This window comes from Ursus americanus, chromosome 6, assembly GCF_024610735.1.
Source record: "Ursus americanus isolate L20-20 chromosome 6, mUrsAme1.1.p, whole genome shotgun sequence".
Taxonomy (NCBI): Eukaryota; Metazoa; Chordata; class Mammalia; order Carnivora; family Ursidae; genus Ursus; species Ursus americanus.
The window spans coordinates 11717993-11782874 of NC_142132.1; the positions used below are offsets into that span (position 1 = coordinate 11717993).

The 64882-nt window shown below is 52.6% G+C and overlaps 1 protein-coding gene across 3 annotated transcripts; it reads left to right on the top strand.

The window, feature by feature from the left end:
• The first annotated feature begins 1051 nt into the window (after positions 1-1051).
• Positions 1052-38899, top strand: RGS10 (regulator of G protein signaling 10). Of its 3 annotated transcripts, none has more exons than XM_045803257.2 (5): positions 1052-1212; positions 13460-13578; positions 14763-14849; positions 25893-26036; positions 38550-38899. In XM_045803257.2, exons 1-5 carry the CDS (start codon positions 1164-1166, stop codon positions 38694-38696), a joined length of 546 nt encoding a protein of 181 aa, XP_045659213.2. In that variant the 5' UTR covers positions 1052-1163; the 3' UTR covers positions 38697-38899. The 3 variants fall into 3 exon arrangements, with proteins under 3 accessions (XP_045659213.2, XP_087718788.1, XP_045659214.2); XM_087862662.1 differs by having other exon boundaries at positions 13460-13563; XM_045803258.2 differs by lacking the exon at positions 1052-1212 and adding an exon at positions 6807-6945.
• Positions 38900-64882: the final 25983 nt, after the last annotated feature.

Genomic DNA, 64882 nt, shown 5'->3' on the forward strand with positions numbered 1-64882 from the left:
CCAGATACACAAGGAGAAAAATAAGACTCGCCAGAAAGACAATTCTTCGCAAACCGAACGCTCAAGAAAATGAGGCTAATGACACCCCCTTGGGGACTGTTTTGCACAGAAACGAGACAATAGATGGAGGGGGGCGCGCCGCACTGAGCAGGTGACTGGTGGCGGGAGAGGAGAAATCGGAGCCGGAGCGCAATGTGGACCTAAGTGACTCTGAGCGCTGAGCGAGAGGCCCTGCCGGAAACTGCACCACGTGTCCCCAAAGTTAGAGAAGTATCCCCAAGCAGTCGCTGTGCGGGGCAGAGGCATCTCTCGGCGCTGGAACGCGAACGGCTCTTGCAGAATTCCACGGAGGCCCGCCCCTGGAGCCTCCAAGCTACGGGGAGAAGGCGCCCAAGTCCCCCCCTCCCCCCCCCCCACCGCCGCCCGCGCGCGGCCGGGACCCTGGCGACGCCCCACCGGCTTTCGCGGCCGTGGGAGGGCTGGGCAGCCAGAGTGGCCGGGCGGGCAGGCGCGGGCCCGCGGGGATCCTGGATCTCGGGGGCGAGGAGGCGAAGGCCGTGGGCCGCACCCGGTTTTGCAGAACCTCGAGGTCTCAGCTTCCGGGTCCGTGTAGCAGGAGGGGATCCCCGCCTGCCGCCTCGCGAAGGGGCACGGAGCCACGGAGCGCGATGCGCCCGCGGCGCCGTGCCCGTTTCTCGAGGCTGCAGGAAGAGGGCGGGAGACCGGGATGGTCACAGTCTCGAAGCGGGTGGGGCGGGGCCCGGGGCGGCTGCTTGGGCAGCTCCGAAGGCGGGAGGGCGGGCGGCCGGGTGCGCGCGGGTGCCCGGGCAGGGTTCCTAAGCCACGGGTGGCGCGTGCTCCCTCCAGGCCAGCGCACCCCATCCCCGGAGCGGGGCCGGGCCTCGGCGTTTGGTCACCCGGGGCCACCCTGTCCCGCCTGGGGCCCCGACGCTGGACTATTGGGCCCCCGCCGGGGAGGGTAGGGCGCACCGAGCGCGCCACGCGGCGCGGGGCGGTGGGGAGGGCGGCCGGGCGGGGGCGGGCGCGCCGGGGCGGTGCTGAGCGGGCTCCTCCTCCTCCTCGGCCTCCTCCTCCTCTCCGTCCTCCGGCTCAGCTGCCTCGCCGCCCGGCTGCTCCTCCTTCCTCCCCGGGCGACCGCGGCGATGTTTAACCGCGCCGTGAGCCGGCTCAGCAGGAAGCGGCCGCCGTCAGGTAAGCGGCTCCCGGGCCCGCGGGCTGGGGATCCGTGCTCCCGGAGGAGCCGCCTCGGCGGATGCTGCCCACCCAGGGTCCCGGGCATCCTTCCCTCCCTCCCGTGCTCGGGCGCGGCTTGGCAATGCCACCCGACGAGGGTCCCCGCGGACGGCGCCACTTCTCCTTGCTCCGTGCAACGTCCCTGCGGTCGCAGTCGCAGCGGGAGCGCAGAGCCCCGAGCGGGCTGCGGGGAGGAAGTTTGGACAAAAGGGGGAACAACGGCAGTTTTCTTTTTAGTGACGATCTGGGAGAAGAAAGGAGATCCCATACACCCTCAAACTTTGGAGGGAGTGTGGGCTCTAGATCCGAAAGCCGAAAGTCGCGCGGGTTCCTTCCCTTCTGGAGTTCTCTGCCTCTCTCCGCCGCGGGCGTTGGTGCAAATGATGCCCGCGCAGCGCCGCGAGGAGGCAGGGAGGGACCCCCGGCATCGGAGTGGCAGCGGGGCCCGGGCTGCTCGGCGGCACCCTCAGTTCTGCACCGCGGAGCCGAACGTGGGGCCGCGGAGGACGGTGAACCCCAGGGTGGAGAAGGCACATCTGTAGTTCGCGCCGGGGGAGCGCTGGCGTTCCCGTGGGCTCGGCTTGGCTGTCACGATGGACCAGCCGGAGCCACAATTTGGAGCAATTTGATAGGACAGAGAATCCAAGGTGAAGATGAGACCACGCCTTTCATGCCAACCGCCTAACCCCTTTCCTTCGCAGTTATGGCTTTGCTCCTCTGAGCTCTGAATGTGGGCCCAGGTCTCTGTTCACCCAGTTATGTGTTCTCCCTCCACCCTTACGGGCGACCCTGTGAGTATGTACTGTTAAGGCTACTTTCCAGAAGAGGGAACTGAAGCCAGGAGCTGTTAGGTAACCCCGCCCCTCCCCAGCCAAGTCACACTTAGGGGGTGATGGAGAATCTTTGAAACCCAGGTTGGCGGGACTGTGGAGTTCAGAGGCTTTTCTGCTGCCTCCCACTCCACGAGTCACTTCTTCCTCGTGCTAAGAGTCTGGACATGTTGGTCCGTGTCCTGTTTTCACTGAATATCATATTTTATGAGGGACATTGCAGTTAAGAGGATGGACTGGAACCAGACCACGGGGACCAAATCCCACCTCCACTGCTGTGAACACTTTGTGTCTGTGCCAATGAGGATCCGCAAAATGGGAATAAAACAGCTGTCCCTCTTTGAGCCCTTGAATGGAGCTGGTTTCCCCATCCATCAGCTTATGCAAATCATGGCATTTAACATTCAGGACACCCCTGATAAAGTAGGACTTCCTAGGGTTATTGTAGAGAGCTTATATTTGTGTCAGTAGGTTTGTACATCTTGCTGTGTTGTCTGTGGGTCAAAGGATTCCTTTGTGGGTGTCCCTTTCAGCCATTCCCTGTTGGTGGCTATTCACAGGCCTGTGGAGCAGTAGTCCGAGCCTGGACTCGAGTTCAACTCCTGGTTCCCAACCTGACTCTATCATTCAGTGACCTTGGGCAGGTTACTTGACCTCTGAGCCAATTGCTAAATTATCGGGGAATTTGAGAACGGGTTGCTAAATCACAGATAGCTTGATATTGGCTGTTGGTGGGTATTTTTACCATGGAAATGGGCAAATGCTAAAGACTTTTTTTTTTTCGAAGAGAGCTGGTTTATTGGCACACCTCTGTGTCTGTTTTCCCATCTGTAAAGTGGGTTTCATAGTCCCGGGATTAAACACACCAGAACATACGAAGCCGCTGTGCAATGCTAGACACATAGAAGTGAGTAATAAAGGTTAGTTTCCCCCTTTCATGTTATAAACAGAGCTGCTCTGAACATCTCTGCCTGGTTATTCATTGCTTTGCAACATTTTGGGGCGTCCCTGATTTGGGGGGTGTTATATGGGTGAGGGTTGTACCCCAGAAAGACTGGGGCAACTTAGGGACACCAGTGGAGTGTATCTCTTTTGGGGCAGCCACTTTTCAGTCTTACGACATGGGATTAGGTGACAGATAGATCGGTAGCTAAGCGTCATGGATTGGTATCGGGTGCCTGGCCTCCAAGAGCCCAACCGCCTTGGGATTTTTAGCTTTAAAGTGGGCCCCACTGATAGGAAAGGGCAAATGAGGCCCCGCCATTTGGGCATCACCATCCAGCAGTGAGAAAAGAAGGAGTCAAGTGAGAAAGAGAATGTGGGCCCTGAGGCTGAGGTCCTGGGAAGCCCGCCAAGCAATCCATGGGACCCTGGACGACATTTTTATTTGGTAACTTTGAATTATTTTTCCTAAACTGGCTCACCAAATTGTATAAGCTTCCAGCCCCACGAGAGCTGGATCCAGCCTTGCAGACCCCTGATGTGGACCTGGCTGCAGTCCTGCCTCCCAGAACCTTCTACTGTATAGACTTTTCCTGCTTTTCAGCAAAACCTCATTGGAGACCATGTCTTTTTTTTTTTTTTTTAAGATTTTATTTATTTATTCGACAGAGATGGAGACAGCCAGCGAGAGAGGGAACACAAGCAGGGGGAGTGGGAGAGGAAGAAGCAGGCTCATAGCAGAGGAGCCTGATGTGGGGCTCGATCCCACAACGCCGGGATCACGCCCTGAGCCGAAGGCAGACGCTTAACCACTGTGCCACCCAGGTGCCCCTGGAGACCATGTCTTTAAGCTCAGAGTTTGGAGTTCCTAACCCCTAATTCCAAGGTTCAAAGTGCTATTCCCTTGTTTTCCTTTCGGAGAGTTCTCAAAAGCGTGTTCATGAACGCACCCGGGTTGCAAAGTGGTGGATAAAACGCAGCTTCCAGGCCACACCCTGGACCCACTGATTCAGTCTTGGGGACCCGAGGTGGCAGCGAGAGTAAGCTGCATTTTCAACAAGTGCCTAGTTGGTTCTTACGCCACTGAAGTCTGTCTGTCCACCCCTCGCCCCCACCACGACTCACGCTGTTGATGGTTACTGGGGCGCTGCCCTGGAAAGCAAAGCCAAAGCCAGTCTTCCCTCTGCAGGCAGATTGAGGGGCGACCCATGGAGGGAATCCCCACCCTCCCAGGCAGGCCTTGGCTCTCCCCCGGGGGCCTGTTGTACATTATCCCATTAAACCCTTGGGACCGGTTTCGGATTTATTGCTGGGCTTAAGTTTTTATTTAAAGATGACAGTCAACATAGCAACTTAATGTCTTTGTTTTAACAACCCAGCAGCGGGGCAGTCTTGGCCTCTGGGGAAACTTTCCCTGCGGAACTTCACGGGCGGCCTGTGGGTTCAGGGAGAGCAGCTCAGGGACAGAGAGGCCGGGCTGGGCCAAGGGGTGTTGTTCTAAACCAGCGTGGCCAGCCCACGAGCTGGCTGAGTCCATGGTGTCAGCTCTGAATGCCGCCAGCTCTGAATGCCACCAAGGGCAGCCCGTAGACTGGTGGGGGTCAGGCGCTGCTGGGGGGGGGTCAGGCGCTGCTGGTGGGGGTCAGATGCTGCTGGTGGGGGTCAGGCGCTGCTGGGGGGGGGTCAGGCGCTGCTGGGGGGGGTCAGGTGCTGCTGGGGGGGGTCAGGTGCTAGTGGAGCTGTATTTGCCTTCATTGACTTTGTATGTGACTGAGGTCTCGTTTCTGCACTGTTAGAAATTTGGGGAACCCCGGCAGGTGCCTGGGGGCCATTTCCTGGGGCTTCCTGGGTAGACTGAGGCACATCCCCTGCTGCACTTGAGGAATCCCCTCTGCCCGGGGCGCTGGGCTCGGAAAGTTGCTGTTTAAATTGTACTAAATTTACTCTCACTGGTTGTCTTCTGCTTCCCCCAGATAGCTCTCGTCTGTAGCAGCCCCGAGAGGGGCGGTGGGGGCAGAGGGGGCCGGGGCAGGCGACAGCAGCAGCTCCCTGATAAGAGCCTTCAGGAGGCGTCCCCTGTGGGAGAACAGCCCCTTGCAGACTTCCGGGGACTCATTTCCCTTCTAAGCAAGTTCCCATCCCTCCAGGGCCTTGCCGAGTGCCTGTGGGTCAGCTGTGCTGCCCCCTCTGTGCGGTGCTCAGGGACCCCCTCCTCTGGCCTGCCTTCTCTCCCAGGCCCATCTCCCCTCTCCCCCACTCTGCCCATGGAGGGGGGGCTGCGCATTCCCACTTCTGCCCCTTTGCTTCCAAGGACGGCCTCTGTCCTGAGTCTTCTCCCAAAGCTGGGTCTCCCCCTGTCCCAGCAGGGCCGCTCTCCCCAGCCTCCTGCCTCCCTCCCTCTCTGCCCCGGAATTGCAGCCTGTCCATTTTGTCTCTCCCTGGACAGCTGCAGAGGCCACCAAGGGGCAGGCACTTGTCCGGAGCCACCCATTTCAGAAGGGACAGACCAGAGAACTCAAATCTCTGACCCAAGCCCAGAGCGACCTGCATGAGTTCACACAGTATCCATTTAGTCATCTTGTTATAATATATTTAGAGTTTAAAAAAATATATGCATATATATAAATATGACTATGGAGCTGACAACTTTTTCCTTTCCTCCCGCCCCCTTCTTCCTTTTCCCCCCTTTCTTCCTTTCTCCAGTCAGGACATTAAAAACAAGGCCATCATCGACCATCTTTATCATTCCATGACTGAAAGGGCATTTGAACACCCCAGAGAGCAAAGACAGGATCTCATGTAAGGAAATGTCCCGATCCCCCGGAATCTTCTAGAGGTTGTTCCGTCCAGGGAGAGACACTGGGTGGCTGAGGGACAGAGCTGACAGGAAGCCCTGCTCCCCTGTGCTCCCACAGTGTCTCTTGAATTTTGTACCATGTAAATAATGATCTCTTGCCTAAAAACAAGCCAAGGCCGTCTTGCCCGTATCAAGACAGCTTACGTGGTGACTATTTCCTTATCCTTATTCTCATTTCTTCATGAACCAGTGAAAATAACTTCATGCCAGCCTGTGGCATTGTGGGCAGACAGCCATCTGGGAACTCCTGGTGTCATCTTCTCAATTAATTTTAAGTTCCGTGAGAAAAAGGGCCCCGCCTTTCACTTCTTGCATTTGTCACTGCCCTTCCCTTTCCAGGCTCTGCAGTCCTAGAGCTTGGGGCTGAGTCCCACCTCGTCCACATCTTTGCCTGCTCCTCACCGTGCCTCAGTTTCCTCCTCTGTAAAATGGGCCACCCACGAGCCCGACCTCAGCTCTAGCAAGCACTCGGGCAGGCAGCTATTTTTACAGCTGTCCTGCTCACTGTCTCGCCCCCGATCTATCAGAAAACATCCATCAGTGAACATGAGTGCCCGACACTGCTGACCCCGGGAGACGAGCTCCTCCTTTAGAGATGCACAGCCTCTCTGACGCTGGAGGGAGAATGTCACTTAATCGCCTGGCCTAGGGGCCCTGGGGACAGTGAGGGCACATTTGTGCATGAGTGTCAGGCCCCGGGGGCAGCACAGGGCTTCTGGGAAGTGAAGGAAACAAGGACAGGGTCTTCATTTTCACCCCCAGGGTAGGGCTCCTGGGTAATTTTATTTTTTCTGGGCCTTTGCCTAGAAAGTGGAGATTCTAGGGAGGCTACAAATAACAGTCTGGCGTTCTGATTTCCTTCCCTCTGGTAGAAACTGGAAGCCAGTGGCCATCTGTTGTTTAGTCCACTCAAAAGAGGATGTGGAGTCTTGTTTTTCCCCCGGACCCAGGGGTGCTCAGGAGCCCCGCGGCCCCCAGCCTGTCTCCCATGAGACGTCTCTGAGAAGGCAGCGGGTTTCCGGGCTGCGCGAGACTCCTCAGGTGGACCTCAGAGCATGGAACGTAAGGAATGGCCCCCGCCCCCTTTGGCGGGTGTCCTCAGCCTGCGCACTGCCTGGGGGACAGCGTCGCAGGGCGGGGGCTGGGGGGAGAGCGGAGGGCAGACACAGGTGCACAGGCGACGTTTGGAGGCACTGCCTGAGCCCTTGGCTTTCTCTGAGGTCTCTGGCTTCTTGTTAAAAAAAAAAAAAAATGCCATGGTGCCTTTTCTGAGTCCAGCCAACCCTCCGCAGCCTGCTCGCCTTCTCTGGTCTTTGATGCTTGTTGCTATTATGATTATTTTAAAACTTTGTCATTTTTATTATTATATTCTGCTAACTGCAGTTCACGCAAACCTCCCCACCGAGGGAATTGCATGCTTGAAGGTAGTTATTCTCAGAAGTTAGATACTGGAGCCGATAAACACTTAAGTAATATTTAGATAGAGTGTTTCCATGACCCACTTTCTCCGGAGCCTTACATAGATCACCAGTTGTAACAAACTGATTCTCTGCTTCTGAGTTTAGATGAGTTTTTTTTTAAATGTAATATGTTTGATGTGGTATAGTTGATATGAGGTTTTAAAGATTTTATTTATTTATTTGGGAGAGAAAGAGTGAGAGGAGGGGCAGAGGGGGAGGGAGAGAGAGAGGGAAAGAATCTCAAGGAGATTCTGTGCCGAGTGTGGAGCCCAACATGGGCCTCGATCTCACAACCCTGAGATCATGACCCGAGCTGAAACCAAGAGCCAGACGCTTAACTGACTGAGCCAGCCAGGTGCCCCTGATGTGAGGTTTTAAATAAGGTTCCTGGGGTGTGCACTTTTCCTTGAATATTTACTGGAGTAATGGGGTGTGTGTGTGTGTTGCACTAAACTGCTTTAGATTTTGGAAATGAACATTTCTGCCTCTTCCTGGGCTTGAATATTTGGTTTGTTTTCTTTAATAATGCCGTAAGTTTTGGGGGTACTTAGGATAGACTCTTCGATGATGTACGCGGACTCTGCTTTGAGGAAGTCGGATACTGAGATTTTACCAGGACCTCATTTGACTTGGGAAGATTGTCTGTGCAGGATCATTACCCAGACCTTCCTGCCGACTAATAGCAGGCATCCGTGCTGTAAGCACTCAGTGCCGATGAGTGTTACAGATGCCTTTTGAGTATGGATTTCCAAGGAATTAATGCCTGGAGAAAGTCTCTGGCAGCTATGACATCATGGCATTTATAAATAATGCGTTACGAAATATGCTGCAAGCAACGAGCCTCGGCCATCTGTATCTTTGAAATAATGGCTTTTGCTAAAGTCAGAAACCACATAGAACAGCATACATGTAAATGGAAAGCGTATGTACATTGCGTTTGTGTGCTAGATGATTCTGGCCCGGTCTCGTGTGGGTTTTTGTCTGCACTGAATTCCCTCTTGGTTTTCTCAGGCTTTTCCCACGGTGCAGTTGTTGTCTTTCTCTCCAAGGCCGTTGTGTTCCGGCCTTTGTGAGCGTGAAGATCAGCAGTTATCAAAGATAAAAATGGCAGTAGAAGCATGATAAAGAGCACGGGCTCTGGAGCTGCGCTTGGAGAGAGGTCCCCCCTTTCCTAGCTGGGTGACCCTTGCAAGTTACCGTCCCTCATCTGTGCTTCCGCATCTGAGGTGGGGGATGATAGTAAGCACGGGGTCATTGTGAGGTGTGAATGATTTAACCCCAGACCAAGCTCAAAGCAGTCCTCAGCACGTTGTAAGCAATGGATAAGTGTTCACTGTTGTTATTAGCTAATGAGAGATTCAACTGAACTTAGATTTATTGAAAGATAAGTGTTGTGCCTACAAATATCTGATCTAAAATGCCTTAAAGGGGGCGCCTGGATGGCTCAGTTGTTAAGCATCTGCCTTCGGCTCAGGGCGTGATCCCAGAGTCCTGGGATCGAGCCCCGCGTCGGGCTCCCTGCTCTGCTGGAAGCCTGCTTCTTCCTCTCCCACTCCCCCTGCTTGTGTTCCCTCTCTCGCTGGCTGTCTCTCTCTCTGTCAAATAAATAAATAAAATCTTAAAATAAAATAAAATAAAATGCCTTAAAGAACTCAGAAGGTTAAAAACAATTTTTTTCATCGCAAAAATATTTTATAGGTAAACTAAACAAGAGGAGATCAACAGAGCTGGACGAAATGACAACAAATGTTATCACTGATGGTCCCTTCTAGCTTGAGTGATCTTAGAGCTGCTAGAAAAGCACATTGGACTTTTGTTCCCCCCCTGTGCATTCCAAGCTTACCTTCTCATGTAATCTATCTAAAATGGCAACTTTTATCGATGAAGAAGCAAAGAGTATTACACTTTTATGGCTCCAGGTGCCAGGAATTGGGAAGCTGGGAACTCTTGGTTTTGCTTTATTTTTAAATTCAGAAGTAATCCCGCTTACTAGAGAGAAAGGTTATTCCTTTTTCTTGTAATTGCTGGACAGATTGTAACATTTAAGGTGAACTTGTCTTAGGAAGCCTTTAGTTACATGCATTGGGAAGTCGTGAAAGTCTCCTGAGTAGGGGACCCTGAGTAACGGAAATGCCCCGAGTTGAAGGGCAATCTCTAGGGCCGAGCCAGATGGGGCGGGTCTCTGCTCAGTCTCACTGGAGGTCAGGAGCATGACTTGGAAAAGAGATATACCATGAAATGAATGGAGTTTGCAAATGTGCTTCTATTTAGAGCTATCTGTCTATATTGATACCAGTCAAGAAGGATCAAGGAAAAAAGGCATAGCCAAAAGCTTTTATCAAAATTGAAAGGCAATCTGGAAGTCTTGGAAAAGTTCAAACCAGTACTTCTGGGAAAAGCAAACACACGCATCAGACAGAGTGTGGGTAGAAGATTCCTATGGTAAGGATGGGGGCGGCAGAAGGCGGGCAAAAAGGCAAGAAGGAGTTGGTCTTTATCCAGGGCACCAATGTCAGAGCCCTGTGGCCGTGGCTATGGAGAGTAGCTGCATCTTGGTGGACTTCCTGAGCCAGCCCTGGAGATTCTGTGCCCTTCTAAAACAGTGTGGGGGTAAATGTATTTCATTACTTTTGATGGCAGGGAGACGGTAGCCCAGCCAAGAACTGAGAGGAAGGGCCGTTTATTTGCCAAGTCCTTTGTTCTGGAGCAACCCTGGGCTTCTGTGGAGGTGGCCCTGGGAGGGACAGTCACCTTCACAATGAAGTCCCAATACTGGTTCCATCAAGCACTTCTTTAACTGGGTCATCTTGGGTAGGTCATTTTACCCTCTGAACCCTTATTTCATCCTCAGAACCTTTACTTCCCAGTCTATAAAATAAGGGGACTAGACCAGACTAGTGGGTATAGAGTGACAAGAGTATTTGATCAAGTGAATGCTGGCACAGAAATCTAATATGCAGAATGATTTGAGCATGACTTAAGGGTTGGGGGAGGTGGCAATTATCTCATGGTGGGGCCAGATATCTCCCGTTTAACCAAAAGAGCGCTCTTTTGGTTAAATGGGAATCCACCAAGTGTATTTATTTGCAAGACAGCATGGCAGCAAAAACCCAAATGTGGTTTGGTTTATTATTGAAAAGAATGTCAGGAGCTTTGGAACCCCTTCAGACCAAGGCTGAAAACTTCTGGGCCAAGTAGGTGTTGTGTGACCGCAGGAGAAATTTGTGGCTGCCTGAGACAGTTCTCGGGAGCAGCCCACTTGTGTCTCCGCATGGATTGACTTCAGAGAAGATCTGCTGAGGGAGGGCAGCGAATTGTCAAGCTGTATTCACGAACAGGAGAGTAAATTGGTGAAATGCTTGGCAGAATGAACCCTCTCGCAGAACTTCTTTTTTTTTTTTTTAAAGATTTTATTTATTTGACAGAGATAGAGACAGCCAGCGAGAAAGGGAACACAAGCAGGAGTGGGAGAGGAAGAAGCAGGCTCACAGCAGAAGAGCCTGATGTGGGGCTCGATCCCATAACGCCGGGATCACGCCCTGAGCCGAAGGCAGACGCTTAACCACTCTGCCACCCAGGCGCCCCTCGCAGAGCTTCTTATAATGGTGATCTCTTGATTTGAGTTGTACTTTGTCGGGAAGAAACTCAGCGTTCAGAGGCTTGCCGTTCTAGCTTTTGCAAAGAGAGCAGGGAACTAATGTAATGTCCACGGACTGAAGATTCACTTTAGAGAAGCATCCGGTCCATTTGTGTTGTGTTTGAGCGAGTTTGCTTCTCGATGAAAGGAATAGATTTGTCCCAAATAATTCTCTTATGTGCTCTATCACCGGTGCATATTGAAACACAGTCCCCACCCACCCCCTTGGAGGGCTTCTGGCTTCTGCATTTTAACCCCAGTCAGCCAGCGAATGTCTAAAATCCAGGTAGTTCTCCCAGATGCTGGGAGACAGGGTCTCAGCTGCTTGAGAAATCAACACGTGCGTTGACCCCCCAATAGGACACGAAAGATCATGGAAGCTGAGTTACTGTTAAGGCTAATGTATTCGGATATGACTTTCTTCCAAAAACATTTAATTAAATTTATTTATTTATTTGAGAAAGAGAGTGTGAGAGAGAGAGCAAGAGCAGGGTGAGGGACAAAGGAAGAAGCAGGCTCTCCGCTGAGCAGGGAGCCCGATGCAGGGCTCGATCCCATGATCGGGATCATGACCTGAGCCAAAGGCAGACGCTTCACCGACTGAGCCACCCAGGCGTCCTCCAAAACATTTTAAAGATTTTTATTTATTTATTTATTTATTCATTTATTTATTTATTTATTTATCAGAGAGAGAGAGAGAGACGGTAGGGGAGAGAGTGAGAGCACAAGCAGGGGGAGCGGCAGGCAGAGGGAGAAGCAGGCTCCCCCCTGAGCAGGGAGCCTGACGACACGGGGCTCCATCCCTGGACCCTGGGATCATGACCTGAGCCAAAGGCAGACACTTAACTGACTGAGCCACCCAGGCGTCCCCCCCCCCAACCAAAAAAAAACCATTTTAAACTGTATGGCATCCTAGCTGTTCGCAGCAATTAATATTCATGGGACTTTTTTCATTTATCCTTTTCAAATGGTTTGCTTTGCTGATTTTTTAGTTAAAAGCTTATTTTCTCCTTTATTCAAACTTTTCTTTATAGAAATAGGCTTCTACTTTGAATGAAAAAAGGCAATGGAGAAGAAGTATTAGCTATAAAAAGAGTTCCCTTGATAGATTATTTCAGGGAAGAGGAGAGAGGAACTAACATTTGTTGCGAGTCTGCTGTGAGCTTCTTGGTGCCTGACATGCTTCCCCTTTTTGTCTTTTGGAGAACCAGCGAGAGAAGAGGATTATCTTTATCTCGCACACAGAATTTTGCCCCTTACCATACAGTTTGAGTTGGCCAAACTGGGTTTGGAACCTGGGCCCACCCAAAGTAACAGTTCCATGGTTTTTCCTTGGCTCCAGGAAGGGGCCAGATTCTGTAGAATGAAGCATGTTTGGGTTGTCACTTCCTCTCAGGCAGGTAGTCAAAGTGTGTTAGTTGGAGGTCCCCGTGCCCTTTCCTGTAGTCAAGAGACTTTTCAGGTGTCTTGAGGAAGAGAGGCGGGTGTGTGAGTACAAAGAGTCATTCATGCAGTCTACACCCAGAGTAACTGAGGCTGAACCATACTGGAGGCAAAGGAAAAATCAGTAATACTGATCCTGTATTTACTATTTGGGTATTTTGTTTGTTATGGAATTCTTTTTTAAAAGATTTTATTTATGTATTTGACAGAGCGAGAGACTGAGCACAAACAGGGGGAGAGGCAGAGGGAAGGGGAGAAGCAGAGGCTCCCTACTGAGCAGGGAACCTGACTCGGGGCTCGATCCCAGGACCCTGGGATCCTGATCTGAGCCAAAGACAGACACTTAACCAACTGAGCCACCCCGGGACCCCACATTATGGAATTCTTTGCATATTTTGATTTTTCAAAATCTTGCATGAAAATACCATTTCTCTTGATGCTTGAGTTTTTTAGCAGCCCCCTGAAATCTTGCACCTGCGGCCAGTGTCTTCCTTTTCCCACCCTTGGCCCAACCCTGGTGCATACTTTGGTTGATGTGCCAGGCAATGAGTTACGTGGTGCAGATACAACATAAAGATACGCAGAAGCTGTCAGACTAGGGTCAGTCGTGCACGTCATCACAAGACAGCACGATAATTACAAGACTGCGCACAAAGCGTAATGGGGGAGGCAGCTGCCATTGTGTCGGGGTCCCTGGGAGGATGGCTTGAGTGAGGCTTGAGGGCTGCCTGAGGGTTAGCCAGGGGACACGTGGGTGGGGGAAGGATGGATGGAGAGTGGTGGGAAAGGACAGGGCCCTCTAATCGTTGCTCTGCGCCTCAATTTCCCTCACCTGTAAGATGGAGGAAATGGCAGTGTCTCCTTCCTAAGGTTATTGTCATCAGGATTAGAATGAGGTCCCCGTGTTAAGTGCCTGGAATAGATTCCGGCACATTGTGTATTAGCCACAGCGCTGATGACGATGACCATTATTTGCAGATATTTTTACATGAAGGTATCTTTGGACCACATACCCAGTCTGAACCTTGCTTTGCAGACATCCACGTCAGCGATGGGAGTTCCAGCAGCAGCCAACAGAACCCCAAGAGCACAGCCAAATGGGCGGCCTCTCTGGAGAATCTGCTTGAAGACCCAGAAGGCGTAAAAAGATTTAGGGTTTGCCTTTTTCATTGTTGACCGGGATCGATGCAACCCATGAAGAAGTTTAGACACCTGTGGGGGAAACACAGGCTGGTTTTTCGCTCTGTGTGTCCCGACCTGAGAATAAGGACTTCTCACTTGCCATGGCCACGGTGGAGATGCTCTCCCGGATAGCCTTGCACCGGAGCTGAGGGGCACGCACAGACTGTTTCTGGTTTTGATATAGTTGGATGGGAGGGGGAGGGGTGATGGGCAAAGAGGCGCTTTGCTCATTGGCAGAATCCACAAAGAATTTCCAGCGCTGTGACACCTGGGAGGGGGTGGCCTGGGTCTCTCTGATGAGAAGGTTGGTTCCCTGGTGTGTCGGGGTTTCTTGGGATTCATTATTAACTCAGTGAGAAAGGTGGACAACAGCTGCAGAAGTGAAGCTGAACTCCAAGAGGAGGGCTGATGGATGGGGCGTGTCGGCGCTGTCTAGAAAGACATGTTTTGGCTAGCAGAAACCCCAGGTGTCAGTTAGAAGAACCACATGTGAATTTCGAGAATGCCCCGCATCTGCCTGAGTCCCACCGCCTCTGTCTTTAAGTCTTGGCTCAGGTCAGAGTAAGCCCTGATGCTGTTGGTCCCTGTTGCAGGCTGGGCGACTAACATTCCTGGACACCAGGCCATGGGGAACACCGTCTAGATCTCGGGGAGGACCCCATTCTGCGCACAGCGGGAGGGCGGGCTGTGCTAACCCAACAGCTGCCGAAAGAAAACACACCTCCGACTTAAAATAGTTTTCATCGTGGCATTTTTAGACATGCTTAATATGTTTCTTTTCTTTTGTTTAAAAAAAAATGGGCCTGATTTTAGAGGAATGTACTTTGTTTAAACACTGTCTGGAAGGAACTAATACATCTCCCACTTAAATTTACTCTTTGGTAATTTATGGTCATCTTAGACTTGTGAGTAGATTCTTGCTTCATTTTTACTCTTCCTGACGGTGCCCAAGTCATTAAGTTCAAATGCATATGAAATTCTAGCTTTAACATTAAACGTACGCTTTGTTTTTCAGGATGGAGTTTTCGAAGGGTGACCGAGCCACAGTCATTAGTTGCGTTTTGCCAAACCAGCCCTTGAAGGAAAATGCATTATTTGTTTGTTTCTTCCTTTAAAGTGGAATACTGCTTGATATTTTTTCCTCTTTTTATCCATAGGAATTTTTAAAAAAAGAATTCAGTGAAGAAAATGTTTTATTTTGGCTAGCCTGTGAAGATTTTAAGAAAACACAGGATAAGAAGCAGGTATGTCTTCCAGTCTGTAATCATGTGTTCTTGATCTTTTTTTTTCTCTCATTATAAAGTTACAGCTGCCTTTCCGATAGACTTTGAAATTGCCTCAAGAAATCCGAACTGTATTGGATTTGGGGAAACACTGAAGCTTCAGGTTAGGTATCTTGTGTGGTTCAAATATTAATAATTTTTAAAAGTGTGTTAATTTTTATTTTTTTAAATATTTTATTTATTTTTGAGAGAGGGAGAGAGTGGGAGAGAGAGAGTGCACACATACGAGCTGGGGGGGGGCAGGGGGAGAAGCAGACTCCCCGCTGAGCAGGGAGCCTGATGTGGGACTCGATCCCAGGACCCTGGGATCATGACCTGAGCCAAAGGCCCGTGCTTCACCGACTGAGCCACCCAGGTGCCCCTAAGTGTGTTAAGTTTTAAATGGAGCTGTTCAAATGGACAAATAGTTAAAGTAAAAATAACGATTTCTGTTATTTCACGTTTATTATTGCGCACGATTTCTTTCTTCATGAGTAAGTTATGAGGATGCTTCCCCAGAGTTTGACATGTTGGCGTTTTGTACAGACGTAGTAAAACGATAAACAGCTGTGGGGCGATAAAAGCGCAACTCGAATCAGATAGATTGTCAATTATTCAACGTATCTTTACAAAACATCCTGCAGTTGGCAGGCGTCCCGCGTAGAACGTTCCTGACTGTTCTCCTGGGTAGATGCGTGCTCTTTGCAGGGTACCCTTTCATTCTGATGTCAGCAGATTTTCTGTCCTTGAAGGTTGGGTGCGAGGGGAGGTGGAAGAGATGATGGGGAAGAAGGCGTGTGGATCGGGTGTGTTTATGAGGTCTGTGCCTGTGTATTTTGAAGAGGCTACCAGCTACGTGTCTGCAGGGACCAGCGAGTGAATATGAATCTGTGAAGCTTTGGTGTGAGGCTATAGGGAGCGGTGGGGACTGGGCCACTGTGGGCCGCTGGCCCCGCCTCCAGGAGCTGTGGCTGATTCTTCAGCTGACTTTGGCAGTGAACACTTTGGGGCGTGTGGCTGTCTGGGCTTTCCGTGCTTTGAGTTCTGCCCTTCTAGGTCTTTGCTCGCCCATCCTTGCCCCCAGAACCCTAAGGGGTGGGTGTTTCTTCCTAAGACACCTTAGGAAGACAGCCCAGCACTGCCTGGTTTTCCAGAGAAGTTGGACGTTTGGATTCTTAGGAAATCATCCGATTTTATAAATGTTGGAACTAATTTGTAAAAAATGTAAAACCTTGTCTGCCAAACAAAACACATCCACGGGCAGATGCAGCTTGTGGGCTGCCAGGGTTTGAGCCTGTGTCTCCAAAAGCTAGACTCCACGAAGCTGGCGCCATTACGTGTTTGTAGACAGCATCTTGGAAAATGTTCATCATTGGTCTGTTCAAAGCCTTTTCCTGACTCAGACACACTTCTCCCAAGATGGAGCAGCGGGGCCTTCCTTCTACCGCCTTCCTCTCTGTGGCGGCAAGGGTGGATGCTAAGATAGGTTCCCTTTAGCTCGAATTTCCTAGGTTGGCCTAGAAAGCCTTCCCAGGCAGGACCCTTGGCATTTGCTTCCTTCAGGCTTCTTCTCTTCCCTGGATGACCGTCTGAGCCTCCTAGGTGGTGAATGGTCTCCGGGGAAAAGTGAGCATGTGGGTCTACGTGCCCTGGAAAGCTGGGATGCCACCCTGGGGACAGGAGGGTTCATTGTTTTCTTTCGGCGCAGCACCCAGGACAGGGCCCAGGGGCCACTGTCTATAAATGCTGGACTGTGCAATTTGATTGGTCCAGCCTCAGGCTAAAACCCTAGGCAAGAGCCAAGCAGGCAAACAGATGTCCATTCTTCTGCCATATTCTTTATGTGTTGGTGGTGAGAGGGGCCGTCCCTCCCCACACCACTCTGCCACCACAGTTTACTAATCGGGAAGCTGAGGCTCCCTGACGGCTGAGCTGGGACTTAAACCAGCATTCCAAGGTCACCTGGACCCTCTCCCTGCACACCATGCTTGGGCGTCCTTAGATTCGGGTGAGTCCGAACTTTGGGAGGGCCTGCTCAGGGCCAGGCCTTGTAAAGTGCGTGGGAGACACACGGGGACGAGACAGACAAGCTTGTTTAGGGAACAGGCATCGAGAAGGAAAGCAGCTTGTTAAACAAGCCTTTGCAAGTGTGCTGAGCAGAGAAATGGGAAGTGTGGGTTCTGTGGGAGCCCAGGCGGGGGTCGGTGGGGAAGCTGACACCTGAAGTGGAGTTTGGGGGTGGGGGTAGCCTCTGGGGAGGACGGCCTGGAGAGAGGAGCCGAAGGAAGGCCAGGTGGTGGGAGAGCGGTGCTTGAGGGGCAGGCCGGCTCCGCTGGGCTTGAGGCTGGGAGGGAGGGAGGGGTGGTCACACCTGGAGAGCCTGGGAGTGCAGGTGAACACTGGAACACCACGGGGTTGGGCTGCATCCTATAGACAGAGTTTCCAGAATCTGGCAGGCCCTTGCTGCACACCCATAACACCCAGCATAGGACCCCTTCAAGGTTGGTGTCCTGAAGCCTAGAACATGTGGGGAGCCCTCACCCGCCAGCCGCCCGAGAAGGCAGACAGTGCTGGGAAGGAAGCAAGCCGCCGTGAGGCCCGCCCGCGGTGCCCGGCTCGGTCTGGGTTATCACACTGAGCCTCATGACTGCCCGCATCCTTCCAGATGTGTGGGCTGTGGTTTGGGAGGATACTCGGCGGCTTGCCTACGCTGCCCGGCTTGGTGCAGACAGGGCCAGAGTGCAGACCCAGGTCTCCGACCGCAAGGCCTGTGTATTCTCCAGTGGGTCTGGCTACAGGGGAAGTAAAACCAGGATTAAGTTCTAAAGCACTAATTTTAAAAAGTGAAGGAGGACAGAGGCAGGGGGAGAAGTGAGCCCAACCGAGTTTCACAATAACACTTGTCGTGTCTGGTCCAGCGGGGAGTCTGCAGTGAACGACGGCAGTGGTGGGATCGGTGCAACTCTTACTTTGCCTCCGTTATTTTATTTATTTTTTAAAGATTTATTTATTTTAGAGAGCAAGGAAGCACGAGTGGGAGGGGCAGAGGGAGAAGGAGAGAGAATCTCAAGCAGACTCCATGCTGAGTGTGGACCCTGACATGGGGCTCCATCCCACGACCCTGACATCACAACCCAGAGCCGGGCCCTTCACTGGCTGAGCCACGCAGGGGCCCCTCCATTGTTTTAAATAGGCCCTGGGTGGCTTGTTTTTTTTTTTTTCATTCTTTTGCTAGGATTATTCAGCTGGATCTCTCCAGAGCCCTTACCGACCGACCTGGCCTCTTGTGTGTAGAATGTCTTTCTTTCCTTTCTATGCCGTCTTGTCTTCCCTCTATCATGCAGGCTCCGTGGGTCTGAGATCCTTGTCTGTCTTCTCCCCACTGTATCCACGTGCCTGGAGCAGCCTGGTGCCGTCTACTTCCCGTTCTCCCCACTCAGGTCAGCGGCCACCTGAGGACCCACCGGGGGCGGGGTCCCAGCCCTTCCCACTCATGCTGTGGTGACGGCCCTGGGGACAGATGTGTTTTCTCAGAAGCTCCAAACGGTGGACCAGGGCCGTGCCCCCGCCGTCTTCCCAGGCTTGTGTTTTGCCTCCTGGCTGGCAGGCAAGCGCCCTTATGTTGGGAGGGTCTTGATGCTGCGTGTGTGGCAGGGATGCTGGGTTTTAAGAAGTTGGGAGGGTGACAGCCCGCACCCCCGCCCTCCTTGGGGTTCCTAGGGTGGTTGTACCTTTCAGGGAGTTCACTCAGCAAGCAGCTTTCAAAGCACTGCTCTCCCTTCCCAATTTATGGCTTGAAATTCTTTCGTAAAGTGCCTCTTCCCCATGCATTCGCACGAGAGACGGATCTAGCTTGTAAAACCGAGCAGCATTTTTTAAAAGATTTTATTTATTTATTTGACAGAGAGAGAGAGAGAGCACAGCAGGGGGAGCGGCAGGCAGAGGGAGAGGGAGAAGGAAACTCCCCGCTGAGCCGGGAGCCCCATGCGGGGCTTGATCCCAGGACACTGAGACCATGACCTGAGCCAAAGGCAGACACTTAACTGACTGAGCCACCCAGGAGTGCTTCCCGAGCAGCATCTATGAGTGATAAAACCTCAAGAAAAGCTTCAGTGACGTGTTGGGTATCCCCGAATTCATTCATTCACTCATTCATTCGTTCAGCAGCATGTGCGTACTGGGCTTGTTCACTCTGTGACAGAGTGGAGAAGGACATGGCGGTTTGTGCAGATTTGTAAAAACCAAGCCGAGAGTGGGGGTGGGGAAGTGGTGGGGCAGTACCGGTTTCTTTCTTTCTTTTTCTTTTTAAAAGATTTATTTATTTATTTGAGAGAGAGAGCGTGCATGTGAGTGTGGGGGGTGGGCAGAGGGACAGGGAGAGAATCTCAAGCAGACTCTGAGCTGAGTGGGGAACCTGACTTGGGGCTCGATCTCACGACCCTGAGATCATGACCCCAGCTGAAATTAAGAGACGCTTAACCAGCTAAGCCACCCAGGCGTCTCACAGTGCAGGTTTCTAAATTCACAGCTCCGAGAGGGACTTGCACTGGTATTTAAATATAATGGTGCCTTTTTATAGTGTTTCAGAGTTAACAGAGTTACAGGGGGAGGCGTCTATGGTGTTTGTGATTTTTATTACATATTTAATGCTACAACTTGATCCAGGATTTGAAGTGTTTGAGGTTCTTATTTAAAGTGCTAAAGTAGGGGCACCTGGGTGGCTCAGTGTGCTCGCTCGCTCTCTCTCTTGTGCTCTCTCTCAAATAAATAAAATCTTAAAAAAAGAAAAGTACCAAAATAAAGGTTTTCCTAAAAGGCTAAAACACCATCTTCTTTATTAAAAAAAAAAAAATGTATTCAAAAATCCCCAAACGACCCACGCTCCTTCTGGAGTAAGATGGGCTGGTTCCCTTCACCCCGCAGCACCCTCCAGATTTCATCCCCGTCTCTGGTTCGTGCTGTGCCTTCGGCACGGGTTTGGCTGGGTCCACGCTGGCCCAAGCGGAGCTCAGCTGCTCCCGGCGTGGTGTAGACCCAGCACCGGCCGGCCCTGCGCCCCCGTTCCTTCCGAGCTAACGCATCGCTTTCAGATGTTATCTACCAGCTTCCTCTTGCTATACGTCAGCTTTCACTTACGGACATCCCTGTCTATTTTCGTGACGAAGTCTCTTCTTTCTCGTTTGCTGCTGAGCCAAAAGGGATGGCTTTTCTCTTTTTTCTTGGACCATCGTTTACTTTTCTTATTTTTATAACCTCCAGCAGCCCTCAAATGCCTCTCGACACGGTGTCGCATGGATTCAGGCCTCTCGGTTCCCCTCCACAGCTGGGGTTCACCCGGGGACCGTCCCCCTGGGGCCCTCTGACCACAGCTCCCATCGGGGTGTCCCCAGGCCTTCCTTTGCCACCACGGGCATTCCCTCAGCCTCTCGCCTGTTTCAGGGACCCAGGACCTCCTCTAGTCCCGAGTGGCCCCCTCCTGCTGTGCGGGCACGGCCAGCGGCAGGTTCCTGAGGAAGGGGACGTGGCAGGTGGACATTTAAAGATCTCGTTGAGTGAAAATGTTATTTTTTCCCACTACTCTCCCACTTCACTGATACCATGATGGAACATAGAATTGAATTCTAGGTTGATCGTCTTAGACCTTTGAACACGCTGCCCCATTGTCTTCCATTTTGGTTAAGAATTAGTATTTTATATGTAAACTGTTTGGTTTCTTTTCCTCTTTTCCTTTCGGAATAGCATACGCTCTTCTTTGCGTCACGAATATTCTACAGCTGTATAGTCAGAGGCTTTGGGGGGTTGGGGTTCATCCACCACGTGGGCGTTTTGTGGACGCTTTTAATCTGGAAATGTATAGTTCTGGGCAACGTTCGGTGGTTATGATTGTCGTGACTTTTGGTAACTCCTTTCCTTCCCTTTTCTCTGGCCTCTTTCCCAGTGACGGCCCTCCCCCCCGGATGGAACAAGCCCTTCACTTTACTAAACTCTTTTCCCTCTTTTTTTTTTTTTTTTTTTTTTTTTTTTTTGGTCTCTTTGGCTTTTGGTTCCTACTTCTCTTTTGGAGATTTCAACTTTATTTCCACATCCTTCTGTGGAATTTCTTTCTGCTTTTGTTTTCTCTAGACTGGGGCCCTGTAGTCTCTTCCTGGCAGCCACAAAGCTGATACGCTCATAAACACATGTACGTCCCGTGCGCTGGGCTGGGAGGATTTTGCTGGGGGTCCGTAGTAGAGTTCCGCTTAACCGCTTGGTATCTCACCCTTGCCCTCCTCGTGCCTCCGTTCTGCAGCTTTCCCCGAGTCCATTTCTTTAGAGGAGAAAACTCTAATCTCCCATGGAGAAGGGAGGGGGATAGCTGCTCAGGGTTGGGGGGCCCTGGGGGGCCCTGGGGTTCTAATAGCTTCTTTCTGCTGCCCTCCTTGTCCCTTCTGTCTGGGGCACCTGATGCCCCCCGAGTTCCTGCCATTTTTGGGCGCTCCTTGTTGGCGCTCCCTCCCCACCCATGCAGGTGCACGTTTCTGTCGCTGCTCTCTGAAGAGTCATCTGCTGTCCCTCCAACTGCTTTCCATTTCCTGAGCCAGTTCTCAGAAATATTCTCACATCGTCTACTTGATATTTTCTTTGCCTCATTCTTTTTCTGAAGCTGATATGAATAAAGGTAGTAGCTCGATTCTTAACTTTTCTCATGGTCCCCTCCCGCAGTCCATCTCCGGCCGAGGGGTGGGAGTGGTCGAGGACCGGCTGTGCAGGCCCACGTGGGAGACCGAGTGAACCAAGTGAACAGATCTCGGTGACAGGCGCAGTGTGGGGTGAAGCAGGTTTTGGGGACTGTGGCCCCCAGCTTCCTGGAGTAGAGATGGCAGGACCCACTGGCCAGGAAGGGCCACTTCACATTTTGGTGTCAAGTTGGTGGTGTCTGTGGGACATCCAAGCCCACATTTCTAGAAATCAGTTGGCTCCGTGGTCAGTAGCTTGGGGGGGGAGGGTTGGGCTGAGATCTTGGGAGAGCCTGTGGTTAGGAAAGCATTCCCACTAGGGCAGAAGTCTGGGAACCCCAGAATTTGTGGGGGAACAGAGAGACGGGAAACTACAAAAGAGACAGAAATAGGAAGGTGTTGGAGGATCCTGAGAGGGTAGCCAGGGGCCAGAGAGCGGACCAGAAGAAGGTCCAAGGGAGTGAGGCACCAGCCCATGTGGGTGAGCTGCTGGGAACCCAAGCTGGCAGGTGGGCGGAAGCCGGGCTGAGGAGGGGGGCACGGAGACGATGGAGACGCAAAGTGCACGCTTTTCCTTTGAGATGTTTCAGGAAGACGTCAGAGGTGCTCGAGGTCATTAGCGATAAGGGCATGTGACATGCAAGGAGGTTTTATGTTCCCAATGGAGAAAGTTTCAGCACCCTTAATGGATGGGGGAGGGGAGCCAGGGCCGTGAAAGCAACACTCTTCTGAGCTCTGGAATGCTGATGCTCTTGTCTTCTTCTGAGTAGACTGCTGTGTCTAGGGCTGATATTAGAGTGAATTTGCTTCTCCTCAACACGCATTTGCTGAGGGAGCAGCGGTTCAGTGCTGACTTCCGCCTGAGCTTGTTATGGCTGATGCATTGCCAGGCTGGAAGTTAGGCCCCAGACTCGTGGGGTGTCTGGGAGAGGCTTCTCTGGGTGCAAATGCTCCCACAGGCAGTCCTCAGGTTGGCGCCAGGAGTCATCACAGTGGCCCAGGCAGATCCTTTTCCAGCACCTTCTGGATGGGCAGGGCCGGGTGTTGGACCCGTTTGCTCTCCGCGGGGCAGGTGCGCTGGTGGATGCTGGCAGGGTTGGGGGAGAGAAGCTGGCCATCCTTCCAGCTCACACCCAGAACCACAGACCCAGGCAGCTCCACCGGTGCTCGTTCTGTGCCTGACCTGACGGGAGCTAGAATAGGGTTAATGAAGCTATGGAAAATCAACCAAAATAACTCGAGAGACCCGGTTCTTCTTTTTTGTTAAGAGTTCTCGGCATGGGCACCAGGCCTTCCCGTGACTGGCTTGTGGTCTGCAGTCTAAGGGTTTCCCTTTTCAGTCACGCTTCCTATCCCGGCCCAGATAAGCTCTGTGGCTGAAGCCATTCCCCCTGTGTGTGTTCAGCCAGAGGTGGGGCCAGCCATGGACCAGGTCGGCCCTGGACTGGGTGCCTCGGGGACCCCACACTCTTCCCAGACAGACTCAGGAGGGGTGGCTGGGGGACCTCAGGGTGGGGCTGAGCCACCCAGAGGCTAGCATACCTTCAAGCACCCCCAGCCTGCTTCCTCTCCTCCTGGCCCCTCCAGCCCCCGCCTCCAAGCCTAAGCTACTCATTATACTTCTCCTTTGCAGAACCACCCAAGACAGCCTGGATTCATCTGGAAAACATGTGTGTGTGTGTGTGTGTGTGTGTGTGTGTGTGTGTGTGTGTGAATGTTCAAGGGGGAGGGGAGACCCAAGTGATTTCTATTTCCAGAGCTCTGCATGGAGTTTGCTGATCAGACTAGACGAAATTGTATTTTCATGAAGTATTGTTAAAACAGGAAGTGGTTTTCCAAAATTGTTCTTCACTGACAGAAGGGGTGGTGGGAGTGAGGCTCATGACTTCATGGAGCGGTGGGTCTTTGAAAAGCAAGAAGCTCCGAAGTGCTGCCCCACCTGGATCTCGTGATGGCCTCCAGACTTGTCCGTTGGAGTAGCCATATTTATCTTAAGATGCTCCCGTGTTGTTGAGTTTGACATCATTTAATGGTTCATGGTAACAGCTGATGAAGAAATGACACCGTGGCCCGGGGTGTTGGCCCTCCCCCCCCCACCTGGGTAGTCTTCCTGCGTGTACTGTCAAAACTTCTTTCTGGGGGATAGGATGGTCAAGCCTTGGCCTCATGGCGTCTTTTGTCAACTAGTCCCTGGGACCAAAGTCAGTTAAATTCCCCTCCTTTCAAGCACCAAGTAGTGAAGCCTTCTTGTGGTTTCTAGGAGGCCGAATGTTTCCAGAGCCTGGGCTTTCCTGAGCCGAGCTCTGCAGCCTGTGTGGGGTCCCACATGGGCTCTCTGGAGACAATGGCAGTTTTCTAGGCCCCATGAAGCGCCCCTGCTCCCCCCACATCATGGCTTCATGGTTGCAGGTCAGACCCCCCACATCATGGCTTCATGGTTGCAGGTCAGACCCCCCACATCATGGCTTCATGGTTGCAGGTCAGAAACATTTGTCTCCCGACTTGCTGTGGGGTGAGGTACTAGGTGAGGCTGTAATATCCAGAGAACCAACCCCCATCTTTGCCGTCAGTGAGGTGCCTCCTTTCTCTAGGAGAAAATAGAACCCTCAGGGAGGCTCTGGAGGACCAGGCTGCCTTCCGCAGCCCCAGCAAGGAGACATGCTGTTTTTAAGACAGAGCACTTACCCGAAGTGCTTTTGCTCCAGGTTTTCGCTGCAACCTGAGTGCACGTGGGCGTATCTTTTCCAGCTGTGCTTAGAAGCATTTTAAGGCCTGTACCTACTTAGGACTGATGCTTTCCAGCAGGACGGTGCTTGAGACTCAGGGTGGGCAGCGAACCTTCTCCCCTTTCCCTAGACTCATATCCTGGTACCAAAAATATCCTTGTCCTGGAATGTGGACCCCCTAGAGGGGGTGATGTATCTCACGGGTGTGGAACGGGGACACGGGGGGGGGGGGGAGGGCGGCGGGGAGATGAAAGGCTTTGGAGCCAAACAACCCTCAGTTTCCCTGTAGACTCCTTGAACAAGCCACATCACCTCTCCTCTGTGACCTCATCGGGGAAGTGGCGCCAGCAGGAAATGGCCCTTTGCTGGATGCTCAGGGGATTAAGGAAATGGGATCATGGCTGTAAAGCCCCTCGCATGTGTCCTGGACACAGTGGGTGCTTGATGACTGGTTGGGATATGTGTGCATGGGCTAACTTGATTTTTTTTTTCTTTTTCTTTTTTCTTTTATTTTTTAGAGGGGGGAGGGGCACAGGGAGAGGGAGAGAAAGAATCTTAAGAAGGCTCCACACCCAGAACAGAGCCCAGCTTGGGGCTCCATCTCAAGGACCCTGAGATCATGACCTGGGCTGAAATCGGGAGTCGGATGCTTAACTGGCTGAGCCACCCAGGCGCCCCAAACTTGATTTTTCAAATTGTGGTAAAACACTCATAGCACAAATCTTTTTTTTTTTTTTTAAAGACTTTATTCATTTATTCGACAGAGATAGAGACAGCCAGTGAGAGAGGGAACACAAGCAGGGGGAGTGGGAGAGGAAGAAGCAGGCTCATAGCGGAGGAGCCTGATGTGGGGCTCGATCCCATAACGCCGGGATCAAGCCCTGAGCCGAAGGCAGACGCTTAACCGCTGTGCCACCCAGGCGCCCCCATAGCACAAATCTTTTAACCATTTTTCAGGGCTTTCATTTTTACGTTTTAATCATTTTAAAGTATACAGTTTAGTGGCATTAAGTGCATTCACACTATCCAGTTCCAGAAATCTTTCATTGCCCTAAAGAGAAACCCCTTCCCCGTGTGTGGCCGCGCCCCGTCTCCCCCTTCCCCCAGCCCTGAGCCACCACTCAGTTTTCTGTCTCTTCTGGATAGTTCACGTGAATGGAACTGTGCGGTATGCGGCCTTTAGGGCCTGGCTTTTGTCCTCAGCACACGTTTCCAAGGTTCCTTCCTGTTGTAGCGCGTGTCCATGCTTTGCTTGTTTTTATGACTGAACAATATTCCCTCGAGTCCTTCATTTGGAGACCTCACAGGATGGTCCTAAATGGTGCAGACTGTTACCTGCTCTGGGCCAGGATTCCTTCTGTCTTCATTTCTGAGTGGATGGTGTAGCAATTTCGTGACAGGAGATGAGGCAGGGGTAGGGGCTAGGCCCTTCACGGGCCCTCCCGGGTAGAGCTTAGCCCCAGGGCGGCAGCCAGAGCCCTCAAGGGCTACGGAGCTGCTTCTGGGTCTGGCTGGAGTGGAGAACTGGGTTCAGGAGGGAAGGGCTGGGCTCCCAGATAACTGGCTCGCTGTGTCTCCTCCAGATGCAAGAAAAGGCAAAAGAGATCTACATGACCTTTCTGTCCAGTAAGGCCTCGTCACAAGTCAACGTCGAGGGGCAGTCCCGGCTCAATGAGAAGATACTGGAAGAACCACACCCATTGATGTTCCAGAAACTTCAGGACCAGGTAACCTGACTTCCCTACCTGCCCCTGGATGTGACACTTATTCCCTGGCTGGAAGAATGTTAGACGCCCCAGAAGCCATCCCCTCCGGCTGGGCAAGTTGAGGCACACTGAGGGGCCATGGTTGGTGAACGAGAGGGGACTGAAATGCCAGGCTCAGGATCTGACCCATAGGAGGCTCCCTAAGGCCTGCATACTTTTGGTCTACACACAGTTTGAACCAGCAGGGTTATCTTCTTCTCAACCCAGATTAGAAGGGAGGCTGGAGCTATTCAAGGAACCCACACTGAGGAAGCAACATGTAACTGCTGAAGGTAGGAACAGAGAGAAAAATCTAGAAAGCAAGCACAAGGGCTCACAGTGGTAGGGAAGCTGGGGCTGTTTTTGTGCAAATACTGATCATGACCACCCATTTCTGGTGGCCCGGGACTGTAAGCTGGTTCATAGTGAGGCTCCCGAGTTATAAGGAAAAGGTTAACATTTGGCACCTTATTCCACTTAAAGCAGGAAAAAAATGAGTTTAAAAAAATGGACCTATAAGGGGTAGTTTTCTGGCAAGCTTTTTTATGAGATATGCCCGCAGTAATAGGAAAAGGGGTGGAACTGCACTCCAGAGATTTCTTAGACATGAATTGGCAGGTGTGACTACCCAGAATGTGCTTGTGAAATGTTATCTATACGCTTGACGGTGGAACACAGACCAGTGTCAGACTTCTGCTGGCTCCATCCTTACCGAGGGAGCAAAGGCCTTCCTTCGCTCGCAGGTGAAGATGAGCTTTTAGCTTCATTCAGCGGCCCTCAAAGGTGAGCGAGCCGAGACCCATCTGGAGGGCTTGTTCAAACAGACGCTGGGCCTCACCCCCAGAGTTAACCTTCGAATGTGATGGTTCCCAGATGGCCTGAGACTTTGCCTTCCTAACAAGTTCCCAGGTGGCACTACACTGATGCTTTGGGTCCTGGCACCGCACTCTGGGAACTGGTACAGTGCCTCGGTTGGCCTTTTCTGGATCATCTGGAGTGGGCGCAGAGCCCAGAGCCTGTCCCAGCATCCACATCGCCCCATCTTTGCTCAGCGTCTGATTAGGAAACGAGTATACAGGTAGCAAATACAAAGATGAAAAGTAGTTCGAGAATGTTTCGTGGTGGCAGGTGCAAACTGCACGTGAATCCAGAACCAAATTTAGGTGTTGAAGGAATGCCAGTGGGTGTGGGTGACTTGCTGAGGGCTCCCTGGAGGTGGTGGCTTTCAGCCAATGGGAAGGACGCCATGGACAAGGAGTTGTGGCCAGAAAGGAAGTAGAATGTATGGTGAAAAAGCCCTTCTTGTGGCCGTAGCTGCGTGAGGATATCTGCCCCACCTGGACCTCTGAGTCTTTTTTTTCTTTCTTTTAAATATTTATTTATTTGAGAGAGAGAGAGAGAGATCGAAATTGAGTCGGGGAAGGGGTAGAGGGAGAGGGAGAAGGAGACACCCTGCTGAGCAGGGAGCCTGCTGCCTCTCAATCCCAGGACCCTGAGGTCATGACCTGAGCCAAAGGCAGATGCTTAACCGCTGCGCCACCCAGGCGCCCCAAGAAAAATATTTTTGAAATTACTTTTATTTACCTAACTATAGAAGTCATACATGTGTAACAAAAGCAGCTTGGGAAATCAAAACATCAAGATGAAAAAATTCATAATTCCATACCTGGAAAAAAAACCACAAATAACATTTGATTTCTAGGTTTTTCATCCTTCTCTTTCCTGTAAGTACACATGTGCCACAGTGCCGTTCAAAGTACTTAATGTGAAGAAAGCACTTGTGTATCCTGTTGCTGAAAATTCACTTACTGGAGAGGGAGAAAGAGGCACTATCTTCCAAAGGCACAACACGGTGGAAACAAGGGCTGATTCCACAGCGAGCCCCTGGGAAGGGCTTCTGCGCTCTGTCTCAGTTCGGAAAACTCTGCCTGTCAAAGGCCTTGCTGGTAACCCTCAACACGTGTGCTCAGCATGGTCTGTGGTTCTCTGCCCCCAAAAGGCCCCCCTGGAGGGCCCTGTTTTTCTAAGTGCAGGAGTTTGAAGCCGAGAGGCTTTGGAACCACAAGAGCTCACCTCACTCGAAGCCCGCCCCCCTCCGTGGCTCTGGCTTTGTTGAGCTCCACGGGGTGTCTCGGCGGAGCGGTCTGAGCCGCTGCTTTGTGCTCCCCCCTGCACCCCGTTCCCCAGGGAGACTTTAGGGAGCCTCAGCCCGTCCTCAGTGGGGCAGGACTTGAGGGCACAGCCAGAGCCCAGAAGGGTGGGAACATCCTCCGTGAGCATTAAATTAGATGACCCCACGTCCGTGCCTCTGGTTTAAAGGAGGGCTTCTTGGGTCTTCAAGTCCTGTTGATTCCTGGTTTATACCCAGCTCTAGCGGGCATGGCGGCTCGGGACGCTGCAGGTTGGAAACGCTGCCGGAGGCTGGGCAGGGATGCTTAGCGAGAAGTGACAACTGACAGGCAGGGCGGAGACAGAAAAACGAAACTAAGCATCAAACCAGCCCAGGGATATCTGGAGCCACCGGGTGTGGGGGCCCCCAGCCCCACGCACCGCACCGGGGGCATCCCTGTGCCATGGGATGGTGACACCATCAGGGATCCTGGTACCCCAGAGCTGACATTGTGGTCGGCGTGTTCCGCGAAGGATGTGTTAGACGTTCTGATATCTTAAGAGAAGTTCAGGGGCTTAACACTCCGTCACTTTGAAAACTTACGCAAGGGCAGAGATCATGCTCTGATTTAACTCAGTTCTGCAAACATGGCCCGGGTGTGTGCTCAGCACATGCTGGGAAGGCCAGGAGAGGTGGGCGGGAGGGGACTGTGGCTGTTTCCTTGGAACGGTAGCCTAGAATCAAAGGACAAATTTAAGTTGTGGGAAGCAGGAAGGAGGAGGAGACCTTAACAAAGAGTTAGTTTTTTTCAATGAATTGCAATTTCCTGCAGTGTCTTTTTTTCTTTTAAAAATCTGCTAGCAGGTCTATTTCAGTTCTGGTTGGTTTGCTGGTATTCGTTCTTTCATTCACTCCTTTATGCTATGACCTTGATGGAGAACCTACTATGTACCAGGGACCATGCTAGGAACTGTGTGTGCGGCGAGGAAATCAGCCCCCGTCCAACCACGAAGGCAGAAAAAGATAAATGCTATGAAGGAAATACGGCAGGTGGTGGGCTAAGAGTGACTGGGAGGGGCCAAGGAGGGCTCCTTGAAGAGGTGACGGAGACCCGAGTGGCAAGGGGAAGCCAGGTGAGAAGGGGGCAGGACCTTCCAGGGAGAGGCAGCAGCAAGTGCAAAGGCCCTGGGGTGGGGATCTGCTTGGTATGTTGGAGGAGGTCAGTATGGCTGGAGTATATAGTCAATGAGGAAGATGGTAGAAATTAAGTCAGGAGGGACTGGCTGCGGTTAGGCCCTGAAGCTGTGGTAACCAGTTTACTCTCGAGGATTTTGAATGGTAACTATTTATAGAATGTGCCAGTTGGGCGAATAAGGTTTGGGCCTCTTAAAAGCTGGGCGCCTTGGCTCTGATCCCCAGCTCCAGCGACGCCTGTCCCTCCTGAGCTATGCAAGAGGATGACGATGGCTCAGGGCAAAGCCATCTCTATACGAGCTGTGAACCCACAGCCTCCTGACCATGGCTCAGCATTTGTACCCTAATGGCCTGACACCTGCCCTCTTCCTCTCCCGCACTGCCCATCACTTCCTGGATGCTGAGCTCTGACTTACTGTCATTTTCACTGCACGTTGGGTTAGCTGGGAGGGGTAAGTGGGGGCTCTCGTTCCAGTCCGGCCTCCCCAGGTGAGTCCCTTTTCTTAGGGACCTGTGGCCTCTGTGTCCCTTTCTGTAACATGGGGCTCTTGGCCAGCCCTGCTGCCCCTCGGAGCTGCCCAGTGACGCCATCTACAAACCTTCCGTGGCCTGGTGTTAGAAAGCTGCTCCTTGCTAGCCACACCCTTATTTCCTTAGACCCGACGTTTCCCCCTTTCCTTTGACTTTAGAATTTAGTAGCTGTGAAACGTTGGGCAAGATTCAGTCCCTCTCTGTGCCTCAGCTTCCTCTTTTGTGAAATGGAAGTTATGATAAGACACTTGGGAGGAGAAATGCAGTCGTCTCTGTGATGCGTGCTTACTCAGTGCCCTCCATGAGTGTTCACTGCACGTGTCCTTTAGAATGTCCCGTGAAGATAAACTTTAACTTCATGCAGTTCTTAACTGGGGACGATTTTGCCCCCCCCGTCCCCTGCCAGGGGATCCTGGGCAATGTCTGGAGAGTTCTTTCTGGCTGTCACAACGGGGGTGGGGGTGCCACCAGCACCTTGTGGGTGGCGGCCAGGCTACTGCTGAATATAACACAGGGGACAGCCCTGCACGACACAGAATTATCTGGCCCAAAATGTCAACGGAGTGGAGGTTGAGAAACCCCGGCTTACTATGACTTCCAAAGCCGTAGCAGAGTGGCCGGGCCTCAGGTCCCCACCTGAGAACAGCCAATAATGTGTGGCTTTCTGCACCGTCGTGACTTCGGGAAAACTTGAGGGCTGAGCCCCTTCACTGTCCCTACAATGCTTTCATTGTGCAGCTCATGTGATTCAGGGGGCATCTTGGGGAAGGTGGGACCCGGCACCTTGGCTTACAAGCGAGAAAGTTCACCCCCGGGGAAGGTGACCCAGCTGGCCCGAGATCGCAGCGCTGGGACAGGGGGAAACGTGCGTGGGAGCTGCAGCCCTGCGGGACCAGCCTTGCCGTCGTCCTCCTGCTCTGGGCCCCCACTTTCCTTTCATTCATGCTTCCCATCAGCCCTGTCTTTGGCCCTGGAAGACCCGCCAGGGCTCTCTCCTCCTTTCCCACATCCGTCACCCTTGCCCCCCTGGCTTTTCTGTACCGCCAGCCTGGCTGATTCTAGAACATCCCTGTCAGTCCCTCGGGCACTGAGTCAGCTACAACAGGAAGGGGTCAAATCGGTCACGGCAGCCTAACATGCTGTTCCTTGTATGAGAGATGACCACGTCCCTCCCCACCGGCCTTGTCGGCTCAGCGTGCTGAACGCACCTGTCCCGCTCCGCCACGTGGCTCGGAGCTCCAGGGACGAGGGCCAGCCCAGGGACCCACAAGGCCAGCACAAGCCATGAGCACATCCTGTTACTCTGTCACCTAAGATTCTGAGCAGGTTAATTTTTAAAATTAAATTTTTTAAAGATTTTATTTATTTATTTAGAGCACAAGAGGTGGGGAGGTGGGCAGAGGGAGAGAGAGGATCTGAGCTGAGCGAGAATCCACGCTGAGCACGGAGCCTGATGTGGGGCTTGATCTCACGACTCTGAGATCACGACCTGAGCTGAAACCAAGAGTCGGACATTTAACCGACTGAGCCACCTGGGCGCCCCTGAAAATTATTTTTAATTGTTAAACAACTGCTTGTTCATAGTTGAGAAGAAAATTCACATAATGGAGGAGGGTCTGAAGTAAAACGTTAAAACCCCTCAGGCTGTGCCTTCCCTCTCCTTCCCTAGCACGAATGCCCATGTTTCATATCCTTCCAGACCCTTCCCTGAAGGTGTTAAGAAGGGAATGCTTTGAAATCTGCTCAGTGAGTTGAGATTGTGCCATGTCAATGATTTAAAATACAACTCTGCTCCTAGAAGTTTCTCGGCACCATTTTACACTCCCTTCTTGCTCTGAAGCCTCTGGTTGGAACTCCACAGAATAGCCAGATTGGTTCCCTCTGGGACAACGAGGAGACTGGAGGCGATAGGAGGGTCGAGGTCATTGCACACGGCAACTTGAAATCATTGCTTTCTGGGACCATGAAAGAGAAGGTTTGAGGGGGAGCCGGGCTGCTCATTCTTCTTCCTTAACCTTGAGGGATCCCCGTGCCTACACTTAAAGCAGGTTTCCAGTGCTACTTGGACACTCTCACCCAGGCTTGGTGCTAAGTGTGGTCTGGGGAAGGCAGAATGGAGGCGTCCTTCTCCAAGGAAAAGGAAGCCCTCCACCTCGGATGCTTAGAAAAAAAAAATGTAGAAAAGACTTCAATGAGATGTCAGTGCTCCCAGCCACATCCTTGACAGAGAAAGGAGCCATGCGTCCGGCCCCTTGTCGGCGGTGTCTTTACTTTGAATTTCCCCAGAACCCAAGAAGCGAGAAACACTTCCTTTTTCGACATCAAGAAGAAGGGGTGGGCCAGTGGGTGAGGACCCAGAAGTGGGGGAGGGGCTGCCATGCTTCCGGGGTCAGGTGGGGGGTCCACTCCCTCCCCCACTCCCTGTATCTCCGAGTCTGCAGTGGTGGTTGGGCCCGGGGATTCTGGGCACTTCCATCGTGTGGGTGCAAGCTGACATCTGCCCCTGAAGATTAAGTCCAGTCCTGAAACTGGCATTTTCCAGTGTGCAAAGCCAGAAAGGGCAGGTCGTGGGTTTTCATTCAAACGGAAGAAAAGTTGGCTCCCTGCGTCTACCACAGCCGTTTGCCTTATGAGGGATGGGGCGGGGCAGGAAGGATAGTATTTGAAATACTTTGAGATTTTTTTTTTATACCTTTAAAAAGGTATTTAGGGGAAGAAGGGTGGGTGGGTGCTAGAATAGCTTTTAACTCTCCTCCTGATGGCAAAGGCAAAAATAAAATACCTTCACTCCATGTAGAAAGCGTGTCATTTGGGCCTTGGATTTGAGGGTGATGGACTCCCGGAAAAGTGGACTACATGCCACCTTGCTCCATGCCACAGCACCTGACCCATGGGTCTGTGAGGGACTATCACCCTCGAGCAGGGATCTCTCCTTCTCTGTCCATGTCCACCTTCCTTCTGGAGTTTTGATCCCACCTGGCATGGTGTCCGTCTCTGGCAGCCTGTCCAGGACCACAGAGACTTCCACGGCTTGGCCTGGCAGGTTGGGACAAGGGCTGAGCTGAGCTGCTGTCTGCTGGCCACCCTCAGACCTTCTTCTGGATGCACCCCACTCAGAAGCTGGGGAGGGGGTCTTGAACTTGCTCAGTGGGGACATCCCTGTGTGTGCCCTGCCCCATGGCTTCTGATCATTTCACGGCCTCAGGGCTGGAGAGAGGGAGCTTGCTATCTTCGCACTTTCTGTGCACGTGGGTACGAAAGCATGTCTATGGTCTGGGCGCGTGGGAAGAGAGCATGTTCTGGAAGGGGGCAGCTCAGAGACGGTGGCACTTGCCGCCTTCTTTCAAGCACCCAGTTCTTGGAGCAAATATGAAATTTCACTACTAAAACTTTCTGCTGCATTAAAGGATTTATTTTTCTTGTCGCACCCAGTTGAAATCACGTGGCACAGGGTTTGAAAAGGAGGGAGGAGGCTCATTTAGGTCTCTTCACGTTCCTGCTGTCTGAGAGGCGTTAAAGGGTAGGCTGAAATGCACTTGATGGAGGCAGTGATGAAATCTTGGTTAAGCATCCCGTCTTCTCCACGGACGGGGTGCATCTGGGAGGGCGTCCTTTCTTGGAGCAGGTGCGGAACGACCTCCAGTTGGAGCACCGTGTGGGTATTTTCCCTCGTAGAAAGGCAAATCCTATCAATCCTTGCCTGGGATCTGGAGCGGGAGGGGCCCTGGTGGTGTGGCGGGGCCTGGCGCATCAATGCCCGTGGGCAGGAAGGCTCCCTTTGCCTGTATCACCGAAAGTGCCCCCTCCAGCCGCCTGCGGGAGTGGCGCCCAAGGCAACGATGCTAGTTTACAGTCGAGGCACGCCGCTGACAGATGTGGGGCTGCCGAAACCTGCAACCTGCTGAGCCACAGCTGTCTTGGCCAAAAAAAAAAAAAAAAAAGGTATATGGAATGCCTCTTAGCTGCCAACTGGAGTTTTCTGCTTCATCGGCTGCCTGTCTCAGAAGGACTGTCTGTCTGCCGTATTGCTCTGCTCGGATGCTGTCTGCCCACCTGGATTCCCACCCCCACCCCAGATTTGTCTCCACCTTCTGCTTTCTCTTCCCCGAGGACAACTTGAGGTGTGTTGGAACGGTGATGCTCTCAGTTCAGGCCCGATCAGAGAGTCCTTGTTTTGTAGAACCTTCTGGAACACCTAGGGCCATCTCATTTTCTGTGCTCAAGTAGGAGTGAGCTGAAATCAAGAAGCCGACTGTTAGTTTTCAAGGGCTGTCTTAAATGATCTCAAACTGAGTTGCTTAAAAGAACAGAAATCTATTCTCTCCGTTCAGGAGGCCAGAAGTCTGGAATCAAGGTGCCAGGAGGGCTGTGCTCCTCTGGGAAGTGCTGTGGAAGAATCTTTCCCTGCCTCCTCCTGGTTTCTGGTGCAGGGCTGGCATTCCTGGTGTTCCCTGGCTTGTGGCTGTGTCACTCTGATCGCTGCTTCTGTCTTCACATGGCCTCTTCTGTGTCCCTCCGTGTGTCCTCTCCTCTTCTCAGGAAGACACCGCTCCTTGGAAGATGGTGTCATTGTGAGAGCCTCAACTAACCCTATTCCAAATAAGGTCACATTCTGAGGTTCCAGGTGGACGTACGCTTTGTGGGTCCCCCATTCAACCCGGCACACTGACTTTTAGGGATATTTGTTTCCCATTTATACACACAAATACTTTTTTTTTTAAGTTTTATTTTTTTTTAAGTAATCTCTACACCCAACATGGGGCTCAAGCTCACGACCCCGAGATCAAGAGTCACACGCTCTTCCGACTGAGCCAGCCCGGCGTCCCCACAGATACAGTTTTGAACGTACTTGGGATCATTGTTGTTCATTTTAGCACATTTCTAAAATTTAGTGTTTAGAAGTGTAACATTCACGTGTTGCGTTCTTTCCACGTCTAACTAACTTTTGCAGACTTCATTTCCAGTGACTGCCTCCTGGTCTGCCAGGTGCGTGGCAGGACAGCCTAGCGGTTCAGAGTACGGGCTCGGGAGCGAGGTGGCCGGCGTTCGCATCCTGCCCATCTCTCTTGGGCTGCTGTGGGCTGTGTCCCCTCCCAAATCCGATGCTGGAGTCCTAAGCCCCAGTACCTCAGAATGTGACTGCGTTTAAAGATAGGGACTTTAAGGAGATAATTAATGTAAAATGAAGTCATTGGGGTGGCCCCTAATCCAGTAGGACGTTGTCCTTCTAAGAAGAGGCATTTAGGACACAGACACACACAGAGGGAAGACGCCAAGTACAGATCTTCCTCGACTCAATGGAGGTACAATTGGCAATACGTGGAAACTACTGAAAGTCGAAGATATTTTATACATCGAACCCACCGAATCTCACAGCTTAGCCTGGGCCCCTTGAACGTGCTCCAAACACATTAGCTTACGGCTGGGTGAAATCATCCAACGCAAAGCCTATTTTACAATGAAGTGTTGGGTCTCTCACATCGTTTATGGAACACTGTACTGAAAGTGGAAACAGAATGGCCGTATGGACATAGGATGGTTGTCAGCAGGAGCTGTTTGCGCCGTGATCGTGGGGGGAGCACCCCCAGAGAGCATCGGACCGCGTATCCCTGGCCCGGGAAAAGACCAAAATTCAACATTCCAAGTACGGTTTCTACTGAACGCGTGTCATTTTTGCACAAGTACAAAGTCAAAAAATCGTAAGTTGAACCATCGTAAGTTGGGGGCCATCTAAATAAGCCAAGGAGAGAGGCCTCGGAAGAAACCCACCCTGCCAACCCCTTCATTTTAGACTCTCAGCCTCTAGAACGGTGAGAAAAGAACTTTCTGTGGTTTGAGCCCCGCAGTCTGTGTTATTTCTCATGGCAGCCCCAGCAGGTGGATAAGCTGCCTACCGGCATAAAACACCGAACCTCCGAGGCCTAGTCCCTTCTCTCTGCAATCAGGTGTCATACGGTCTCAGTAAGGTTTAAATGAGAGAATGCTCCATGCGCGGCCTGGCTCGGGCTGGGCTGGAAGGTGCTCTCGGCAGCCCCCGGTTGGTACCCCCTTTCATCAGCTCTCTGCCGTTACACATTGGGTGATTTCTGTTCATTCACTGGGCAAGTATTTACTGGACCCCAGTTGCGGCCATTTGCCCCCTGACACATGAGGCTGTGGCCTCTGGTCAGCAGCTGGGTTCACTGCCTTTGGTCACTTTCTTGGGAGGTATTTTTTTTTTTTTTAGGAGCATTCTCTATCCTCCAAACAGTTTTCACCGAGCACCCCCCATGGAGGGCCCTGGGATGGGAGCACCCTGTTGCCATACGCTCCAAGGCCAGTGCCCAGGAGACCCTTTGCTGGTGACAGTGGTGAGCTATTAGGCAACTTGCAGCCCCAGAAAATGTGGCCATTGGAGCGATATCCCTTTCCTTTTTCCTTTTCCTGTAGGGGTCTGATGGCTGCGGCCACCACCTGGTGACTCCATGGCTCCAGGAGGCGGGCAAAGGCTCCTGGCGGTGGGAGCCCTAGCCCGAAAGCCTTCATGGGCATTTCACACCTGCCCATGGCAGGGAGTGGCCCTTACGCTCCTGTTAAATAGTTTGCGGCCCCGTCCCCTCGAGCTTGCTGGCACCCGTGGAGCCTGCGGCCTCGGGAGAGCTCCTGGAGGCTGAGTCCTGCCAGCCCCTGAGCGTTCCCCTCAGCCAAAGCCACCCCCTGCCCTCTGTCCCCGCCTCCTCCCCTGGGTGTCTTTTTCTTCTCCTCTTTTGAAGTGCGAGCCTCAGAGCCCCGGCAGGCAAACAGGATGCTCCCCTCCCACACGCACAGAGCACAGACTGCAGACGAGACGCTCCGGTCGAACCGCATCCTGCTGGCAGTGGTGGGTCCCATCTGCTGCGGACCTGCCGTGGGAGGGGGCGCAGGGCTGAGTGCCAGGAGGGGTCCTCATGAGGCAGCTTTCATGAGTCACTCCGAGACTCGCTCCAGACTTCCAACTAGGTGGGCATGTCAGAGTTCCCTCTGGGAGCTCTGTGCCTGGAAAAGCTGAATAATGCCGGTGGTGAGGGATGGTCCCACCTGCACAGCACATTTGTGGGAGGCCGCGGAACGATAATGGCATTCCTCATCCCCTGCCTTGCCCTTGGCTCTGATTTTTGCGTTTTCTGGGAGGGTTTTTTTTTTTTATTGTTGTTTTTAAAATGAATAATTTCTCAGTCTAGGATTGCAAGATTGCTCTAAAAGAGGTGACGGCCACGGAGAGGCACAAGGTGGGGACTTACAGAGGCGTGTTCTTCCTGAACAGCTGCAGATCTGAGGCAGGACGGGAGGGACACCCAGGGAAGGTCAGGCAACAGTGTAAGAGTTTAAGGAAAACACGAAGTCCTAAATCTTTCCCTGAGCGGTGGACTCTGAGGATAGCTGAGTGATTTAGGCGCTTCTCCTGCGGGTGAAGCTGTGTTGGGAGAAGGAAAGTATAAGGGCAGAAGGTTCTAGGCCTCCCATCCCCCAGGCAGATGTTCTGAGTCCTTAGACTTCATCAGTCATTCAGTTTTCAAAATAGTTTGCGTGTGTGTTGGGAGAGGTCGAATTAAAAAGATGTCAGGGTTTTACCACCCACTTGATAACCCCGCCTGGCAGTGAGCGACATTCTAGACACCTCTGGAACTTTCCACTTGTTGAGCCCATCGTTGTGCAGGGAGCGAAGACACCAGGGTACACGGTGTGGACTTTTCATCTGCAGAAGGTCCTGAAAATTCAGTTAAAAGTTTTGAGAGAGCGATGAGGAGGGAGATTTCTCAAGAGACTGGACTCCTCGACAGCCGGAAAATGCTTCTCTTTTCTCCACGGCTTTTATAGGCCAAGGGAGGAGGGCGGCAAAGGATCGGGTGGGAGTGGGTAAGAGGGGATGCTGGGAAGAGGGACTGTGGCTAACTCTCTGAGGACTGCGGTGCAGGAGGCAGCCCTGTAAGCCAGGAGACGTAGGCTCCATCCGGGTTCCCCTCGTACCTGCCGAGCATCCCCAAGAGGCATTGCTTTCCCAGAGCCACGCTCCTGGGCTGTGTGAGCACGCACGTGCCCCCATGGTGCAGCCAACTGCTGCTTTCTTTAATTAGGGACTGTTCCCAGAGCCTCTCCTCGCTAACGCGGTACTTTCACTCCCCTGCCTGCATTAAAGAAGCCCCATTTTGTTTCTTGGCATAATAACAGGTTTATTTGAGATCTTGGATGCCGGACTTCTGGGGGAGGGGGTCTTAACACTACCGGCATCATCTGAGATGACAGCGGCCTTTCCAATAACCACCCTCTCTACAGGAATGGTTTCTGTTCTGCCATCTCAAGTTTCTGGAGAAATACGTCCCTGTGTTATCTCTCCAAATAAAGTGGAGATTCTTAACGGACCTCTTGATAGAAGGGTACGAGTCAGTGCTGTGTGCATTTATACTTCCGTGGAAGATAAAGGTAGATTCGTCCGTGTGGCTATTATATTCCATTGAGACTGTCTCATAAGGACCAAAACCATCCAGGAAATCTTCCTGGCCCAGCACATGACTTACTTGCTTTGTGTGTTTTGCATGTAGTTGCCTCCTTTGGCACACGATAGGTATTTAACAAACATTTGATAAAATGACTCATGGTCCGATTGGCCTCAACCTCCAGACTCTTTTTCCTTTTCTCCTTAGATCTTCAACCTTATGAAGTATGACAGCTACAGCCGCTTCTTGAAGTCTGACTTGTTTTTAAAACACAAGCGAACCGAGGAAGAGGAAGAAGATCCCCCCGATGCCCAAACTGCAGCTAAAAGGGCTTCGAGAATTTATAACACATGAGCCACCAAAGAGCTGGCAGGACTGGCGGCTTTGGGAAGCGAAGGAACTCCCTCTCAGGACCGTGCAGGGTTTAGAATTGCTTTGTTATCTGTAAGGACTGAAATGTACAAAACCCTCCCATGGGATATGTGTATTTTATTAACTGCTTGACCAGTGCGTTCTGCATGATGGCTAATCTTACATAAAAAAACAAATAGCTTTGACGTTTCAGTTCACATACACACACTCACACAAGCATGCACAGCAGAAGAGTCCTTAAACACTGGATACTTCAGGCGTTCTGTAGCTTGATTGAACATCCGCTGAGGCCACCAGGTGAAACTTACAGCCACCTGTTACCTTTTAAGTCTTTGCCCGGCCTCTGGGGGAGGAGTCAGGCATGTCCTCGGAGTCACTCGGCAAATTAGCTCGAGAGTGAGTTGATCTGCCAGACTCAGGCCCCTGAGGCTGTCATCAGGCACCTTTTGGGTTAAGTACTTGTCGAGAATAAGTTCAGGGCTGGGAAAAGGAAAGTCATCGCGGACAGCCTCTATAGATTCGGGGAGCTGTGTGCGAGCACCCTCAGAGGGTTCTGATTTCTTGTGTGTGGGTTCGTCCTGGTTTTGCCTACAGTCCGTGACATTTCATGCAACACAGATAAATAGTTCATCTTGCCAGAAACAAGATCTCAACCAGGAAGAAACAAATGCAAAATTGCTCAGGGTCCCCGTGACAATGCAAGGCCGTGTTGAATGGGCTCGTGGCCGATGGCCCGTGCCGATGATGGAGTTGGTGGGATGTTCTGTTCTCCCATAGCCCGTCTGGGGACCTATCGGAATCATTTCTCTTCGGCCCTACCCTTTGCTGGACTTGTTAACTCTGGGCTGGATGCTTCAATGAGGGGAAAGAAAATGCTCTTTGAAAGTCTCTTCTTGGGTGGAGAGACTGTGAATGAAACCCTGCTGGGCCTGGGCTATCCCAGCCAGCCCAGGTACCCCCTCCCCTCCTTTGCGAGCAGAGCCCAGCTGAGCCCAAGGTCAGGCACGGTCCCCTTCTGCCGCTTGCTCCCGCCTCCCGCTGCTGCCAGACCTCTCCAGCATGTTTGCCAAACCTTCAACTCCTGTTTGTACAAACAAAGCAACCAGACTGTTACTTGTGAGCCTTCCCACTCAGACTTTTCCATTTGCAAAATTCCCTGATGTCGAGGGTGACTGTGTAGTTTATTAATCACACAGGATGGTTTTGAGAGAGAAGGGAGCTGAGTTTAGTCATTACGAGGGGCCGGGGTTGCGGGGGGATAACAGGCGGAGACTGGTTCTGCTCTGAGTGAGCCAGTTTGCGATGATGACCTTCTCCTCACGTGACCTCTCTGCCATTCCCCTGACTCCCCAGTGTCATCGTCCCCTCACTGTGGTAGAAGGTTTCCTGCCGTCCATCTCGGGCCTGGGGAAGGGACGGCCTTTAGAGAGCTGTTCACTGCTGAGAACCAAGTCACCCCATGGAGCATTCATCAGAAACGGCAAACGTTTGATCCCCTTCCCGGGGTTCTCTGCCTTCCGCAGGACATCCCAGACAGGCCTTCTGTCTGTCTGGGACGAGGTGGTGATGCTGAGACAGACAACCAAGGGACATGCCATCCTTAATTTGCAGTTTCCTAACCAGAGAAGTGCAGGGCTGCACACCCAACCCCACCACCCCATCCGAGAGAGGGTAACTTGGGGTCACCAGGGAGTTGAGCAAGCAGCTCAGTGCTCCCTTTGGAGAGCCTTGTACCGGGAAGGTCCCGGGCTCTGCAGCTGGGCCGGGAACCCTGTTTCTGGCTTTTACCCTCTTTCCGCTGGGCTCAGAGACCCTTCAGAGTGGTGGTCGCTTTGTGAGTGCTCGAATAAAGGCAACAGCCAGAGTCAGCCAGAGGATGATGTAGCAAAGGAAGGCCTGTCCCGTAGATGCTGCCTGAAAATCTGGCGCCAGCGGGATGCGGCGAGCCAAGGACGTTTCACCGCAGGGCTCCCACCCGCGTGCCCTTGGGCCCCTTCCTCCGCCTTGCTCCTGCCTGGCTGCCCCCCTCTCCGCCGCATGCAAAGCTGAGGCCTAGACAGAATTCAGTTTCCTGAAGCCACTGCGAAAGCAAGCCAGAAGCGTGGGGAATCCGGGCAGCCAGATAGAAACTTCTCCCCCAGCTTTTCGCCCTCACCCCGTCGGTCTGACCTTCCCTCTACGCGTCAGTGAGGGTCTCTGTCGTGTCTGCAATGAGCCAGCCACTAAGTTGGGTGCCAAGATTCCACGGGGGTGGGGGGGGGGTGGGGGTGGATAAAGCAGGTGCGAGGAGTCACACGCTCATGGCATTCACAGGTGTTACCAAATGGGGGTTTTGTTCTTACTCAGGTGTGGGGCGGAGATCGAGAGATGATGACCATGGCAAAGGGAGTTTGCTACGGGTCCTAAGAGGAGGGGCGGGCCGTGCCATGCCGAGCTGCCTGGGGAACCCAGGGCCAGTCAGGAGGCAGAGGGAGGATGGGAAGCTGTGCGCAAGGGTGTCTGTGGTGGTTTCCTTGGGAAAGGCAGAGCGAGGCAAGCAGGCGTGGGACTGGCCGGTTTGAATAACCCCCACAGGCTCTGGGGCCCCGGGGCGGTCCCGAGCTGTCCGCGACCTGCGCCCGGGTGATGAGGGCAGGTGGCCTGGAGGGTGACAGCCCGGTGAGAACCTGAGAAAGGATGTGGTTAGGAGATGAGCTCTGGATTGGTTAGTTAGCCCCAGTGGTTTGCTAACTCTAGGAATGAGCGAGCCCTGGGAGGGGCATCCCTCCAGGATCAGCAAGGGCCCCGACGTCAAGGCATCAGAAAAAAATTTAAAAAAACAAAACAGAGCAAAAATGCTTAGTACAGCAGCCTGCGGGGTCTCACACTCTGAACCTGCAGGCCTAGATGTGTGTGTGACACAGGCAGGTGTTAACAGTCTCTCTATGCACGTGCCTAGGCAGAGCGTGAGGGTCCCTCCAAGTGGCTGCAGGCCCCGCCCCTCCCCATTGCCTATGACAGGCCACTCACATACTTACAAGCTCTGCCCGCTGCAGACTTTGTGCCCTGAGCTCCCCTTCCCTCGTGCAGAGAGCATGGCCTGGATGGCATTTTCCTCTGTGACCTCGCAGTCCGTAATGACACCTTCGGATCCACTCTGACCTGCCTGGCTTTCTAGGAATGGGCTGTGGTCCCGGTCCTCTGCCCGGTCCTCACTACCCTGCCTTCTCAATGTCAGCTCTCCCTCTTAGCATGGGGGTGGGGGGGGCTCACCTACACACAGAGCTCCCCTCCCAGTGCTTCTCTCCCACTGCCTCTTATACCAAAGCTTAAGAAGTAGGGGAACTCAGGGCACCTGGGTGGCTCAGTTGGTTAAGTACCTGACTCGATCTCAGCTCAGGTCTTGATCTCAGAGTCATGAGTTTGAGCCCCGCATTGGACAACGTGCTGGGCGTGGAGGCTACTTTCTAAAAAAGGGTGTGGGGGGAGGGGGCGAGGGAAGAGCTATTTCCCCCTCATTTTAGAGAAGGCAAAGCCAGAACCAGTGTCCTGACTCAAACAGGAGCATGCCGGTGAGCCGTAGAGTCAGGGGCCGGAACCAAGCACTCTGCCCTGACCCCAGCTCCCTTTCAGCCCACGCTCTGCCTGGACAGAGGCTGAATGACCACCTGCTCTATCCCAGGCCGAATACAAGACACAGGAGCGACCAGCCCCCCGGGGGAGGGGCCGCTGGGACTCGACTGGCTGTTTGTGCTCATCTCTCCAGTTTGCAAGCCCAGTTGTTCTGTCTTTCCCCTAAATATCAGGACGTCAGGCTTTATGTTGACATTGGTGAAATGATTGCTTCCAAAAACACGAGGATGGGTGCTCTGTTCTTGGGAGCATAAGCTTTTCCTTCCCGTCTCAGGTGAGTTCTGGGAAATGAAGAATTAGTTTGGCCACGTTTCCCATTGTGGTTTTGCTCACAAGGACATAGGCCCCTTCCTGTGTTACAGTGTCGAGGCCTGATGAATCGGTACCAACTGCCAGGTCCCGGCTCTGAATTTGGGAGCACACTTTGTTTACGAGCTTTGTAAACTGCTAGGCAAGCACAGTCATGACTCATAGTCTGTCACTATTTACCTTCATTCTGGCTGAAGATGTCGTAGAACGTGCATTTATTCAAGTGCTAAATGGTCTTGCTGTACCGTTAGCGTTCAGGTTTTTTAAATGTGTGTTTCTTCTCCAGGTTGGTTGTATCCAAGGCAGGGGTGCTGTGAAAGGGCCGGCACCGGGGTGAGGAGGGCAGAAACCTCATGCACTGGGGCAGGATCACTGCCCAAGGGGCTCCCAAGCCCTGCGCAGAGCAGGTGGGCTCTCCTCGGATTCCCACAGGCTCCGCACGCTTTGCGAGTCCAAACTTGCACAAGCAGAAACCTGGGGGCCACCCTCTTGGGGCCTTGAGTGAGGGGCCTGTGGGTCATGCCCTCCCTGGATGCTTAGGGGGAGGGCGTTCATGGTGCTGCATCTGCCTGCGGGGGGGCGGGGGGCTTTGCCAATTCCCACAATGCCCCCGGGTAGGGGCACCTGGCAGTGGCCTGAGAGCCTCCCCTTTCCTGTACTTCTAGGTCTGATTCATCAGTTGGTCCTCTAGATTCCCTCCAGAATCCAGCCCAAATGTGCCCACGCCTCCCCATGTCCATGGCCCCCCCCAAGCCAGACCGAGCTGCCTCCCTCCTCGCCAGCCCCGAGGCCCGTGACAGCCTCTCTGATGGTCCGTCCTCCACACGGCACTCCGGCTCCCCATCAGCACCCAGTAAAAGGACGAGCCTCAGCGTGCTGCTCCCCGGCACAAGCCCCTGCTGTACCTTTCCTTGTTCGAGAAGAAAAATTCAGAGGCCAGGAGAGCCGAGCCCAGCCCCCCCTCACCTTTTGCCCCTCCGCAGCTCCTGGACCTACTTTCAGATCCGAGAGCCAGGCACAGATGCTGCTTTCCACGGCCTCTCATGGGCTGTGCCCTTGTGACCTTGGTGTGGCTGGCTCCTTTCCTGGTGTCAGGCCGCACGTTAGCTCCTGGGAGGGGTCTTTCCTGAGGACCCCGCTAAGCCGTCCTCCACCCGTAGGCCCGTTTCCAGCCCCTTCAGAGCCCTGGCACATGACTCTTTATCTGTTACAGGTTTGTGACCTCTCTCCCTAAGGACCAGGACCCAGTGGGTTTCACTGTGTCCTCGGTCGTGAGCCCAGTGCCCGGCCCAGAGCAGACACGTGGCAGCAGGCCCTCTGTAAATGCTTCTCAGGGGAGCAGATGCATGTCAAATGGATCAGCATCTTGAATTTGGGTTGATTTCCTGCACAGTCGGGCAGCTTGGTGGTGCCCCTTGCTAATGGCCAACTCTTGGGATTGTCATAAAAATGCAGAATTGGGAGGATGGGAGAGGCCCACCATTTCCTGGGTGCCTCCCATAGGTTGGGCATTGGGGGAGGCCCACTGCAGATGGTAGGAGACCTCCCCTGTATCCTGGGGGAAATGCTCCTCGAGGCATCGACCTGGACCACAGCTCAGGGCCGATAGTGGCAGGATTAGAATTCAGGTCTTTCAGACCCCGCAGGGCACCACTTGTCGCTGCCCCCAGGCTCCCCCCCCCCCCCCCGCCCCGCCGACCAGGGACCAGATTTCAGCTCAGGCCAATCTGTGGCCATTCCCACTAGAGAAAAGAGAATTTGCTCTCTATTCTCCCAGGGACAAGGCCACCACCCAGCTGCTCTTGGCCTATTCGTCCTTTCCTTCTGCAGGATATGAAGAAGTGGCTTCGCCCCAGCTAGGGGGGTCGAGTCAAATGCTCCTTTAAACAGACTGGTTTTGTATTTGCCACCAGCTTTTCTTTTTTTTCTTTCCTTTAGCAATACATCATGACCATCTTTCTATGCCAGTAAACACAATTATACACCATCCCCCCAAAAAGTCCAGTTTCAAGATTATCTAGGGAAGATAAATGTTTCCCTTGTGCTAATTCCAGGACAGTTTATATGCTGTTTTGCAACACGGGCAAACTGTTTTCTTCTTATTTAAGCATTTAAATGCTGTTTTTTAAACTGTTATGGCATACAGATCGCCTAAGAGTAACAGATGTCTGCTTGATAGAGATGTTCCCAGGAAAAGAATTTGCTGCTTCTTGGTCTCCAGAGGAAGGATGCCTTTGCAAGTATGTGGCTTTTGGTCCACATGCCCCCCCCCAACTCTCCTAAAAAGAGGGGGGAAGAAATACAGTGCTGTGGGCTACTTGGTAAATATCTGTATTCACAGATCCTGGTGATGATAGAGGGGAGACCCTGGTCCCCCAGGAACGTCGACCCTGCCCCTCCCAGAGGGAGTATTTCTCTGAATTTTTCTAGGTGGGCGAGGTCACTGTCCATGATCTGGAGACATGAAAACGTAGGTCCATTTTTACTAAATTTGTAGCTTCCTCCAGAATCTTAGGAGTGAGAGAAACGTTCTCAAGTATCTCTATTATTATATTATTATTACTATTATTTTATAATAGGTTAGCATGAGAATTTTGGTTAAGATCATATCATGGAGTTCGACTGCCTAAATTCCAGCCCAGATCCATCACTTCTTAGCTGTGTGATCTTGGGAAAGTCACATCTCTTTCCAAGCCTGCGTCTGTACCTTTTTTATGGCGATGACATTGGTCCCTGTGTAAGATTCAAAGAGATAATACTTATAATATGCATAGTGCAGTGCCTGGCCCTTAGCAGGTCAGTAAATATTAGTGATCCAGAGAGGTTGTGTGGTCTGTCCGAGGTCACACAGGGAAGATCTACTAGATTCCTGGTCTGGGCTGATTTCTGACTCCTTGGCTGGGGCTCGTCCCTGTTTTTTGGCAGGAAAAGACCCAGAACCAGGGAGCTGGATCTTCATGTCCTCAAACGACAGAAGTTGAAAGCAGGTGGCTCTCCAAGCAGGAGAAGGTGAAGCTCCAGGGTGAAACCCCAGCAGAGGGCAGCCAGGGGTGAGGAGAGACCTGAGTGCGCCTGGGATTCAGTAACACGGCTGGGAGAGAACTCCATTGCCAGCCTGGAGCCAGGTTCCTAGTCCAGCCAAGCGGCCAAGTGAAAGGGGTGGAAGTCAGAGAGAGGGTCGCTGACAGCGGGGTTTAGCATCCCACAAGGGAAACACAGTGAAGATAGGGAGCCAGTACTCTCCTCTGGAGGCATTTTGCATCAGGAGGATGGGCAAGGGAGTCCAGGTGTCCTTTGGGGAGCCTCTTGTATCCTCGGTGACTTTCCCTGGCAGGCACGTCAGGGAGGAGCTGCGCTGATGTCTTGAAGGATGGCAGGAGGAGGAGGAACCCGGCAGCACAGCCTTCCTGAAGTTCCTGGCTTGGGCTCACGGGGGAGCTGGTGAGCTGTGGAGGGAGTGAGCGTGCTGGGTCCTTGCAGCGCAATACCCTCTGAGGTCCTGGGCACCCCCCACCCCCACAGGTGCATTGCAGTCCTTCCTCCCCAGGTCCAGCTGTAAAGGGGTTTCTGTGCCAATCAGCTTCCGAGAGCACAGGCCCGGGGATGGGGCAGCCCTGGAACTACCGGGTCTGTGCCAGCTGACCAAGGGCACCACCTTGGCATCCAGGGGTGGGTGGCACCGAGGCTGGGACTGGCCAGGAAGCTGGGGCAGCTGCTCTACCCTTCCTCGCTCCCACAGTCCCATGGCTGTTCCGGCAGGGGGACAAGGCACTTTTGGGGCTTTGCTCTGAGGTTTTCTTTCTCCTTCCACTGGTTCTTGACCCCCCGCCTGTCCCCCTCGCCCCCACCTTGGCCTCAGCTGACCCCAGATACCCCCCCGCCCCGGGCCATCAGTGGGAGACTGTTTTCTTCATTTCATTCATTTCTAAAGTCACTGCTAATTTTTTTTTTTAAACCTTGGTAACAATGTTTTGATGCAAGTTTGTTAAAGAAGTCTAGGACTTCGTGCAATAAACTGCCTGCTGCTAAAAGTTATATTAACAACGAGATCAAGAAATGACTGGCTGTGTGCACAGAGGCTTAAAGGTTTAAAACAGTGGAGATAGTATGTCTCTCCCTCTCGCATGGCTGGATTTTCAAATATATCTCCAAATCCCTGTCTTTTAGCTCTGGTGTTTGTTCTGAAATGTAGTTATTATTTCTGAAGCTTCCAATATAAGAGGCTAAAATTTTACTCTTTCTTCCCCTGTTATCTGGGATAATTTGGGGGAGGGGGCTTTTTTTTTTTTTTTAATTGAGATGAAACTAATGTTCGGTAAAGTAGAACAATCCTGAGTGGGCAGCTCAGTGAATACGGAAGCACCATCGGCATCTGGGGGATAGTTTTTAAGGGGCGTCTTCTCAAGAAGTCCATCCCACAGGAGCGCTGACCTGAGCCCTGGGACCAGGGGGGCGTCGAGGAAGCCATGCTTCCTGCTGTGCTACTCATCCCTCCTACCTTCCGTATTTTATGTCTCTCAGCAGAGGGAGAGTGTCCATGCCCTGTCCCCAACTCCTTGTCCAGCTGCACAGAGTGAGAACAAAGTGGCCTCTCCTCCATGCACAGAGCTCTTTCAGACTTTCTTCTGATTTTTTTGCCATTAGGGAAATTAGTCATGTGGCAAAATCTTTAGCAGCCAAGGCGCCATTTTGCCTTTGTACAACTTTGTGGCAAATCTGGGATTTTCGGGGGACTTATCCATGTCTCTATATCCCTGCTTCTTCAGTGCTGACAAATTGTTTTGCTCAGCTCACCACTAGACCATGACTTAAAAAAATTTTTTTATAGGAATACTTTCAAAATATTTATAAAGGTTTAACTAGGATTATAATAAAATTGCCTGTACTTAATAATTGACACTCTGCCACATTTCCTCTATCTGTTCGTTTTCCTCCAAATGATTTAAAAAATTAGACAAGATGGTTCACCTAAAAGAACATTTATGACACCTAATAAAATGAACAATTATCCCTGATATCATCTGATACCTACTCCATATGCAAACTTCCCAAGCTAGAGCGCACTTGGAAATGTCCTTTTTCCAAACCAGGATCCAGTCGAGGAGCAGGCATTGTAATGCCTGGTCTCCCCATCTTTTTAAGTTTTTTTGTAAGTGTAGTGTAAAATGCCCCACATTTTTGTTTCATTTCTGGTCTCTTCCTGGTGTCATCTAACTTTTATATCCTTTACTTCTGAGGAGGAGATAACATGGCCTCTCCTGACCTTTCCTGTGAGCCTAGGGGTTCCTGAATTTTCTCAGTTCATGATGCCACTGATGTCTCAGGAAATTTTACAGTGTCGCTAGGTTAAATAAAAATTTAACTATTCCATTTAAACAGGTCCAAATAACTTCATAAGTATTTTTGTCTAACAACTTAGCAGCTGATTGGGAAAAAAGAAAAAACCCAGAAAAGAAACCCTAACATGAATTGAACGTTTACAAGAATATTTCTGTTTCATTAAAAAATAACCAAGAATACTTACTACTAGAATGTTTGCACCTATGGGCCCCACACAGCTTCTCAGACCTTGGAATCAGATTGACGCCACCAGCCTAATGTCCTGTCCCACAGTGGTTTTCGTGTGGGACCTACTTTTCGTCACAGCAACCACCAAAAACCCAGGTTTGCAAAGATAGGACTCCATTGAAAGGAATGTACCATGATCTAATGTTGAAATCACGAGCTAACCTGAGCTAATTCGCAGTGTCTGCTGTCACTGTAGTTCCCTTGACAATTTAGAACATTCTAGGGTACTCCTGTTGGTTTGCCGTGGCATCTGGGTGCCTCCATCGGCAGCTGGGGACTCTGGGATGGATACGGTCTCTGGTAACTTCCTCTGCGAGGATTACCAGTTGTTTGAAGGCCACGTGAACAAGGACAGGTGTGCCTCAACTCAGTGAACAGAAACACTTTCTTCTCACCTAGAGCGGCACTTCCTAAGTCTGCTTTCCTCCAGAACCATTTGGGGAGCGTATTAAAATGAACACTCCTGACCCCCCCCACCCCCCCGCATAATCCAAAGACCCTTGTGTCAGGCAAGACTTCTGGTTCATCTCTGACAGGGTCCACTCTCAGAGAAGAAAATGGGAAAAGACAAGAAAGTCAAGTCTCTGCCGACAGAGCTTGGGTCTTGCTCCAGCCGCTAGCGTGAGTTTGGTGGCCTTGAGAATGCCCCTCACTCACTCCCCTGTTCTCTCGAGCTCCACACTTGGGTAAGCACTTCTCGTGCGACAATCCCTGAGCCCTGCAGTATGTGGGACCCAGAGACGAGGCAGCCCGGCCCAGCTCTTGAGTTCCCCCAGCGGGGTAAGAGGAGAGGGGTGCGAATATTGAGTCTTCAAGGCACCACTTAGGGTCAGGGCAGATTTAACTTAACAGTGTTGGCGCAGTTTTCCAGGGCTATTGACGGATGCCACCTCGTATTTTCTCCTTCCCATTCCATAGCAAATAAGGCCATTTCCCCCAAATCTCCGTGGGGGGTGGGTGGAGAGGGGGATTGGGGCTCTTTTTCTATGCAATTATCAACATGGCCAGAGTGAATTATTTAAAATTCTAAATGGAAACGTGGGGGGGGTGTCTTTCTAGGGTTTCTTCCCTCATTCCTTAAAAAGTTTATACCCCATAAGTTTATACAGTTCTTTCCAGCTCACACCTACGTCATCTCCACTGAAATTAAAAGCAGCCTAGAAGGCCGGCAGAGCAGCAAGGGTTAACCCCATCCTACAGGCGAGGAGCTGCGTGGCCCCGGGGTAAGTGGCTGGCTGTGGAGCTGACAAGAAGTCATCAGAACCATCGGAATTCTCATTGATCAAGGTTCAACCATGTGCCTTGAAAACATTCATCTGCTCAAACATTTTGGGCACATCTTTGACACGAGGCTCTGCGTGGATACTTCTGGGTCATCTCTTTCGACTTCCTCCAATCCCCCCCAGAGGCCGGGAACACGGGGCAGGAAGGTGCAGGGCCCGGGCAGCGGAGGCCAGGCTGCCCTTCGGGAGGGTTTGCTCGAGAAGAAGCCAAGCGTCATCTGCTCGGCCTCGGGAAGCAGGAGGAGACTCTCCGCTCTCTGAGACATTCAGGCAGAGGCCTGGCCCTCACCGGTGGGATGTGGCATCCCGGGGACGTGCAGACGACACTAGCTGACCCTTGAAGCCTCTTCCAGCTCTGAGAGGCCGCGGGTTTATGTTCTGGAAGAGGCTTCCCCAGCCAGACAGGAACTCACATCTTCATTTTCACCCAGAGGGAAAGCAGGAAGTGAGCTTAAAGGAGATTTAGGACAGAAAGACTATCCCGAGAGGCAAGATTTGTTTCAACATTTCGACAAGCTCTTAAGTCTGGGCCCCGGAGAGCTTGGAGGACACCATCAAACGAAACAATCTCAGTGGGATAATAAATATTAGCCGGGAGCCTTCCTCTGTGACCAGCTGCCCGCCGGAATCCCGTCTTGCCAGCTGGGCCACCATCCCAGGCGCAAACAGGAAGGGTTCTTTCCGGCCCAAAGAGGTTAGATTGAGCCACATAACCCAGAAAGTTGGAGAGGGAGGGAGGGAGAAGCAGAGGAAGGTGCCAGGCGACTGGGGGAGGGGTGAAGGAAAGGGAGTGGGAGACAAACAGGGATTTTAAAAAGTTCCTGAACTCGGCATTTGCTCTCCTTCAGGATTTGGGGGGAACAAAGCGAAAACACGTTGGACTGTGCCTCTTCGGTGTTCTGAGATGGGGCCATGTAGGTTCTGGGTCCTATAAGGGTTACTTTATTAATCCTCGGGCTTCACCGGGAGAGGCGGGTGGGACTGCCACTATAGAGGGGTTAGCGCTCGGTGTCGTGCGGTGTGGTTAGGAAGGCTCTGGTCACCTGATTCACCTTAGCAAAGATACTGTCTTTTGAGCTCCCTAAACAACCCTCACCCCATAAGTCACAAAGCACTCACTCCTCCAGCTGGTCTCCTTTGAGCCTCACTGCAAGTCTGGAGAGAACACGAAGGTATCACTGTGCCCATTAAGCAGATGGCAAAGGTAAGACTCAGAGGCATGTATCACAGCTGCAAGGAACACCCGGGTAGTTAAGCTTCCTTTTTCTCACTGTGACTCTGGCACTTCTCCCACGGCCTGCGCTTTGAGCCCCAGGCTCCGTTTCTCTCTCCAAACTTTGGCCTGAAGAGTCACCAAGTTGGTTTGGCTTCTCTGTCCTCAGAACAATTCTCAAGTAACTTTGGAATGCCAGGCTGAATTTTCACTCCCCCCCACCCGGGCCTTTCTTTGCTGGTTATAGGCACTTTTTTTTTTAAGATTTTATTTATTTATTTATTTATTTATTTATTTATTTATTTGACAGAGAGAGACAGCCAGCGAGAGCAGGAACACAAGCAGGGGGAGTGGGAGAGGAAGAGGCAGGCTCCTAGCAGAGGAGCCTGATGTGGGGCTCGATCCCAGAACGCCGGGATCACGCCCTGAGCCGAAGACTGACGCTTAACGACTGCGCCACCCAGGCGCCCCTGTAGGCACTTTTTAAAAACCCATCGAATTGTTTGTGAAAATGAGTGACAGTACGTTTGCCAAAGCATTATGTGGGTGGTGGCATCTTGCTCTCCATTCTGCACGCACAAAGAAACAATGCTGCTAACGACCCCGGTCCTGCCTGGATGTGCCCCTCAGCACGGTGACTGTTGGTGGCGTTCTCGGCTCAGCCGTGAAAGGGAGGGGGCCGAGGGAGCCGGGGGCTTTCTCTCTCCGGGTGTTTACAGGGAGCCAGGCGTGTCATTGAGGTTCTCGTTTCCATTTTGTTGTTGCTGTTGGGCGGTGGGGTAGGGAAGGGGGAGCAGGGGGTCTCCCTGACACAAACGGGGTGGGGGGAGGCCTCGCGCACGGCCACTGAGAAATGAAACCGACCGAGTTCCACTTGCAGCAAGTTCAGAGGATGCATCAGGGAAAACGGCAGGTGCTGGATCTGAGGCTTTTGGAGTTTGGATGAAAGAGAAGAGCAAGCAAAGCCCTTGGCAGCTCCTCTCGAGGACTCCGCCGGCCCTCCTCCCCCAGAGCCTCCTCCGCTGGGTCCCCAAGGAGCGGGGGGTGCTGGAAGGGGGCAGACGGCGAGAAACAGGGACAATAAAATGCGTTTTTTGAGTCAGCTCGTTTGCCCAGCCTCTAAGTGAAATAGAAGGGGGCAGTCCTAGAGCAGGGACCACATCAGAAGATTTTACGAGATGCCACAGAAGGAAAGACTTCCCTGAAGTTCCAGCGTTGGTCAAGTTCAGGCTGTAGAGACCACACGGTTTCCTTAGAGGTGAGGCCAGTTCACTGGCCTGGTTTTCATGGAGGAAAAACAGATTCTAAAATGCTCCTAACGCTACGAAACTCACTTCGAGTGTCACCGAGGCCCGGAGCGGGAAGGGGCGACCGGTGTCTTAACTCCTTCAGGTCGGACGCCAAGAGGCAGGAATCCCGTGACCTCCCGCAGCGGTGACCCCGACCCCCCCAGGCTGGCAGAGAGCGTGGGGCCCCGATGTCCAGGCCTGCATCCTCTCCCCTCTACCTCTGGGTCCTGGCAGACTCCAGGTTCCCGCTCACCGCGCTCAGGGCCTCCCTGAGTCCGAGCCGGGCTGTGGAACAGATTCATCTCTGGGGTATTTATTTCCCTTGGGCTCAGGCGGCCAGGCCCTCGGGCCCCTCTCCCGCTGGGCCGGTAGGTCTGTTCGGAGCGTGTGCGCTCTGGCCTCCCTGTCCGTCGCTTCTGTGGTGGCTGCGTGAGGGGGTAAGGAGGCCGTGGGGCAGGAGGAAGGCGGTGGTTCCCGGACGGCAGCACGAGGGCCCCTGTGGATGTGCCCCGTAGGCTGGAGTCACGTCAACATCCCGGTTGTGCTGCTGGATGAGGGTGTCACAGATGCCACCGTTGGGGGAAACAGGGGAGGGGTACACGGGACCTCACTCTGGGGTATCTTGCCACTGCTTACAAACCTGCAATCATCTCCAAATTTAAAAGAAGTTTACTTAAAAAACAAACCGAACAAAGCAGCAAGAAAACCCCCTGCATTTCCATACTACAGTCGGGTATAGGGGGTTACTTCCAACAACGTGGATTCCTGAGAAAGGCTGTTTCACCTACAAGCCAGCGGACAGCCATGATGGGCCTGTTTAAGGCTGACCGGCCCACAGGCCCTTCAGGCAGACAAGCTTGGCTCCGGGTCAGTGGTTCTAACATGGAGAGCACATCAGAGTCACCCAGAGACTTGTTAAAGCAGATTCCCAAGCCCTCATCCTAGAGTCCCCGGGCTGGGCTGGGCCCGGGGAACCCACGTTTAAACATGGCCCCAGGAGGAACCCATGGAGGCTCATCGACTGTTCCCTCGTTCCTTTCATCCCCCAGAGCGAGTGCTTACCTGTGCTGGAGCTGTATGGGTTATTGGTTTCTAGATCTTTATTTTTAAAAAATAAGTATACACCCACATGTGCACGCAAGCCCACACACACAATAAATAAATACACACGCCTGGGATTCGGCTCTTTCGGGATTCCTTCTCTGGTCGTTACAATAGCTCATACGAATCGAGGACTCCCTCGGGACCTGCTACTAAGCTAAGCACTGTGTGTGCCCTAGCCTGCTTGGTCCTTGCACTCCTGGGAGATGCAGACACAGGCACACGGAATTCAAGAAATGTGCCCGGTGTCGCAGCCTGGACGTGGTGGGGCCCAGACTCGTTAGACCCTGCTCTCGAAATGCTGTGGTCTGAGTGTGTGTGTTTCCCCCGAAAATTCAGAGGATGAAGTCCCACCCCCTGTGCCTCAGCTTGTGACCGTATTTGGAGACAGGGACTTTAAAGAGTGATTCAGTGAAAATGAGGTCATGAGGGTGACCTAATCCAATCTGACCAGTGTCCCTCTGAAAAGAGGAGATGAAGACACGGAACCACAGTGAGGACAGAGGAGGGAGTCGACCATCTTCAAGTCGGGAAGAGGCCTCAGAAGAAACCAGCCCCAATAACACTTAATCTGGGCCTTCTGGCCTCCAGAACTATGAGAAAAGAAATCTCTGTTGTTTAAGCTGCTGCTCCATGGGACTTCGTAGCTGCCCTCGCAGACAGACTTTCCTTGTAACCAGAAAAAACTTAAAAATGAATGGCAAGGAAATTTTTTCTAGGACGCCAATGTCCATTATTTAACTCTGGGTCTGAACACCACCCCAAAGGATCTCACCTGTTGGGGGAGTGGTGAACAGCTAATTCAGGGGTCCCCAAATTTTCTAGGGGGATCTTTATTCCCCATTTCACCAGAGGCTTAATTAAGGCCATAAAGTGGGAAGGGGCTAAGGCCTCAGTGAGGGTGAGGTGGAGTAGGGGGGCCACCCCTGGAAATGCTCAAGGTTCATCCCAGAATCCCCGGAGGCCTGCTGGCAGCCAGAGTTGCCCAGCCTCCTATGGACATGGTGAGGTCCATCGAGGCCACTTTGGGTCAGTGGGGATGGAGCTTTATTTTCTCAAGTTCCCGAGACCAGCAGACCCCTAAGTCCACCCTCCTCATTTCCATGAGCCTCATTGCCCCATCTCCCCACTCCTTTGCATCAGGTGAGAATCTTGCTTGGTTAGAATTGCCCGTGGCAACCCCCTGAGAAGGCACAACAACACGTCACACTTCCCGCCAGGGTGGGACAGATTCCCAGGTCTGAGGACAAGCCCCTAGCCCAGCGGTCGGCCTTGAAGGGGGGCCCAGGCCTGGTGAAAAATAGGCATCCTTAAACACTGGAATTATGTGCAGGGCAAGAGGACCTCGCCAAGTGGGGCAGGGGGACCAGCTGATCAGACCCATGCACCCCCCTCATGCTTACTCAAGGGGGATAGGCTGCCTGCACGTCATGGGGTGCGGGATTGCCTCAACGATTAAAATGGTCATTTCTCACTCTCGGTCGGTAGAGTTGAATCTCTGCATTAAATCATGTGACCTCCTCGTGCTCGGAGGCTCTCAGACGGTGTCGGCGTCCCTGTCCCTGAGACCTGACCCTGCATACGTCTACTCCCTTTCCCTCTGCCACCTCCTAGGGCTCTGAGTTGACCTGCTTCAGCCCAGATATGCCTCCCTCCTCCTTTCCCGAGGCCATCCTCACCCCCATGAACCACAAACTGCACAGCGAGAGGCCGTGACCTTCTGGGGCTGGGCCCCTCATGCCACCACCCCCCCGGACTCTTCAGTGGGGGTCCGCCCCCTCATGACCACCACGCATGTCCTCTCCCTCGCTCTTCACTTGCGGTAACAAGAGTATGTTTTCTTTTGTGTATCTGGAGAAAACCCATACATTTATCGGTTTGGTTTATAGTTCTGTTTTTAAACAAATAAAGGCATGTCATTCTGGCTGGCTGCCATCCCCAGACTGATAAGGCTTATTGACCCTCTGCTCTGTCCTCGGGGGGGGGGGGGAGGGGAGTAGGGGAGGGGTCAAAAGGTGGAACAGGAATCGAGGGGAAAGGTTAACACTGGTCGAGGGGAAAGGGTCTCCAAACCCCTGGGGGCTGGAGTGGACAGAAAAGGGAATCAGGGGGACTTCTGGCCCAAGAGGCCATGTGTGTCCACCCCACAACCATCTCCCATGTGGTGTCTGGACGCAACAAAGAGTAGAACTGGCCTCGGGAGAGCCAACCACGTGCATCTCTTCTGAAGGCCACATTCAGTGACATCACGTCGGCAGGGGGCATCAGCCACGGTGGGAACACTTAACCCCAGGAACGGCCAGTGCTGCAAGCAGGACGCCCCTGTCCTAGGAGCCCGTTGTTAAACCTTTGTCAGCACACCACTGAGCGTTCTGGGCACAGGTGGTCATCACAGCGACACTGCTCTATCTACCTGTCTATCTAATTCCTGGGGCCCGCGGAGGGTCATCTGTAGGACCAGAAACACATCTTTTGCTGGGCAGGGGGTGAATAGGAAAAAAATGGGTGCATGGTGAACTCAGACCCAGGCAGTGGCTGACATGAACCTAGGGGGAAATGAACAGAGGAACACCTATGAAGCAGATCTAGGAGGACAGAGATCAAGTTCAGCCGGGTTCTTCTTTAAAAATATTTTATTTATTTGGCAGAGAGACAGTGAGAGAGGAAACACAAGCAGGGGGAGTGGGAGAGGGAGAAGCAGGCTTCCCGCCAAGCAGGGAGCCCGATGTCGGGCTCGATCCCAGGACCCTGGGATCATGACCTGTGCCGAAGGCAGACGCTTAACGGCTGAGCCACCCAGGTGCCCCAAGACGGGTTCTTCTTTAGAAAATAGAAAGATTTTAAAACTCATTCCTTCTCCAGCTTTTCAGAATTTCCACAAGTTAGGTTGCAGAGAGGTGTGATGTCACGGACCCCTCCCAGTCCTCCAGGAACGGCCCTCACACCCGACGTCCAGGCCAGCCACAGGGAGGACAAAGCCTTTTCTGAAAACACCCCCCACAGCCTGGGCCCCGAGAGGGATGGGCCCACCCTCCTCACCACCGCCTTGCCCTTGCTTGTTACGTGACGTTTAATTCACCTAAGCTTCTCCCGTCCACTCGGCTGAATACTCGGGGATCATTTACAAACGCACGAGCAAAAGCCCTGAACTACACTTGCCAGCCTCAAACCCACTTGTCTTTGGCACCCTTAGGGAGGCCCGGGCCACTGGGAAGGGTGGCCTTTGTAGCTTGGCCAGTGACTCGGCCCAGATGCTCAGGCCTCGTCTCGGGCCCAGGCTGGGCTGCACAGAAGGACGTCTCTGAACCCCCAGAAACCCGGTGTAAAAATCCACTGAGTCCATCACACTTTTACTGCTTTTTATCCTCTTTGTTGTTGTGGGTCTGGGCTCCCTTTTGTGCGCCCGGCATGAGGAGGGCTGTAGGATCAAAAGCGAGGTGGTGAGGAGGTCGGCAGAGGGCCCTCGGTTAGCTCTGTGCCAAGCTCCTTCCAGTTAAAATGGGGCTGGACAGCTGGAGGCCTGGAAATTGCAAAGAACTGAGCTTGGGAGATCTCGGCCAGCTGCTGAGAGGTGCCTGGGGCATGGGGCCACAGTGCCGGGTGGCGCCAGACACCACAGGGCGGCACAGACGCAACGGACGTGACCCGATCCTGCCCACCGAATCGGAGGCCAGCTGCACTGTCAGCTGGGGCCCAAGGGCCCAGCAGCACGTCCTGCGGGCCTCCCCCATGCCCATTCCTGGGGAGAGCCAGGGTGGCAGCTATGTCCTTGCAGACGATGACGGTCTCCTAACAACTCGGCCTTCCTGCCCCTGGGCATTCTCAGCACACATTACGCCATTCTAGCCCAGCGTGCGGCAGAGTCAGCCAATTCCAAACAGAGCTGGGCTGGACGGACTGTGGGAAACACCCAGAAAACCCGGCTAGCTGCCCTCAGACCCTGCTGGCTGGGATCAGGCCGCCTTACCCCTCGCTGCTCTGGCAACAAGAAGCTCTTGGATGACAAAGTGCCTTGGAAGGAAGGGGCCCTGGGGGGGGGGGGCGGGGGGACACACCCTGGCTGTTTGTTACTGCATGTGGGATGCGTTAGAAAGAAATACGTTCAATAGACCAGACGATGGGGTGGCCAAGCCGCTGCTCTGGGGGAGCTGCTGGTTGCTTCCATGCTTGGCTCCTGGGGGCCTGGCCTGAGTCCACAAACCCCGCCTTCCCAAAGCCTTAGAGGGTTGGGGTTTTGGTGCACTGGGAATGGGCTTCCTTTCAGAGAGAGAATAACCTAGGAGTGAGGGGAGGGCTGAGGGGAGGTGGGGCAGAGGAGAGCATGGGCGAGAAAGACACACAGGGACCTCGGGAGATGGGTCCAGAGACAGGAAGTGACAAAGATGGATGAAAGCCAGAGTCGGTGACACAGAAGAACCACCCGGACACGAGAGAAAGGAGCAGAGACAGAGATGGACACACAGAGTCAAGGACAGCAGGACAGACAGACTGTGGGACGGAGAAGGAGGGAGGCGCTGAGGCCTTTCTCAGACTGGTCCTGCCCCTCTCAACAGTGGCCCTCCCAGCAGCTGGCAGGGGGGTAGGTGGGGTCTCTGGAGTCATTGAACCTAGAATGTCTCCTGGGGGCTGGAGGCAGTTTGGAGAACCCCTTCTCCTCCCCAGGGGCCACGGGGAAACGTGTAGGGCACTTAGAGGCCCAGGGGCGCCCGGTCACCTCCAGCCCAGCTGCATGCCCCCCCCACCATAATCACTCCCTCTCCCCCACTCCTTGGTGTTCCCAGAGGGAAGCAAATCTGGGCCACCCTAATCCCTCTCACTGGGTCAGCAGGGGTGCACAACCCTCCAGGATCTGCCTGGTTCTTGAAACCCCCTGCAGGTCTGGGTCTACACAGAGAACCTCCCTTGGGGTTCAGGAGCCCTGTCAGCACTGAGGAAACAGGCATAGAGACCCACCTGACTGCTGACTGATGAAGATCGTGGCCTGCTGGAGGCCGGGCTCTTAAATCCCCGGGGTACTCACAAATGGACATGTGACTGCCAGCAAAGGAGAAGGACAAGCCGAGGTGGCCCCCCCTTTCCCAGGCCCAGGGGGCCATCCCACCTCCCTCTCTTCCTCCTGTACTCTCCTTAGTGAGCTGGGAGGTCCCCACTGCTGCTGAAACTCTTCTTCCACTCGGGACACACCCTCCTTGCCAAGCACGGTCCTCGGAGCTGAATGATTCCTACCTCGGCACACGTGACACTGGCCGTACGGGGCAGGAGCTGTTGTTGGACCAACTTAACAGGCAAGGAACAGACTCAGAGAGGTTAAGTAACTCGCCCAAGGTCACACAGCTAGTAAGTAACAGCCCTCCAATCCCATATCTCTCTGCATCCAAAGCAGGATCTCATGCCAAACGTGTAACACACCACCTGGAGAACAATAGGAGAGGCCCAAGGAGTTGAACATCTATTCAGAGGAAATGACAAAACCCAAGGACTTGATTGTTTAGGTTTAGATTTGAGAAGGGTTTGTATTGCTGGAAAACACAGCCCTTCCTGACTGACCTTAGCGAATGGCTGTTGGGGATGGAGTGGCTTCAGTCTTATTCCCTTGTGCTCACTCGCGTGTGATTCAGCACTTTCCTTCTTCTCCCCTGGACAGCAAGCTCCTGCAAGGCCAGCAAAGTACTTCACACTCAGTGGTTCCTCATGACTATGTGGTGAGTGAATAAGTGGCTGGTTCTAGAATTCAAGAGAGAACGAGCTGGAAAGGGCTGGTTCTTAGGTTCAGGAGCAAATATGCTGCCTTAGTTTCCTGTCCTGTGCCCACTGCAGACATCACTAATCGATCAAGCCATTCTTTCCCTCATCACAGCCTCTGCGCCCAGTTTCCTGGCTCCAGGACAGCGATGACCTCCTAGCCTGCCCACCCCTTGGAGCTGAGCGGTTCTTCAGAGCTGGAGCCAAACTGTAATTTGCAAAAGACACCGAAGCCCAGAGGAAGCACTTTCCCCAAGCTCACACAGCACAAGTAGCGAAAGGTTGTCTGTTTCAGGCCTTTGGATTTGTTTTGGGGGAGAAAGGTTCTGTTGCTAGAACAAGTTTGGGGAAACCACACGTTCTGCTCGACTGTCTCCCCTCACACCCCGGCTTCCTAGGGAACAGATCATTAAAACCGAGAATAAGGATGAAATGTACGAGTTCCAAACAGCCAAACAGGAAATGGCCTCAGCTGGAAAGGGAGAAAGAGAGGCCCTTTCCGATCTACTCCTACAGACCCCCCCCCCAAAGATGTGGGTCCACTGGGATAGCAAGGCGCCATACCTCTGTAACAACCGGGAACCAGAGATAGGAGTGTGTCCTCGACCTCGGGGACGTGCAGGAGAAATGGCTCCCACTGTGCTTGGATCCTGTCTGCGAAGGGACGCCGCTGCGACCTCGTGGCAAGGGACATCACCACTGTCTTCACAGCACAGCCCAACCCCAACCTCACCAGCCCTGCGTATCCACCCTCCATCCCCTTCTGTCTTTATTTTGCAATCACAGGTCACATATCATGTCATCTGTAAATAGTCCAGTGTGCATCTCCAAAAGTTAGGGACTTTTAAAAGAAACACGACCACAGCAATATTTCACATACACACACAAGAACAGAGTTTTAACACTTTTATTTTTTTAAATTTTATTTAAGAGAGAGCCCAAGCAGGAGGAGCAACAGGCAGAGGGAGAAGCAGGCACCCCGCTGAGCAGGGAGCCCGACACAGGGCTCAATCCTAGGACCCTGGGATCATGCCCGGAGCCGAAGGCAGATGCTTCACCGACTGAGCCCCCCAGGCGCCCCAAGAACCGAGTTTTTAAAATATAACACTACATTTTCTAATAAAAATAATCTAACATTATTATTTGCAGCCTTCTGGGTTCACGCTCTGGGTCACAGAAACCACCCCCTGCCCTCAGGGGTAGTTGAGTGTGGTATGCCCGCCCCCAGATTTCCACACTTCCTCCCGCCTTTAGTTTACATTTTCCTACAGGTTAAATAATAACTTTGAATTTGGAAATAATTATAGATTCACAGCGAGTGGCAGAGACTATATGGATGGGTGTCCTGCGGCCTTTACTCAGTTTCCCCCAACGGCTGCATCTCGGGTCATGATAGCACATCAGCAAAGCCAGGAAACGGACGTTGGTGCAACGTGTGGGTGTAGTTTTCTGTAACCACCGCAGCTACCAAGGCGCACAGAGATCTCTCGGGCTCCGGTCACCCCCGGCCCAAGCTCTGGAAACCCCTAACCTGTCCCCGTCTCTATCATTTGAGAATGATGCATAATTCCCTTGAGGTCCGTCCAGGTTGTGAGCCTCAATACTCCTTCCTTTGTACTGCTGAGTGGTCCACGATGGCAGACGCAGGACAACGTAACCATTCACTTATCAAACGACATTTGTTCTCCTGTTTTATTATTTCCTCCTGAGCATTTTTGACAAGCAGACTTTGTATTTATTTCTGTGCTGTATTTAGTTTCCATACCCCATCTGGAAGGTAAGCCCCCTTAATGCTGGGACATTTGCCTCTTTTGTTTATTGTCGCATCTCTAGGGCCCCCGGCCGGGCCTGGCCTGCGGTAGGAGCTCAGTAAATGCTTGCAGCGGGAACGTCGCATGGGTTTTACAGAGGAAGAGATTTAGATGTAGGGACCGAAAGTGACCTGCCCAACGTCCCGGAGCCAGTGGGTTGCAGGGCTGGGTCTCACACCAGCTCCCTTGGCTCAGAGCCCCAGGCTCAGCCCCACGCCGGCCCCGCTCCTTCTCCTCTCTGGCCAAGCGTGGGCAAAGTGGTTCCCGTCCCTGTGTTTCTCTTGGCTTAAAGGACAGCAGCAGGGGTTTTCAAAATGGAACTTTACTGACGACCCGCAAAGCCAAAGAGAAATAAACAAGGGAAACGTGAGGACTTTAAAGTGTTGAACTTGTGAAATAGATTTTTTCTTCTTTTTAAAAGGAGTGTGAAGATTTAATGAGAAAGCACAGAAAATGTTTCGGATAGTGCCTGGGACATAACGTGTACTGAATAAACACTACTCTTTTCCTTCCCTTGCTCCTCATCTCCTAAGTTTCTGGAGCAGTGTTAGACGCTATTGGGGAGCGAGAGTATAAAAGGCAATTCATAGCCTCAAGGAATTTGTAATCTAACTGGGGCGACAAGGAGGGAAAAGGCTTGGTGTAGAGTGAAGCATCATAGGAGTGTAAGACACTATTCATATAAGGAATATATTAATCTCAATCTTCATTGGTTTCTGTTTCGTTTGTAACAAATTACCACAAATTTAGGAGCTTAAAACACACGTGTATGATCGCTCATTCTGGAGGGAGAAGGTGAGAGCTGTTTGGCAGGGCAGGCGGGTGTCCCTGGCAGGTGGGGGGCTGCTGACAGTGCTCTGTGACCTATACTGGCCTAGAATACATTGATAACATTTTTTAAAGATGGTAAATAAAAACCATAATGGAAAATAAGCTTCATATTAGGAGATCCCACTGGACTCTGGTCTTTTTTCTGGGCTACACCACGTCCACCCTCCCAGCTCCCAGATAGCAGGTAGGAAGCATGGGGGGACGGGAGGCCCTTGACGGCAAAGCAACATGGGGGAACTTGTCAGGATGAAGGCGGTGTCCTATATCTTGACTGGTAGATGTGGGACTGTATACATTTGTTAAAACTCACTGCATTGTACACTTGCAATCATTGAATCTCATCGTTTGTAATTATGTGATAATCAGGCCAATGAAAGTCATTCTCAGGAGGGCTTGTTCAACAGCCTGACCTTGACGCCCTTGCTGCCCTCTCTGGTCTGTGCTGAAGTTTTGCGTAGGGCTCAGTAGCACCGTAGACCTCTCCCTCCGGTTCTAGTTAGTTCTCCTCCTCCTACTTCCTGTCACTGTAGGATGGACCTCTAGGGCTCTGGGAATGCACCCAAATCCCCAGGTGTTCAGAAAAAGGAACTGGTCCAATGTGAGCCCAAAACGCCAGAAGCTCCTGCCACAGGAAGTTGTGCAAAGATGAATAGAGATATTCAGATGGAACCTGCTGGGCTATTTGGGCATGCAGCTGGCAGCCTTCGGGAGCCCTGAGGCCAGGAGGCCCAACCCAGGGGTCGCTAAGGGACCCAGGGAGCCGACTCTGCCAGGCACCCCCAGGGACAGTCTTGAGACCCAGGTGCAGCTGTGGTGATGCCATGACAGCTGGTCAGGGGACCGAGTGGGCTGTGGCCCGGGGAACTGGAGAGCGCCAGCCAGGGGTGGTCTGACCTCAACCAGAGCCTGGTGACCCAGCCACACTGATGGCCCCCAGCACTGCTCCCCTTGGGGCAGTCAGGTATAAAGGTTGGGGCTGGTGGCACAGAGGATAAAGATGGTCCATGGGACGGCGGCTCTGCCGTCCTCCTGCATCATTCTTTGACCCCACTGCGCTCTGGGGGTACTGTGGACAAGCCGATCCCTGTATTAGCCTGGTACCGCTCCTTACACAAGCTTAGCGGCTTGAAACAATACACATTTGGTTCTGGAGATCAGAAGCCGGCATGGGTGTCACTGGACTAAAACCAAGGTGTCAGCCCAGTTACGTTCCTTCTGGGGTTCCTAGAGGAGAATCAGTTTTTGGGCCTCTTCTAGCTTCTAAAGGCCACCTGTATTCCTGGACTTGGGGCCCCTTCCTCCATCTCCAAGGCCAGCGATGGCCAGTCCAGTTTTCCTCACACCACTCTGACTGTTCTGCCTCCTCTTCTATTTTCTTTTTTTTAATATTTGAGAGAGAGAGAAAACACATGCACGTGTGGGGGTGGGGGTGGGGCAGGGCAGAGGGAAAGCGAGAATCTCGAGCAGACTCCCCGCTGAGCTCAGAGCCCGATGCAGGGCTTGATCCCATGACCCTGAGATTATGATCTGAGCTGAAACCAAGAGTCGGATGGTCAACTGACTGAGCCGTCCAGGCGCCCCTCTCCTCCTCCACTTTTTCTTTTTAAAAGAGACTTAATTCATTTCTCTGGAAGTGAGCGCACAAGCAGGGGGCAGCAGAGGGAGCGGGAGAAGCAGGCTCCCCGGCGAGCAGGGAGCGCAATGCAGGGCTCCACCCCAGGACCAGGACCGGGGCGAAGGCAGACACTTCACCTACTGAGCCACCCAGGCGCCCCTCCTCTTCCGCTCTTAAGGACCCTTGAGCTTACATGGCCTGCCTCCTCACCCCGGTAATTCAGAACAGTTCCCTATTTTAAGGTTAGCTGATGGGCAACCTTATTCCATCTCAGCCTTAATCCCCCTGGCCACATGGAACATATGTAGGTTCCAGGGGCCGCTGTCCTGCCCGCCACACTCCCTCAAGGAGCTCATGGTCTAAGGAGGGAGACAGGCTTAGCAACAGCTGCGTTCAACACGGCATGGGTAAGAGCACGGAGGGAGGGCAGCCGACCCAGGCAGGCAGGGTATTGCTCCCCAGAGACGGGTGGCCAACTGAGGACCTGAATGACAAATAGGAGTGGGTCAGAGGGCGGTGCAGGCAGGGGCACAGCACGGGCAAACGCCTGGAAGTGAGTGGCGAGAAGCGGTAATAGGGAGCTACAGAGGGTTTTGCACAGGGGGAGACGTGATTAGCTTGTGCTCTAGAATGAGCATTCTGTCTGTAGCCCTCAGCCCCTCTTGGCAGCTCGCCTCCTTCCCAGATCCTACGAGAAAAGCCTGGGGGTGGTCATCCAGAGAGCGGCTGCTTCACGCATGAGACCCCTTCCCGGCTCGCTCGTCCTTGTCTGGGCCCGTGTCCCTCTGCCGCGGCCTCCTGCCTGTCCTCCAGAACCGCCCGAACGCTGCAGAGGGGCCTGGTGAGGAGGACCCCAGTCCTTCAGTCTCCCCTCCTCCCCAACAGGAGGCCCTGCATCTGTAACAGACCCTCGTGAAGGTGGGACACGGGAGGAACGTCACAGGTGGGAGGACACAGCTGGAAGCTGGACCTAGCATGTGCCAGTGACCCAAAGATGCACAGTCAGCCTTTCCCAGGGGTTTCCCTGGGGACACACCCCAAGCCCAAGCCTTGTCTCAAGGTTGACCCTTTGCCGGGAGCAGCTCCGGAGCCAACCCATGTCTCCCACCCACTTCCCGAACATTTAGTCACACAGATTGGTCTTGTTTTCCAACTGGCGACTTTTACCCTCTAGTGCGGTTCAAGAACCCAGCACCTAGACAGGGTCCTGAGTTTCTCCGAACATTCTCTGCCTGGGGGGTGGGGGACCTTCAGCACCAGTGGGTTTTCACCAGATCCCCTCCATGGAAGCCTCTAGAACTTCTCCCAGACTTCAGGGTCGTGACTAGTAATGGGTCGGTGACCACCCCCACACCCCAGAGAACGAGCCTCAGAGCCAGGGCAACCCGAATCTCTATCTGGGAAGGGGACCTTTGATTCATGAGCATGGCATATTTGTATCATTTCTTTCAGCAATAGTGTTTTTAGTTTTAGCATAGAGGTACTTTACGTTTTTTGTTAAGTTTATCCCTAAGTATCTTATGGTTTTGGATGCTATTTTTAAATTTCATTTCGTCTTTGTTGCTAATATAAAGGTGGAAACTGATTTTTTGTATATTGACTTTGTGTCCTGAGACCTTGCTGAATTTATCAGATTTCCTGTGTGCACGTGTTTGTTTTTGCTAGATCCCTTTGGATTTTTATACACAATTATTTCTAAAGAGACCACTTATTTTCTCCTAGTCTTTCAAACTCTTTTCCCCTTAATACATTGGTTAGAACCTCTAATATGGTGTTAGTTAGAAGTCCTTCCTT

Excerpts from the sequence above, each read along its gene's own strand:
- RGS10 (XM_045803257.2), top strand. The coding sequence starts at position 1,164 with ATGTTTAACCGCGCCGTGAGCCGGCTCAGCAGGAAGCGGCCGCCGTCA. Across the intron at positions 13,579-14,762 it reads AAGGCGTAAAAAGATTTAGG|GAATTTTTAAAAAAAGAATT; the intron begins GTTTGCCTTTTT and ends TTTTATCCATAG. Across the intron at positions 14,850-25,892 it reads AAACACAGGATAAGAAGCAG|ATGCAAGAAAAGGCAAAAGA; the intron begins GTATGTCTTCCA and ends TGTCTCCTCCAG.